Source organism: Diceros bicornis, chromosome 26 (assembly GCF_020826845.1).
Source record: "Diceros bicornis minor isolate mBicDic1 chromosome 26, mDicBic1.mat.cur, whole genome shotgun sequence".
Lineage (NCBI taxonomy): Eukaryota > Metazoa > Chordata > Mammalia > Perissodactyla > Rhinocerotidae > Diceros > Diceros bicornis.
Window position 1 is genome coordinate 31401235 of NC_080765.1, and position 71422 is coordinate 31472656.

General features: G+C 51.9%; 1 protein-coding gene across 1 annotated transcript; it reads right to left on the bottom strand.

The window, feature by feature from the left end:
• Positions 1-2101: 2101 nt before the first annotated feature.
• On the bottom strand, positions 2102-54553 carry LOC131422015 (collagen alpha-1(I) chain-like). Its single transcript, XM_058568874.1, has 36 exons — positions 54492-54553; positions 53913-54015; positions 40366-40498; positions 39685-39761; positions 37974-38106; positions 37292-37368; positions 35583-35715; positions 34901-34977; positions 33192-33324; positions 32510-32586; positions 30801-30933; positions 30118-30194; positions 28409-28541; positions 27727-27803; positions 26018-26150; positions 25336-25412; positions 23626-23758; positions 22944-23020; positions 21236-21368; positions 20554-20630; positions 18845-18977; positions 18163-18239; positions 16454-16586; positions 15772-15848; positions 14063-14195; positions 13381-13457; positions 11671-11803; positions 10989-11065; positions 9279-9411; positions 8597-8673; positions 6889-7021; positions 6207-6283; positions 4498-4630; positions 3816-3892; positions 3573-3681; positions 2102-2238 (listed from the first exon to the last, which is right to left on the bottom strand). Exons 1-36 carry the CDS (start codon positions 54551-54553, stop codon positions 2102-2104), a joined length of 3771 nt encoding a protein of 1256 aa, XP_058424857.1.
• Positions 54554-71422: the final 16869 nt, after the last annotated feature.

Genomic DNA, 71422 nt, shown 5'->3' on the forward strand with positions numbered 1-71422 from the left:
ACACACATTTCCTTTACCAATATTTAACCTCCCACATAAAGACAATGACAAAGTCATACTGCCACTCATGATCCAACTATCAGTTGTACAACTGAAAACACACAAAGCCTTTCCCTAGAGAGGTTTGTCCTTGGGTGACGTTCTCAAATATCCCTCCCTGGTTCACTCATGGGTGTATATTCCTGATGTTACTTTCAGGAGTTTTGTGCTGGCCACTGTTGTTCATTATCTATGAGGTATGAGATTTCCAGATACCAAAAAAATTGATGCTGGAAAAATGTTCAAACCACTCATATAACGGGAAAGAAGGATGTCAGAGAGGCCAGTTACATATCAGGAGGGGAAATAAATAGGAGCAGCGATAAAAAGGCATTACAAAACAGGACAATGAAAAGAGACAATCTTGTAGGAAAATATTTGGAGCCTCAAATATTTTAGATGAAAAAAATGGAACATTTTTATGATAGGGCTGTACAATAAAAATGAAATACAAGATAGCATTAGACTTGATATATAATATTGTCAGAAAATTTACAAACAACACATCTCCATCAACATATGATTATTTATGTCTTGCTTTTGGAATACGAACAAAGTGGCAATAATATAATAAACATTATTAAAAAGAGTAAACGGAATTTAAAGCAAAAGACATTTTGTAAGGAATAAATTTCAAAGGAGTTTTCATTAAATGAAAATATACTGTCGACATTTGGACTTCGAGGTTGAAGGATGTTGGATGGAATTGGGCCTACAGGACATGACTCATATTCACGCTGAATGCGATTATACAATACATTCATTTTTCACTGCAAATGGGCCACCTATGATGATACAGGCTATTCTGACCCAGGCTACCACTGGAGGGATCCTGGAGAGTACACTGACCCACAGAGAGGAGAGCATGAGAAACCATGACATCTGCTGGATCCAAGAACATTCGACATCGCACAAAGCACCCAACATGATGTTGGAGGGACGGCCTCTCACGTTCCTCTCCTGTGAGGATGACGGCAGACGTTCCCAACAGGCTCCTCAGCAAACCCACACCAGGAACGGAGCAAAGGAACCACAACAACCACAATCCCACGTCAAGCAGTTCGGGAAGGAGTCGGCTGTGCTGGGAGACTTCAGTGTGGGCTTCAGTGTCGCCCTCCGAGTGTTACTTGCAGAAACACACCGTGAGAGCCCTGCAGTCCTCGGCCCCGAAGCACTGAAGGCTTCTGGAAGCGCCACCAAAGATGAGAGCTGAGTGTGGAGAAGCCCGAAGGCTCCTGGGGAAGACTGTGCTTTCGGAGAAGGAAATGACACAGCACATGCGCCTCGGAACACACAAACCGGAGACGAGGCCCGGAGAGGCTGCTGCACACACACGTCAACGTTTCCAGAAACAGTTACGGGTGAAAACGACCACAGCGCTTACCTGGCCCTGGTCCTCCCGCTCCGCGGGGCAGGAGGAGCTGCCGTTGCTCCCTGGAGCCGCGGGGCCAGGTCCCGGATCTGAGAAAGGCCAGAGAGGAGGGACGAGGTTTAGTCCCGCTTGCACAGACTGTGAGGAAGGAAAACGGACCCTCCGCGCCTTCCTCCAGAAAGAGTCTGAGGCGCTTTCCCACCCTCAGGGCCCTCGCCGGCGGCAGAGGGCTCCCCACACGCCTCAGGTGACCCCGGAGGATGAGGGGGAGACGCGTCCCCTGACCCTTGAGGAAGACACCGCAGGGCCCGCTTCAGGAATTTTCATGACTCCTCAGCTCAGGGCTCAGCCAGCTGGCAAGAAGGTTAGGGGTGCGCCTCCACCCCCACAGAGCCCGCCACGTGGTCTCTGGCCAACGCGCATCTGCAGAACCGCTCTTTCTGCCTCGCTGGAGGCAGCCTCTTCCCTTGTCCACAAGACACACCTGCTGCCCAGCTCAGGATGGAGACACGACACAGCCCAGGGGACGTACGTCCCCAGAAACTCGAGGAACCTTACAAAGTCCTCAGCCAGGTTGACCCACGCACTGCCAAGCCCTCAGTAACATCTCTCCATTTAACCCAACAGATCCATAGGAAGAAAGATGAAGATGCTTTCCTGTACCAGTCAACTCATCCTCTTCAGATGACCTTACCGAGTGGGGGAGGTGGAGGCGACGCGCCGGGCCTCACAGGCCGCCACTGCGGAGCGGGGAGAGGTGGCCCTGAGCCCCAGGGCATGCCCGATGGTCCCGCCCTGGGAGGAGGCCCTCCTGCTTCCACGCTGACCTGCGGAACACAAGGTTAAAGGTAGGTGGATGTGGCAGACCCGAAGCACCAACACCAACAGAAGCTGAAACCCCCTGAAGCAGGGGCAGCGCCCGGCACCCTAGCCGCCCCAGGTGCCAAGAGAGCAGCATCCGTGCCAGACAGCTCTACCCCTCCCGCTGGGGCCGGCCCAGCTTGGGGAGGAACAAACACTACGGGGATGAACCACTGTCACAACACGTCACCGCCCGTGTCGGCGAAAGCACAAGAGCAAGGGGTCCTGTCCTAGAGGACCGGAGGAGGCAACACCAGACTGAGAAAGGAGCCGACTCCAGGCAGACCGGCATCTCGGTCCAGGACTGGCCTCCACCCTCCTCACCACCCCCAGCACCACAGAAGCTTGTTGGCTCTCTATTCAGAAGAGAGCGCCCGAGAGGGATGGAAAAGCCCACTCCCCACCTCTGGAAGCCGAGCTGCTCCTGGGGAAAAGCTCTGCCTGCAGGCCCCTGCCCTGCCCGTCCCTCGCCTCAGCTTCCCTACACGACAAAGGTGTCTTCTCCTCTGCTCGGGGTCTGCCCACGGGCACCAGGACCTCTGTGGCGCTGGGCACCCCCGGGGGCCTGCGTTTTCTGTGGGGAACGGTGTGCCCGACAGGACTTGGTTAGGCTCAGCTCTATCTATCGTCACCCACAGGGAATGCAGATTTATAAGCCCACCGTGAGACGCGGACTAATTTGTGTCCAACGGAAACGTGAGGAGGGGATTCTAAAGGACAGAATGAACACAGACGTGTTTGGATTCCAGTGGTAAAACCCCGTGACCGGGGGGGGGGGGATGAGGGAAGGGCCCCGCTCTAACGGCGCCACAGGACACGACAGGACTGCCTTCACGTCAAGGCAAGTGAAGGCCTCTGGGGGCAATGGGTCCTGCAGCGCAGTCCTGATGTTCACTCTTCACTCCTTCGGTGTCCGTGCCCATTTCCTACGGCAAATAGGCCATCTCTGATCACTCAGACTATTCTGACCTAGGCTACCACTGTGGGGGTCCTGGAGAGTACACTGACCCACAGAGAGCGGACCCTGAGGAACCGTGACGTCTGCTGGATCCAAGAACATTCGACATCGCACAAAGCACCCAACATGAAGTTGGAGGGACGGCCTCTCACGTTCCTCTCCCGTGAGCATGACGGCAGACGTTCCCAACAGGCTCCTCAGCAAACCCACACCAGGAACGGAGCAAAGGAACCACAACAACCACAAGCCCACGTCAAGCAGTTCGGGAAGGAGTCGGCTGTGCTGGGAGACTTCAGTGTGGGCTTCAGTGTCGCCCTCCGAGTGTTACTTGCAGAAACACACCGTGAGAGCCCTGCAGTCCTCGGCCCCGAAGCACCGAAGGCTTCTGGAGGCGCCACCAAAGATGAGAGCTGAGTGTGGAGAAGCCCGAAGGCTCCTGGGGAAGACTGTGCTTTCGGAGAAGGAAATGACACAGCACATGCGCCACGGAACACACAAACCGGAGACCAGGCCCGGAGAGGCTGCTGCACACACACGTCAACGTTTCCAGAAACAGTTACGGGTGAAAACGACCACAGCGCTTACCTGGCCCTGGTCCTCCCGCTCCGCGGGGCAGGAGGAGCTGCCGTTGCTCCCTGGAGCCGCGGGGCCAGGTCCCGGATCTGAGAAAGGCCAGAGAGGAGGGACGAGGTTTAGTCCCGCTTGCACAGACTGTGAGGAAGGAAAACGGACCCTCCGCGCCTTCCTCCAGAAAGAGTCTGAGGCGCTTTCCCACCCTCAGGGCCCTCGCCGGCGGCAGAGGGCTCCCCACACGCCTCAGGTGACCCCGGAGGATGAGGGGGAGACGCGTCCCCTGACCCTTGAGGAAGACACCGCAGGGCCCGCTTCAGGAATTTTCATGACTCCTCAGCTCAGGGCTCAGCCAGCTGGCAAGAAGGTTAGGGGTGCGCCTCCACCCCCACAGAGCCCGCCACGTGGTCTCTGGCCAACGCGCATCTGCAGAACCGCTCTTTCTGCCTCGCTGGAGGCAGCCTCTTCCCTTGTCCACAAGACACACCTGCTGCCCAGCTCAGGATGGAGACACGACACAGCCCAGGGGACGTACGTCCCCAGAAACTCGAGGAACCTTACAAAGTCCTCAGCCAGGTTGACCCACGCACTGCCAAGCCCTCAGTAACATCTCTCCATTTAACCCAACAGATCCATAGGAAGAAAGATGAAGATGCTTTCCTGTACCAGTCAACTCATCCTCTTCAGATGACCTTACCGAGTGGGGGAGGTGGAGGCGACGCGCCGGGCCTCACAGGCCGCCACTGCGGAGCGGGGAGAGGTGGCCCTGAGCCCCAGGGCATGCCCGATGGTCCCGCCCTGGGAGGAGGCCCTCCTGCTTCCACGCTGACCTGCGGAACACAAGGTTAAAGGTAGGTGGATGTGGCAGACCCGAAGCACCAACACCAACAGAAGCTGAAACCCCCTGAAGCAGGGGCAGCGCCCGGCACCCTAGCCGCCCCAGGTGCCAAGAGAGCAGCATCCGTGCCAGACAGCTCTACCCCTCCCGCTGGGGCCGGCCCAGCTTGGGGAGGAACAAACACTACGGGGATGAACCACTGTCACAACACGTCACCGCCCGTGTCGGCGAAAGCACAAGAGCAAGGGGTCCTGTCCTAGAGGACCGGAGGAGGCAACACCAGACTGAGAAAGGAGCCGACTCCAGGCAGACCGGCATCTCGGTCCAGGACTGGCCTCCACCCTCCTCACCACCCCCAGCACCACAGAAGCTTGTTGGCTCTCTATTCAGAAGAGAGCGCCCGAGAGGGATGGAAAAGCCCACTCCCCACCTCTGGAAGCCGAGCTGCTCCTGGGGAAAAGCTCTGCCTGCAGGCCCCTGCCCTGCCCGTCCCTCGCCTCAGCTTCCCTACACGACAAAGGTGTCTTCTCCTCTGCTCGGGGTCTGCCCACGGGCACCAGGACCTCTGTGGCGCTGGGCACCCCCGGGGGCCTGCGTTTTCTGTGGGGAACGGTGTGCCCGACAGGACTTGGTTAGGCTCAGCTCTATCTATCGTCACCCACAGGGAATGCAGATTTATAAGCCCACCGTGAGACGCGGACTAATTTGTGTCCAACGGAAACGTGAGGAGGGGATTCTAAAGGACAGAATGAACACAGACGTGTTTGGATTCCAGTGGTAAAACCCCGTGACCGGGGGGGGGGGATGAGGGAAGGGCCCCGCTCTAACGGCGCCACAGGACACGACAGGACTGCCTTCACGTCAAGGCAAGTGAAGGCCTCTGGGGGCAATGGGTCCTGCAGCGCAGTCCTGATGTTCACTCTTCACTCCTTCGGTGTCCGTGCCCATTTCCTACGGCAAATAGGCCATCTCTGATCACTCAGACTATTCTGACCTAGGCTACCACTGTGGGGGTCCTGGAGAGTACACTGACCCACAGAGAGCGGACCCTGAGGAACCGTGACGTCTGCTGGATCCAAGAACATTCGACATCGCACAAAGCACCCAACATGAAGTTGGAGGGACGGCCTCTCACGTTCCTCTCCCGTGAGCATGACGGCAGACGTTCCCAACAGGCTCCTCAGCAAACCCACACCAGGAACGGAGCAAAGGAACCACAACAACCACAAGCCCACGTCAAGCAGTTCGGGAAGGAGTCGGCTGTGCTGGGAGACTTCAGTGTGGGCTTCAGTGTCGCCCTCCGAGTGTTACTTGCAGAAACACACCGTGAGAGCCCTGCAGTCCTCGGCCCCGAAGCACCGAAGGCTTCTGGAGGCGCCACCAAAGATGAGAGCTGAGTGTGGAGAAGCCCGAAGGCTCCTGGGGAAGACTGTGCTTTCGGAGAAGGAAATGACACAGCACATGCGCCACGGAACACACAAACCGGAGACCAGGCCCGGAGAGGCTGCTGCACACACACGTCAACGTTTCCAGAAACAGTTACGGGTGAAAACGACCACAGCGCTTACCTGGCCCTGGTCCTCCCGCTCCGCGGGGCAGGAGGAGCTGCCGTTGCTCCCTGGAGCCGCGGGGCCAGGTCCCGGATCTGAGAAAGGCCAGAGAGGAGGGACGAGGTTTAGTCCCGCTTGCACAGACTGTGAGGAAGGAAAACGGACCCTCCGCGCCTTCCTCCAGAAAGAGTCTGAGGCGCTTTCCCACCCTCAGGGCCCTCGCCGGCGGCAGAGGGCTCCCCACACGCCTCAGGTGACCCCGGAGGATGAGGGGGAGACGCGTCCCCTGACCCTTGAGGAAGACACCGCAGGGCCCGCTTCAGGAATTTTCATGACTCCTCAGCTCAGGGCTCAGCCAGCTGGCAAGAAGGTTAGGGGTGCGCCTCCACCCCCACAGAGCCCGCCACGTGGTCTCTGGCCAACGCGCATCTGCAGAACCGCTCTTTCTGCCTCGCTGGAGGCAGCCTCTTCCCTTGTCCACAAGACACACCTGCTGCCCGGCTCAGGATGGAGACACGACACAGCCCAGGGGACGTACGTCCCCAGAAACTCGAGGAACCTTACAAAGTCCTCAGCCAGGTTGACCCACGCACTGCCAAGCCCTCAGTAACATCTCTCCATTTAACCCAACAGATCCATAGGAAGAAAGATGAAGATGCTTTCCTGTACCAGTCAACTCATCCTCTTCAGATGACCTTACCGAGTGGGGGAGGTGGAGGCGACGCGCCGGGCCTCACAGGCCGCCACTGCGGAGCGGGGAGAGGTGGCCCTGAGCCCCAGGGCATGCCCGATGGTCCCGCCCTGGGAGGAGGCCCTCCTGCTTCCACGCTGACCTGCGGAACACAAGGTTAAAGGTAGGTGGATGTGGCAGACCCGAAGCACCAACACCAACAGAAGCTGAAACCCCCTGAAGCAGGGGCAGCGCCCGGCACCCTAGCCGCCCCAGGTGCCAAGAGAGCAGCATCCGTGCCAGACAGCTCTACCCCTCCCGCTGGGGCCGGCCCAGCTTGGGGAGGAACAAACACTACGGGGATGAACCACTGTCACAACACGTCACCGCCCGTGTCGGCGAAAGCACAAGAGCAAGGGGTCCTGTCCTAGAGGACCGGAGGAGGCAACACCAGACTGAGAAAGGAGCCGACTCCAGGCAGACCGGCATCTCGGTCCAGGACTGGCCTCCACCCTCCTCACCACCCCCAGCACCACAGAAGCTTGTTGGCTCTCTATTCAGAAGAGAGCGCCCGAGAGGGATGGAAAAGCCCACTCCCCACCTCTGGAAGCCGAGCTGCTCCTGGGGAAAAGCTCTGCCTGCAGGCCCCTGCCCTGCCCGTCCCTCGCCTCAGCTTCCCTACACGACAAAGGTGTCTTCTCCTCTGCTCGGGGTCTGCCCACGGGCACCATGACCTCTGTGGCGCTGGGCACCCCCGGGGGCCTGCGTTTTCTGTGGGGAACGGTGTGCCCGACAGGACTTGGTTAGGCTCAGCTCTATCTATCGTCACCCACAGGGAATGCAGATTTATAAGCCCACCGTGAGACGCGGACTAATTTGTGTCCAACGGAAACGTGAGGAGGGGATTCTAAAGGACAGAATGAACACAGACGTGTTTGGATTCCAGTGGTAAAACCCCGTGACCGGGGGGGGGGATGAGGGAAGGGCCCCGCTCTAACGGCGCCACAGGACACGACAGGACTGCCTTCACGTCAAGGCAAGTGAAGGCCTCTGGGGGCAATGGGTCCTGCAGCGCAGTCCTGATGTTCACTCTTCACTCCTTCGGTGTCCGTGCCCATTTCCTACGGCAAATAGGCCATCTCTGATCACTCAGACTATTCTGACCTAGGCTACCACTGTGGGGGTCCTGGAGAGTACACTGACCCACAGAGAGCGGACCCTGAGGAACCGTGACGTCTGCTGGATCCAAGAACATTCGACATCGCACAAAGCACCCAACATGAAGTTGGAGGGACGGCCTCTCACGTTCCTCTCCCGTGAGCATGACGGCAGACGTTCCCAACAGGCTCCTCAGCAAACCCACACCAGGAACGGAGCAAAGGAACCACAACAACCACAAGCCCACGTCAAGCAGTTCGGGAAGGAGTCGGCTGTGCTGGGAGACTTCAGTGTGGGCTTCAGTGACGCCCTCCGAGTGTTACTTGCAGAAACACACCGTGAGAGCCCTGCAGTCCTCGGCCCCGAAGCACCGAAGGCTTCTGGAGGCGCCACCAAAGATGAGAGCTGAGTGTGGAGAAGCCCGAAGGCTCCTGGGGAAGACTGTGCTTTCGGAGAAGGAAATGACACAGCACATGCGCCACGGAACACACAAACCGGAGACCAGGCCCGGAGAGGCTGCTGCACACACACGTCAACGTTTCCAGAAACAGTTACGGGTGAAAACGACCACAGCGCTTACCTGGCCCTGGTCCTCCCGCTCCGCGGGGCAGGAGGAGCTGCCGTTGCTCCCTGGAGCCGCGGGGCCAGGTCCCGGATCTGAGAAAGGCCAGAGAGGAGGGACGAGGTTTAGTCCCGCTTGCACAGACTGTGAGGAAGGAAAACGGACCCTCCGCGCCTTCCTCCAGAAAGAGTCTGAGGCGCTTTCCCACCCTCAGGGCCCTCGCCGGTGGCAGAGGGCTCCCCACACGCCTCAGGTGACCCCGGAGGATGAGGGGGAGACGCGTCCCCTGACCCTTGAGGAAGACACCGCAGGGCCCGCTTCAGGAATTTTCATGACTCCTCAGCTCAGGGCTCAGCCAGCTGGCAAGAAGGTTAGGGGTGCGCCTCCACCCCCACAGAGCCCGCCACGTGGTCTCTGGCCAACGCGCATCTGCAGAACCGCTCTTTCTGCCTCGCTGGAGGCAGCCTCTTCCCTTGTCCACAAGACACACCTGCTGCCCAGCTCAGGATGGAGACACGACACAGCCCAGGGGACGTACGTCCCCAGAAACTCGAGGAACCTTACAAAGTCCTCAGCCAGGTTGACCCACGCACTGCCAAGCCCTCAGTAACATCTCTCCATTTAACCCAACAGATCCATAGGAAGAAAGATGAAGATGCTTTCCTGTACCAGTCAACTCATCCTCTTCAGATGACCTTACCGAGTGGGGGAGGTGGAGGCGACGCGCCGGGCCTCACAGGCCGCCACTGCGGAGCGGGGAGAGGTGGCCCTGAGCCCCAGGGCATGCCCGATGGTCCCGCCCTGGGAGGAGGCCCTCCTGCTTCCACGCTGACCTGCGGAACACAAGGTTAAAGGTAGGTGGATGTGGCAGACCCGAAGCACCAACACCAACAGAAGCTGAAACCCCCTGAAGCAGGGGCAGCGCCCGGCACCCTAGCCGCCCCAGGTGCCAAGAGAGCAGCATCCGTGCCAGACAGCTCTACCCCTCCCGCTGGGGCCGGCCCAGCTTGGGGAGGAACAAACACTACGGGGATGAACCACTGTCACAACACGTCACCGCCCGTGTCGGCGAAAGCACAAGAGCAAGGGGTCCTGTCCTAGAGGACCGGAGGAGGCAACACCAGACTGAGAAAGGAGCCGACTCCAGGCAGACCGGCATCTCGGTCCAGGACTGGCCTCCACCCTCCTCACCACCCCCAGCACCACAGAAGCTTGTTGGCTCTCTATTCAGAAGAGAGCGCCCGAGAGGGATGGAAAAGCCCACTCCCCACCTCTGGAAGCCGAGCTGCTCCTGGGGAAAAGCTCTGCCTGCAGGCCCCTGCCCTGCCCGTCCCTCGCCTCAGCTTCCCTACACGACAAAGGTGTCTTCTCCTCTGCTCGGGGTCTGCCCACGGGCACCATGACCTCTGTGGCGCTGGGCACCCCCGGGGGCCTGCGTTTTCTGTGGGGAACGGTGTGCCCGACAGGACTTGGTTAGGCTCAGCTCTATCTATCGTCACCCACAGGGAATGCAGATTTATAAGCCCACCGTGAGACGCGGACTAATTTGTGTCCAACGGAAACGTGAGGAGGGGATTCTAAAGGACAGAATGAACACAGACGTGTTTGGATTCCAGTGGTAAAACCCCGTGACCGGGGGGCGGGGGATGAGGGAAGGGCCCCGCTCTAACGGCGCCACAGGACACGACAGGACTGCCTTCACGTCAAGGCAAGTGAAGGCCTCTGGGGGCAATGGGTCCTGCAGCGCAGTCCTGATGTTCACTCTTCACTCCTTCGGTGTCCGTGCCCATTTCCTACGGCAAATAGGCCATCTCTGATCACTCAGACTATTCTGACCTAGGCTACCACTGTGGGGGTCCTGGAGAGTACACTGACCCACAGAGAGCGGACCCTGAGGAACCGTGACGTCTGCTGGATCCAAGAACATTCGACATCGCACAAAGCACCCAACATGAAGTTGGAGGGACGGCCTCTCACGTTCCTCTCCCGTGAGCATGACGGCAGACGTTCCCAACAGGCTCCTCAGCAAACCCACACCAGGAACGGAGCAAAGGAACCACAACAACCACAAGCCCACGTCAAGCAGTTCGGGAAGGAGTCGGCTGTGCTGGGAGACTTCAGTGTGGGCTTCAGTGACGCCCTCCGAGTGTTACTTGCAGAAACACACCGTGAGAGCCCTGCAGTCCTCGGCCCCGAAGCACCGAAGGCTTCTGGAGGCGCCACCAAAGATGAGAGCTGAGTGTGGAGAAGCCCGAAGGCTCCTGGGGAAGACTGTGCTTTCGGAGAAGGAAATGACACAGCACATGCGCCACGGAACACACAAACCGGAGACCAGGCCCGGAGAGGCTGCTGCACACACACGTCAACGTTTCCAGAAACAGTTACGGGTGAAAACGACCACAGCGCTTACCTGGCCCTGGTCCTCCCGCTCCGCGGGGCAGGAGGAGCTGCCGTTGCTCCCTGGAGCCGCGGGGCCAGGTCCCGGATCTGAGAAAGGCCAGAGAGGAGGGACGAGGTTTAGTCCCGCTTGCACAGACTGTGAGGAAGGAAAACGGACCCTCCGCGCCTTCCTCCAGAAAGAGTCTGAGGCGCTTTCCCACCCTCAGGGCCCTCGCCGGCGGCAGAGGGCTCCCCACACGCCTCAGGTGACCCCGGAGGATGAGGGGGAGACGCGTCCCCTGACCCTTGAGGAAGACACCGCAGGGCCCGCTTCAGGAATTTTCATGACTCCTCAGCTCAGGGCTCAGCCAGCTGGCAAGAAGGTTAGGGGTGCGCCTCCACCCCCACAGAGCCCGCCACGTGGTCTCTGGCCAACGCGCATCTGCAGAACCGCTCTTTCTGCCTCGCTGGAGGCAGCCTCTTCCCTTGTCCACAAGACACACCTGCTGCCCAGCTCAGGATGGAGACACGACACAGCCCAGGGGACGTACGTCCCCAGAAACTCGAGGAACCTTACAAAGTCCTCAGCCAGGTTGACCCACGCACTGCCAAGCCCTCAGTAACATCTCTCCATTTAACCCAACAGATCCATAGGAAGAAAGATGAAGATGCTTTCCTGTACCAGTCAACTCATCCTCTTCAGATGACCTTACCGAGTGGGGGAGGTGGAGGCGACGCGCCGGGCCTCACAGGCCGCCACTGCGGAGCGGGGAGAGGTGGCCCTGAGCCCCAGGGCATGCCCGATGGTCCCGCCCTGGGAGGAGGCCCTCCTGCTTCCACGCTGACCTGCGGAACACAAGGTTAAAGGTAGGTGGATGTGGCAGACCCGAAGCACCAACACCAACAGAAGCTGAAACCCCCTGAAGCAGGGGCAGCGCCCGGCACCCTAGCCGCCCCAGGTGCCAAGAGAGCAGCATCCGTGCCAGACAGCTCTACCCCTCCCGCTGGGGCCGGCCCAGCTTGGGGAGGAACAAACACTACGGGGATGAACCACTGTCACAACACGTCACCGCCCGTGTCGGCGAAAGCACAAGAGCAAGGGGTCCTGTCCTAGAGGACCGGAGGAGGCAACACCAGACTGAGAAAGGAGCCGACTCCAGGCAGACCGGCATCTCGGTCCAGGACTGGCCTCCACCCTCCTCACCACCCCCAGCACCACAGAAGCTTGTTGGCTCTCTATTCAGAAGAGAGCGCCCGAGAGGGATGGAAAAGCCCACTCCCCACCTCTGGAAGCCGAGCTGCTCCTGGGGAAAAGCTCTGCCTGCAGGCCCCTGCCCTGCCCGTCCCTCGCCTCAGCTTCCCTACACGACAAAGGTGTCTTCTCCTCTGCTCGGGGTCTGCCCACGGGCACCATGACCTCTGTGGCGCTGGGCACCCCCGGGGGCCTGCGTTTTCTGTGGGGAACGGTGTGCCCGACAGGACTTGGTTAGGCTCAGCTCTATCTATCGTCACCCACAGGGAATGCAGATTTATAAGCCCACCGTGAGACGCGGACTAATTTGTGTCCAACGGAAACGTGAGGAGGGGATTCTAAAGGACAGAATGAACACAGACGTGTTTGGATTCCAGTGGTAAAACCCCGTGACCGGGGGGCGGGGGATGAGGGAAGGGCCCCGCTCTAACGGCGCCACAGGACACGACAGGACTGCCTTCACGTCAAGGCAAGTGAAGGCCTCTGGGGGCAATGGGTCCTGCAGCGCAGTCCTGATGTTCACTCTTCACTCCTTCGGTGTCCGTGCCCATTTCCTACGGCAAATAGGCCATCTCTGATCACTCAGACTATTCTGACCTAGGCTACCACTGTGGGGGTCCTGGAGAGTACACTGACCCACAGAGAGCGGACCCTGAGGAACCGTGACGTCTGCTGGATCCAAGAACATTCGACATCGCACAAAGCACCCAACATGAAGTTGGAGGGACGGCCTCTCACGTTCCTCTCCCGTGAGCATGACGGCAGACGTTCCCAACAGGCTCCTCAGCAAACCCACACCAGGAACGGAGCAAAGGAACCACAACAACCACAAGCCCACGTCAAGCAGTTCGGGAAGGAGTCGGCTGTGCTGGGAGACTTCAGTGTGGGCTTCAGTGACGCCCTCCGAGTGTTACTTGCAGAAACACACCGTGAGAGCCCTGCAGTCCTCGGCCCCGAAGCACCGAAGGCTTCTGGAGGCGCCACCAAAGATGAGAGCTGAGTGTGGAGAAGCCCGAAGGCTCCTGGGGAAGACTGTGCTTTCGGAGAAGGAAATGACACAGCACATGCGCCACGGAACACACAAACCGGAGACCAGGCCCGGAGAGGCTGCTGCACACACACGTCAACGTTTCCAGAAACAGTTACGGGTGAAAACGACCACAGCGCTTACCTGGCCCTGGTCCTCCCGCTCCGCGGGGCAGGAGGAGCTGCCGTTGCTCCCTGGAGCCGCGGGGCCAGGTCCCGGATCTGAGAAAGGCCAGAGAGGAGGGACGAGGTTTAGTCCCGCTTGCACAGACTGTGAGGAAGGAAAACGGACCCTCCGCGCCTTCCTCCAGAAAGAGTCTGAGGCGCTTTCCCACCCTCAGGGCCCTCGCCGGCGGCAGAGGGCTCCCCACACGCCTCAGGTGACCCCGGAGGATGAGGGGGAGACGCGTCCCCTGACCCTTGAGGAAGACACCGCAGGGCCCGCTTCAGGAATTTTCATGACTCCTCAGCTCAGGGCTCAGCCAGCTGGCAAGAAGGTTAGGGGTGCGCCTCCACCCCCACAGAGCCCGCCACGTGGTCTCTGGCCAACGCGCATCTGCAGAACCGCTCTTTCTGCCTCGCTGGAGGCAGCCTCTTCCCTTGTCCACAAGACACACCTGCTGCCCGGCTCAGGATGGAGACACGACACAGCCCAGGGGACGTACGTCCCCAGAAACTCGAGGAACCTTACAAAGTCCTCAGCCAGGTTGACCCACGCACTGCCAAGCCCTCAGTAACATCTCTCCATTTAACCCAACAGATCCATAGGAAGAAAGATGAAGATGCTTTCCTGTACCAGTCAACTCATCCTCTTCAGATGACCTTACCGAGTGGGGGAGGTGGAGGCGACGCGCCGGGCCTCACAGGCCGCCACTGCGGAGCGGGGAGAGGTGGCCCTGAGCCCCAGGGCATGCCCGATGGTCCCGCCCTGGGAGGAGGCCCTCCTGCTTCCACGCTGACCTGCGGAACACAAGGTTAAAGGTAGGTGGATGTGGCAGACCCGAAGCACCAACACCAACAGAAGCTGAAACCCCCTGAAGCAGGGGCAGCGCCCGGCACCCTAGCCGCCCCAGGTGCCAAGAGAGCAGCATCCGTGCCAGACAGCTCTACCCCTCCCGCTGGGGCCGGCCCAGCTTGGGGAGGAACAAACACTACGGGGATGAACCACTGTCACAACACGTCACCGCCCGTGTCGGCGAAAGCACAAGAGCAAGGGGTCCTGTCCTAGAGGACCGGAGGAGGCAACACCAGACTGAGAAAGGAGCCGACTCCAGGCAGACCGGCATCTCGGTCCAGGACTGGCCTCCACCCTCCTCACCACCCCCAGCACCACAGAAGCTTGTTGGCTCTCTATTCAGAAGAGAGCGCCCGAGAGGGATGGAAAAGCCCACTCCCCACCTCTGGAAGCCGAGCTGCTCCTGGGGAAAAGCTCTGCCTGCAGGCCCCTGCCCTGCCCGTCCCTCGCCTCAGCTTCCCTACACGACAAAGGTGTCTTCTCCTCTGCTCGGGGTCTGCCCACGGGCACCAGGACCTCTGTGGCGCTGGGCACCCCCGGGGGCCTGCGTTTTCTGTGGGGAACGGTGTGCCCGACAGGACTTGGTTAGGCTCAGCTCTATCTATCGTCACCCACAGGGAATGCAGATTTATAAGCCCACCGTGAGACGCGGACTAATTTGTGTCCAACGGAAACGTGAGGAGGGGATTCTAAAGGACAGAATGAACACAGACGTGTTTGGATTCCAGTGGTAAAACCCCGTGACCGGGGGGGGGGGATGAGGGAAGGGCCCCGCTCTAACGGCGCCACAGGACACGACAGGACTGCCTTCACGTCAAGGCAAGTGAAGGCCTCTGGGGGCAATGGGTCCTGCAGCGCAGTCCTGATGTTCACTCTTCACTCCTTCGGTGTCCGTGCCCATTTCCTACGGCAAATAGGCCATCTCTGATCACTCAGACTATTCTGACCTAGGCTACCACTGTGGGGGTCCTGGAGAGTACACTGACCCACAGAGAGCGGACCCTGAGGAACCGTGACGTCTGCTGGATCCAAGAACATTCGACATCGCACAAAGCACCCAACATGAAGTTGGAGGGACGGCCTCTCACGTTCCTCTCCCGTGAGCATGACGGCAGACGTTCCCAACAGGCTCCTCAGCAAACCCACACCAGGAACGGAGCAAAGGAACCACAACAACCACAAGCCCACGTCAAGCAGTTCGGGAAGGAGTCGGCTGTGCTGGGAGACTTCAGTGTGGGCTTCAGTGACGCCCTCCGAGTGTTACTTGCAGAAACACACCGTGAGAGCCCTGCAGTCCTCGGCCCCGAAGCACCGAAGGCTTCTGGAGGCGCCACCAAAGATGAGAGCTGAGTGTGGAGAAGCCCGAAGGCTCCTGGGGAAGACTGTGCTTTCGGAGAAGGAAATGACACAGCACATGCGCCACGGAACACACAAACCGGAGACCAGGCCCGGAGAGGCTGCTGCACACACACGTCAACGTTTCCAGAAACAGTTACGGGTGAAAACGACCACAGCGCTTACCTGGCCCTGGTCCTCCCGCTCCGCGGGGCAGGAGGAGCTGCCGTTGCTCCCTGGAGCCGCGGGGCCAGGTCCCGGATCTGAGAAAGGCCAGAGAGGAGGGACGAGGTTTAGTCCCGCTTGCACAGACTGTGAGGAAGGAAAACGGACCCTCCGCGCCTTCCTCCAGAAAGAGTCTGAGGCGCTTTCCCACCCTCAGGGCCCTCGCCGGCGGCAGAGGGCTCCCCACACGCCTCAGGTGACCCCGGAGGATGAGGGGGAGACGCGTCCCCTGACCCTTGAGGAAGACACCGCAGGGCCCGCTTCAGGAATTTTCATGACTCCTCAGCTCAGGGCTCAGCCAGCTGGCAAGAAGGTTAGGGGTGCGCCTCCACCCCCACAGAGCCCGCCACGTGGTCTCTGGCCAACGCGCATCTGCAGAACCGCTCTTTCTGCCTCGCTGGAGGCAGCCTCTTCCCTTGTCCACAAGACACACCTGCTGCCCGGCTCAGGATGGAGACACGACACAGCCCAGGGGACGTACGTCCCCAGAAACTCGAGGAACCTTACAAAGTCCTCAGCCAGGTTGACCCACACACTGCCAAGCCCTCAGTAACATCTCTCCATTTAACCCAACAGATCCATAGGAAGAAAGATGAAGATGCTTTCCTGTACCAGTCAACTCATCCTCTTCAGATGACCTTACCGAGTGGGGGAGGTGGAGGCGACGCGCCGGGCCTCACAGGCCGCCACTGCGGAGCGGGGAGAGGTGGCCCTGAGCCCCAGGGCATGCCCGATGGTCCCGCCCTGGGAGGAGGCCCTCCTGCTTCCACGCTGACCTGCGGAACACAAGGTTAAAGGTAGGTGGATGTGGCAGACCCGAAGCACCAACACCAACAGAAGCTGAAACCCCCTGAAGCAGGGGCAGCGCCCGGCACCCTAGCCGCCCCAGGTGCCAAGAGAGCAGCATCCGTGCCAGACAGCTCTACCCCTCCCGCTGGGGCCGGCCCAGCTTGGGGAGGAACAAACACTACGGGGATGAACCACTGTCACAACACGTCACCGCCCGTGTCGGCGAAAGCACAAGAGCAAGGGGTCCTGTCCTAGAGGACCGGAGGAGGCAACACCAACTGAGAAAGGAGCCGACTCCAGGCAGACCGGCATCTCGGTCCAGGACTGGCCTTCACCCTCCTCACCACCCCCAGCACCACAGAAGCTTGTTGGCTCTCTATTCAGAAGAGAGCGCCCGAGAGGGATGGAAAAGCCCACTCCCCACCTCTGGAAGCCGAGCTGCTCCTGGGGAAAAGCTCTGCCTGCAGGCCCCTGCCCTGCCCGTCCCTCGCCTCAGCTTCCCTACACGACAAAGGTGTCTTCTCCTCTGCTCGGGGTCTGCCCACGGGCACCAGGACCTCTGTGGCGCTGGGCACCCCCGGGGGCCTGCGTTTTCTGTGGGGAACGGTGTGCCCGACAGGACTTGGTTAGGCTCAGCTCTATCTATCGTCACCCACAGGGAATGCAGATTTATAAGCCCACCGTGAGACGCGGACTAATTTGTGTCCAACGGAAACGTGAGGAGGGGATTCTAAAGGACAGAATGAACACAGACGTGTTTGGATTCCAGTGGTAAAACCCCGTGACCGGGGGGCGGGGGATGAGGGAAGGGCCCCGCTCTAACGGCGCCACAGGACACGACAGGACTGCCTTCACGTCAAGGCAAGTGAAGGCCTCTGGGGGCAATGGGTCCTGCAGCGCAGTCCTGATGTTCACTCTTCACTCCTTCGGTGTCCGTGCCCATTTCCTACGGCAAATAGGCCATCTCTGATCACTCAGACTATTCTGACCTAGGCTACCACTGTGGGGGTCCTGGAGAGTACACTGACCCACAGAGAGCGGACCCTGAGGAACCGTGACGTCTGCTGGATCCAAGAACATTCGACATCGCACAAAGCACCCAACATGAAGTTGGAGGGACGGCCTCTCACGTTCCTCTCCCGTGAGCATGACGGCAGACGTTCCCAACAGGCTCCTCAGCAAACCCACACCAGGAACGGAGCAAAGGAACCACAACAACCACAAGCCCACGTCAAGCAGTTCGGGAAGGAGTCGGCTGTGCTGGGAGACTTCAGTGTGGGCTTCAGTGACGCCCTCCGAGTGTTACTTGCAGAAACACACCGTGAGAGCCCTGCAGTCCTCGGCCCCGAAGCACCGAAGGCTTCTGGAGGCGCCACCAAAGATGAGAGCTGAGTGTGGAGAAGCCCGAAGGCTCCTGGGGAAGACTGTGCTTTCGGAGAAGGAAATGACACAGCACATGCGCCACGGAACACACAAACCGGAGACCAGGCCCGGAGAGGCTGCTGCACACACACGTCAACGTTTCCAGAAACAGTTACGGGTGAAAACGACCACAGCGCTTACCTGGCCCTGGTCCTCCCGCTCCGCGGGGCAGGAGGAGCTGCCGTTGCTCCCTGGAGCCGCGGGGCCAGGTCCCGGATCTGAGAAAGGCCAGAGAGGAGGGACGAGGTTTAGTCCCGCTTGCACAGACTGTGAGGAAGGAAAACGGACCCTCCGCGCCTTCCTCCAGAAAGAGTCTGAGGCGCTTTCCCACCCTCAGGGCCCTCGCCGGCGGCAGAGGGCTCCCCACACGCCTCAGGTGACCCCGGAGGATGAGGGGGAGACGCGTCCCCTGACCCTTGAGGAAGACACCGCAGGGCCCGCTTCAGGAATTTTCATGACTCCTCAGCTCAGGGCTCAGCCAGCTGGCAAGAAGGTTAGGGGTGCGCCTCCACCCCCACAGAGCCCGCCACGTGGTCTCTGGCCAACGCGCATCTGCAGAACCGCTCTTTCTGCCTCGCTGGAGGCAGCCTCTTCCCTTGTCCACAAGACACACCTGCTGCCCGGCTCAGGATGGAGACACGACACAGCCCAGGGGACGTACGTCCCCAGAAACTCGAGGAACCTTACAAAGTCCTCAGCCAGGTTGACCCACGCACTGCCAAGCCCTCAGTAACATCTCTCCATTTAACCCAACAGATCCATAGGAAGAAAGATGAAGATGCTTTCCTGTACCAGTCAACTCATCCTCTTCAGATGACCTTACCGAGTGGGGGAGGTGGAGGCGACGCGCCGGGCCTCACAGGCCGCCACTGCGGAGCGGGGAGAGGTGGCCCTGAGCCCCAGGGCATGCCCGATGGTCCCGCCCTGGGAGGAGGCCCTCCTGCTTCCACGCTGACCTGCGGAACACAAGGTTAAAGGTAGGTGGATGTGGCAGACCCGAAGCACCAACACCAACAGAAGCTGAAACCCCCTGAAGCAGGGGCAGCGCCCGGCACCCTAGCCGCCCCAGGTGCCAAGAGAGCAGCATCCGTGCCAGACAGCTCTACCCCTCCCGCTGGGGCCGGCCCAGCTTGGGGAGGAACAAACACTACGGGGATGAACCACTGTCACAACACGTCACCGCCCGTGTCGGCGAAAGCACAAGAGCAAGGGGTCCTGTCCTAGAGGACCGGAGGAGGCAACACCAGACTGAGAAAGGAGCCGACTCCAGGCAGACCGGCATCTCGGTCCAGGACTGGCCTCCACCCTCCTCACCACCCCCAGCACCACAGAAGCTTGTTGGCTCTCTATTCAGAAGAGAGCGCCCGAGAGGGATGGAAAAGCCCACTCCCCACCTCTGGAAGCCGAGCTGCTCCTGGGGAAAAGCTCTGCCTGCAGGCCCCTGCCCTGCCCGTCCCTCGCCTCAGCTTCCCTACACGACAAAGGTGTCTTCTCCTCTGCTCGGGGTCTGCCCACGGGCACCAGGACCTCTGTGGCGCTGGGCACCCCCGGGGGCCTGCGTTTTCTGTGGGGAACGGTGTGCCCGACAGGACTTGGTTAGGCTCAGCTCTATCTATCGTCACCCACAGGGAATGCAGATTTATAAGCCCACCGTGAGACGCGGACTAATTTGTGTCCAACGGAAACGTGAGGAGGGGATTCTAAAGGACAGAATGAACACAGACGTGTTTGGATTCCAGTGGTAAAACCCCGTGACCGGGGGGGGGGGATGAGGGAAGGGCCCCGCTCTAACGGCGCCACAGGACACGACAGGACTGCCTTCACGTCAAGGCAAGTGAAGGCCTCTGGGGGCAATGGGTCCTGCAGCGCAGTCCTGATGTTCACTCTTCACTCCTTCGGTGTCCGTGCCCATTTCCTACGGCAAATAGGCCATCTCTGATCACTCAGACTATTCTGACCTAGGCTACCACTGTGGGGGTCCTGGAGAGTACACTGACCCACAGAGAGCGGACCCTGAGGAACCGTGACGTCTGCTGGATCCAAGAACATTCGACATCGCACAAAGCACCCAACATGAAGTTGGAGGGATGGCCTCTCACGTTCCTCTCCCGTGAGCATGACGGCAGACGTTCCCAACAGGCTCCTCAGCAAACCCACACCAGGAACGGAGCAAAGGAACCACAACAACCACAAGCCCACGTCAAGCAGTTCGGGAAGGAGTCGGCTGTGCTGGGAGACTTCAGTGTGGGCTTCAGTGACGCCCTCCGAGTGTTACTTGCAGAAACACACCGTGAGAGCCCTGCAGTCCTCGGCCCCGAAGCACCGAAGGCTTCTGGAGGCGCCACCAAAGATGAGAGCTGAGTGTGGAGAAGCCCGAAGGCTCCTGGGGAAGACTGTGCTTTCGGAGAAGGAAATGACACAGCACATGCGCCACGGAACACACAAACCGGAGACCAGGCCCGGAGAGGCTGCTGCACACACACGTCAACGTTTCCAGAAACAGTTACGGGTGAAAACGACCACAGCGCTTACCTGGCCCTGGTCCTCCCGCTCCGCGGGGCAGGAGGAGCTGCCGTTGCTCCCTGGAGCCGCGCGGCCAGGTCCCGGATCTGAGAAAGGCCAGAGAGGAGGGACGAGGTTTAGTCCCGCTTGCACAGACTGTGAGGAAGGAAAACGGACCCTCCGCGCCTTCCTCCAGAAAGAGTCTGAGGCGCTTTCCCACCCTCAGGGCCCTCGCCGGCGGCAGAGGGCTCCCCACACGCCTCAGGTGACCCCGGAGGATGAGGGGGAGACGCGTCCCCTGACCCTTGAGGAAGACACCGCAGGGCCCGCTTCAGGAATTTTCATGACTCCTCAGCTCAGGGCTCAGCCAGCTGGCAAGAAGGTTAGGGGTGCGCCTCCACCCCCACAGAGCCCGCCACGTGGTCTCTGGCCAACGCGCATCTGCAGAACCGCTCTTTCTGCCTCGCTGGAGGCAGCCTCTTCCCTTGTCCACAAGACACACCTGCTGCCCGGCTCAGGATGGAGACACGACACAGCCCAGGGGACGTACGTCCCCAGAAACTCGAGGAACCTTACAAAGTCCTCAGCCAGGTTGACCCACGCACTGCCAAGCCCTCAGTAACATCTCTCCATTTAACCCAACAGATCCATAGGAAGAAAGATGAAGATGCTTTCCTGTACCAGTCAACTCATCCTCTTCAGATGACCTTACCGAGTGGGGGAGGTGGAGGCGACGCGCCGGGCCTCACAGGCCGCCACTGCGGAGCGGGGAGAGGTGGCCCTGAGCCCCAGGGCATGCCCGATGGTCCCGCCCTGGGAGGAGGCCCTCCTGCTTCCACGCTGACCTGCGGAACACAAGGTTAAAGGTAGGTGGATGTGGCAGACCCGAAGCACCAACACCAACAGAAGCTGAAACCCCCTGAAGCAGGGGCAGCGCCCGGCACCCTAGCCGCCCCAGGTGCCAAGAGAGCAGCATCCGTGCCAGACAGCTCTACCCCTCCCGCTGGGGCCGGCCCAGCTTGGGGAGGAACAAACACTACGGGGATGAACCACTGTCACAACACGTCACCGCCCGTGTCGGCGAAAGCACAAGAGCAAGGGGTCCTGTCCTAGAGGACCGGAGGAGGCAACACCAGACTGAGAAAGGAGCCGACTCCAGGCAGACCGGCATCTCGGTCCAGGACTGGCCTCCACCCTCCTCACCACCCCCAGCACCACAGAAGCTTGTTGGCTCTCTATTCAGAAGAGAGCGCCCGAGAGGGATGGAAAAGCCCACTCCCCACCTCTGGAAGCCGAGCTGCTCCTGGGGAAAAGCTCTGCCTGCAGGCCCCTGCCCTGCCCGTCCCTCGCCTCAGCTTCCCTACACGACAAAGGTGTCTTCTCCTCTGCTCGGGGTCTGCCCACGGGCACCAGGACCTCTGTGGCGCTGGGCACCCCCGGGGGCCTGCGTTTTCTGTGGGGAACGGTGTGCCCGACAGGACTTGGTTAGGCTCAGCTCTATCTATCGTCACCCACAGGGAATGCAGATTTATAAGCCCACCGTGAGACGCGGACTAATTTGTGTCCAACGGAAACGTGAGGAGGGGATTCTAAAGGACAGAATGAACACAGACGTGTTTGGATTCCAGTGGTAAAACCCCGTGACCGGGGGGGGGGATGAGGGAAGGGCCCCGCTCTAACGGCGCCACAGGACACGACAGGACTGCCTTCACGTCAAGGCAAGTGAAGGCCTCTGGGGGCAATGGGTCCTGCAGCGCAGTCCTGATGTTCACTCTTCACTCCTTCGGTGTCCGTGCCCATTTCCTACGGCAAATAGGCCATCTCTGATCACTCAGACTATTCTGACCTAGGCTACCACTGTGGGGGTCCTGGAGAGTACACTGACCCACAGAGAGCGGACCCTGAGGAACCGTGACGTCTGCTGGATCCAAGAACATTCGACATCGCACAAAGCACCCAACATGAAGTTGGAGGGACGGCCTCTCACGTTCCTCTCCCGTGAGCATGACGGCAGACGTTCCCAACAGGCTCCTCAGCAAACCCACACCAGGAACGGAGCAAAGGAACCACAACAACCACAAGCCCACGTCAAGCAGTTCGGGAAGGAGTCGGCTGTGCTGGGAGACTTCAGTGTGGGCTTCAGTGACGCCCTCCGAGTGTTACTTGCAGAAACACACCGTGAGAGCCCTGCAGTCCTCGGCCCCGAAGCACCGAAGGCTTCTGGAGGCGCCACCAAAGATGAGAGCTGAGTGTGGAGAAGCCCGAAGGCTCCTGGGGAAGACTGTGCTTTCGGAGAAGGAAATGACACAGCACATGCGCCACGGAACACACAAACCGGAGACCAGGCCCGGAGAGGCTGCTGCACACACACGTCAACGTTTCCAGAAACAGTTACGGGTGAAAACGACCACAGCGCTTACCTGGCCCTGGTCCTCCCGCTCCGCGGGGCAGGAGGAGCTGCCGTTGCTCCCTGGAGCCGCGGGGCCAGGTCCCGGATCTGAGAAAGGCCAGAGAGGAGGGACGAGGTTTAGTCCCGCTTGCACAGACTGTGAGGAAGGAAAACGGACCCTCCGCGCCTTCCTCCAGAAAGAGTCTGAGGCGCTTTCCCACCCTCAGGGCCCTCGCCGGCGGCAGAGGGCTCCCCACACGCCTCAGGTGACCCCGGAGGATGAGGGGGAGACGCGTCCCCTGACCCTTGAGGAAGACACCGCAGGGCCCGCTTCAGGAATTTTCATGACTCCTCAGCTCAGGGCTCAGCCAGCTGGCAAGAAGGTTAGGGGTGCGCCTCCACCCCCACAGAGCCCGCCACGTGGTCTCTGGCCAACGCGCATCTGCAGAACCGCTCTTTCTGCCTCGCTGGAGGCAGCCTCTTCCCTTGTCCACAAGACACACCTGCTGCCCGGCTCAGGATGGAGACACGACACAGCCCAGGGGACGTACGTCCCCAGAAACTCGAGGAACCTTACAAAGTCCTCAGCCAGGTTGACCCACACACTGCCAAGCCCTCAGTAACATCTCTCCATTTAACCCAACAGATCCATAGGAAGAAAGATGAAGATGCTTTCCTGTACCAGTCAACTCATCCTCTTCAGATGACCTTACCGAGTGGGGGAGGTGGAGGCGACGCGCCGGGCCTCACAGGCCGCCACTGCGGAGCGGGGAGAGGTGGCCCTGAGCCCCAGGGCATGCCCGATGGTCCCGCCCTGGGAGGAGGCCCTCCTGCTTCCACGCTGACCTGCGGAACACAAGGTTAAAGGTAGGTGGATGTGGCAGACCCGAAGCACCAACACCAACAGAAGCTGAAACCCCCTGAAGCAGGGGCAGCGCCCGGCACCCTAGCCGCCCCAGGTGCCAAGAGAGCAGCATCCGTGCCAGACAGCTCTACCCCTCCCGCTGGGGCCGGCCCAGCTTGGGGAGGAACAAACACTACGGGGATGAACCACTGTCACAACACGTCACCGCCCGTGTCGGCGAAAGCACAAGAGCAAGGGGTCCTGTCCTAGAGGACCGGAGGAGGCAACACCAGACTGAGAAAGGAGCCGACTCCAGGCAGACCGGCATCTCGGTCCAGGACTGGCCTTCACCCTCCTCACCACCCCCAGCACCACAGAAGCTTGTTGGCTCTCTATTCAGAAGAGAGCGCCCGAGAGGGATGGAAAAGCCCACTCCCCACCTCTGGAAGCCGAGCTGCTCCTGGGGAAAAGCTCTGCCTGCAGGCCCCTGCCCTGCCCGTCCCTCGCCTCAGCTTCCCTACACGACAAAGGTGTCTTCTCCTCTGCTCGGGGTCTGCCCACGGGCACCAGGACCTCTGTGGCGCTGGGCACCCCCGGGGGCCTGCGTTTTCTGTGGGGAACGGTGTGCCCGACAGGACTTGGTTAGGCTCAGCTCTATCTATCGTCACCCACAGGGAATGCAGATTTATAAGCCCACCGTGAGACGCGGACTAATTTGTGTCCAACGGAAACGTGAGGAGGGGATTCTAAAGGACAGAATGAACACAGACGTGTTTGGATTCCAGTGGTAAAACCCCGTGACCGGGGGGCGGGGGATGAGGGAAGGGCCCCGCTCTAACGGCGCCACAGGACACGACAGGACTGCCTTCACGTCAAGGCAAGTGAAGGCCTCTGGGGGCAATGGGTCCTGCAGCGCAGTCCTGATGTTCACTCTTCACTCCTTCGGTGTCCGTGCCCATTTCCTACGGCAAATAGGCCATCTCTGATCACTCAGACTATTCTGACCTAGGCTACCACTGTGGGGGTCCTGGAGAGTACACTGACCCACAGAGAGCGGACCCTGAGGAACCGTGACGTCTGCTGGATCCAAGAACATTCGACATCGCACAAAGCACCCAACATGAAGTTGGAGGGACGGCCTCTCACGTTCCTCTCCCGTGAGCATGACGGCAGACGTTCCCAACAGGCTCCTCAGCAAACCCACACCAGGAACGGAGCAAAGGAACCACAACAACCACAAGCCCACGTCAAGCAGTTCGGGAAGGAGTCGGCTGTGCTGGGAGACTTCAGTGTGGGCTTCAGTGACGCCCTCCGAGTGTTACTTGCAGAAACACACCGTGAGAGCCCTGCAGTCCTCGGCCCCGAAGCACCGAAGGCTTCTGGAGGCGCCACCAAAGATGAGAGCTGAGTGTGGAGAAGCCCGAAGGCTCCTGGGGAAGACTGTGCTTTCGGAGAAGGAAATGACACAGCACATGCGCCACGGAACACACAAACCGGAGACCAGGCCCGGAGAGGCTGCTGCACACACACGTCAACGTTTCCAGAAACAGTTACGGGTGAAAACGACCACAGCGCTTACCTGGCCCTGGTCCTCCCGCTCCGCGGGGCAGGAGGAGCTGCCGTTGCTCCCTGGAGCCGCGGGGCCAGGTCCCGGATCTGAGAAAGGCCAGAGAGGAGGGACGAGGTTTAGTCCCGCTTGCACAGACTGTGAGGAAGGAAAACGGACCCTCCGCGCCTTCCTCCAGAAAGAGTCTGAGGCGCTTTCCCACCCTCAGGGCCCTCGCCGGCGGCAGAGGGCTCCCCACACGCCTCAGGTGACCCCGGAGGATGAGGGGGAGACGCGTCCCCTGACCCTTGAGGAAGACACCGCAGGGCCCGCTTCAGGAATTTTCATGACTCCTCAGCTCAGGGCTCAGCCAGCTGGCAAGAAGGTTAGGGGTGCGCCTCCACCCCCACAGAGCCCGCCACGTGGTCTCTGGCCAACGCGCATCTGCAGAACCGCTCTTTCTGCCTCGCTGGAGGCAGCCTCTTCCCTTGTCCACAAGACACACCTGCTGCCCGGCTCAGGATGGAGACACGACACAGCCCAGGGGACGTACGTCCCCAGAAACTCGAGGAACCTTACAAAGTCCTCAGCCAGGTTGACCCACGCACTGCCAAGCCCTCAGTAACATCTCTCCATTTAACCCAACAGATCCATAGGAAGAAAGATGAAGATGCTTTCCTGTACCAGTCAACTCATCCTCTTCAGATGACCTTACCGAGTGGGGGAGGTGGAGGCGACGCGCCGGGCCTCACAGGCCGCCACTGCGGAGCGGGGAGAGGTGGCCCTGAGCCCCAGGGCATGCCCGATGGTCCCGCCCTGGGAGGAGGCCCTCCTGCTTCCACGCTGACCTGCGGAACACAAGGTTAAAGGTAGGTGGATGTGGCAGACCCGAAGCACCAACACCAACAGAAGCTGAAACCCCCTGAAGCAGGGGCAGCGCCCGGCACCCTAGCCGCCCCAGGTGCCAAGAGAGCAGCATCCGTGCCAGACAGCTCTACCCCTCCCGCTGGGGCCGGCCCAGCTTGGGGAGGAACAAACACTACGGGGATGAACCACTGTCACAACACGTCACCGCCCGTGTCGGCGAAAGCACAAGAGCAAGGGGTCCTGTCCTAGAGGACCGGAGGAGGCAACACCAGACTGAGAAAGGAGCCGACTCCAGGCAGACCGGCATCTCGGTCCAGGACTGGCCTCCACCCTCCTCACCACCCCCAGCACCACAGAAGCTTGTTGGCTCTCTATTCAGAAGAGAGCGCCCGAGAGGGATGGAAAAGCCCACTCCCCACCTCTGGAAGCCGAGCTGCTCCTGGGGAAAAGCTCTGCCTGCAGGCCCCTGCCCTGCCCGTCCCTCGCCTCAGCTTCCCTACACGACAAAGGTGTCTTCTCCTCTGCTCGGGGTCTGCCCACGGGCACCAGGACCTCTGTGGCGCTGGGCACCCCCGGGGGCCTGCGTTTTCTGTGGGGAACGGTGTGCCCGACAGGACTTGGTTAGGCTCAGCTCTATCTATCGTCACCCACAGGGAATGCAGATTTATAAGCCCACCGTGAGACGCGGACTAATTTGTGTCCAACGGAAACGTGAGGAGGGGATTCTAAAGGACAGAATGAACACAGACGAGTTTGGGTTCCAGTGGTAAAACCCCGTGACCGGGGGGGGGGGATGTGGGAAGGGCCCCGCTCTAACGGCGCCACAGGACACGACAGGACTGCCTTCACGTCAAGGCAAGTGAAGGCCTCTGGGGGCAATGGGTCCTGCAGCGCAGTCCTGATGTTCACTCTTCACTCCTTCGGTGTCCGTGCCCATTTCCTACGGCAAATAGGCCATCTCTGATCACTCAGACTATTCTGACCTAGGCTACCACTGTGGGGGTCCTGGAGAGTACACTGACCCACAGAGAGCGGACCCTGAGGAACCGTGACGTCTGCTGGATCCAAGAACATTCGACATCGCACAAAGCACCCAACATGAAGTTGGAGGGATGGCCTCTCACGTTCCTCTCCCGTGAGCATGACGGCAGACGTTCCCAACAGGCTCCTCAGCAAACCCACACCAGGAACGGAGCAAAGGAACCACAACAACCACAAGCCCACGTCAAGCAGTTCGGGAAGGAGTCGGCTGTGCTGGGAGACTTCAGTGTGGGCTTCAGTGACGCCCTCCGAGTGTTACTTGCAGAAACACACCGTGAGAGCCCTGCAGTCCTCGGCCCCGAAGCACCGAAGGCTTCTGGAGGCGCCACCAAAGATGAGAGCTGAGTGTGGAGAAGCCCGAAGGCTCCTGGGGAAGACTGTGCTTTCGGAGAAGGAAATGACACAGCACATGCGCCACGGAACACACAAACCGGAGACCAGGCCCGGAGAGGCTGCTGCACACACACGTCAACGTTTCCAGAAACAGTTACGGGTGAAAACGACCACAGCGCTTACCTGGCCCTGGTCCTCCCGCTCCGCGGGGCAGGAGGAGCTGCCGTTGCTCCCTGGAGCCGCGGGGCCAGGTCCCGGATCTGAGAAAGGCCAGAGAGGAGGGACGAGGTTTAGTCCCGCTTGCACAGACTGTGAGGAAGGAAAACGGACCCTCCGCGCCTTCCTCCAGAAAGAGTCTGAGGCGCTTTCCCACCCTCAGGGCCCTCGCCGGCGGCAGAGGGCTCCCCACACGCCTCAGGTGACCCCGGAGGATGAGGGGGAGACGCGTCCCCTGACCCTTGAGGAAGACACCGCAGGGCCCGCTTCAGGAATTTTCATGACTCCTCAGCTCAGGGCTCAGCCAGCTGGCAAGAAGGTTAGGGGTGCGCCTCCACCCCCACAGAGCCCGCCACGTGGTCTCTGGCCAACGCGCATCTGCAGAACCGCTCTTTCTGCCTCGCTGGAGGCAGCCTCTTCCCTTGTCCACAAGACACACCTGCTGCCCGGCTCAGGATGGAGACACGACACAGCCCAGGGGACGTACGTCCCCAGAAACTCGAGGAACCTTACAAAGTCCTCAGCCAGGTTGACCCACGCACTGCCAAGCCCTCAGTAACATCTCTCCATTTAACCCAACAGATCCATAGGAAGAAAGATGAAGATGCTTTCCTGTACCAGTCAACTCATCCTCTTCAGATGACCTTACCGAGTGGGGGAGGTGGAGGCGACGCGCCGGGCCTCACAGGCCGCCACTGCGGAGCGGGGAGAGGTGGCCCTGAGCCCCAGGGCATGCCCGATGGTCCCGCCCTGGGAGGAGGCCCTCCTGCTTCCACGCTGACCTGCGGAACACAAGGTTAAAGGTAGGTGGATGTGGCAGACCCGAAGCACCAACACCAACAGAAGCTGAAACCCCCTGAAGCAGGGGCAGCGCCCGGCACCCTAGCCGCCCCAGGTGCCAAGAGAGCAGCATCCGTGCCAGACAGCTCTACCCCTCCCGCTGGGGCCGGCCCAGCTTGGGGAGGAACAAACACTACGGGGATGAACCACTGTCACAACACGTCACCGCCCGTGTCGGCGAAAGCACAAGAGCAAGGGGTCCTGTCCTAGAGGACCGGAGGAGGCAACACCAGACTGAGAAAGGAGCCGACTCCAGGCAGACCGGCATCTCGCTCCAGGACTGGCCTCCACCCTCCTCACCACCCCCAGCACCACAGAAGCTTGTTGGCTCTCTATTCAGAAGAGAGCGCCCGAGAGGGATGGAAAAGCCCACTCCCCACCTCTGGAAGCCGAGCTGCTCCTGGGGAAAAGCTCTGCCTGCAGGCCCCTGCCCTGCCCGTCCCTCGCCTCAGCTTCCCTACACGACAAAGGTGTCTTCTCCTCTGCTCGGGGTCTGCCCACGGGCACCAGGACCTCTGTGGCGCTGGGCACCCCCGGGGGCCTGCGTTTTCTGTGGGGAACGGTGTGCCCGACAGGACTTGGTTAGGCTCAGCTCTATCTATCGTCACCCACAGGGAATGCAGATTTATAAGCCCACCGTGAGACGCGGACTAATTTGTGTCCAACGGAAACGTGAGGAGGGGATTCTAAAGGACAGAATGAACACAGACGTGTTTGGATTCCAGTGGTAAAACCCCGTGACCGGGGGGGGGGGATGAGGGAAGGGCCCCGCTCTAACGGCGCCACAGGACACGACAGGACTGCCTTCACGTCAAGGCAAGTGAAGGCCTCTGGGGGCAATGGGTCCTGCAGCGCAGTCCTGATGTTCACTCTTCACTCCTTCGGTGTCCGTGCCCATTTCCTACGGCAAATAGGCCATCTCTGATCACTCAGACTATTCTGACCTAGGCTACCACTGTGGGGGTCCTGGAGAGTACACTGACCCACAGAGAGCGGACCCTGAGGAACCGTGACGTCTGCTGGATCCAAGAACATTCGACATCGCACAAAGCACCCAACATGAAGTTGGAGGGACGGCCTCTCACGTTCCTCTCCCGTGAGCATGACGGCAGACGTTCCCAACAGGCTCCTCAGCAAACCCACACCAGGAACGGAGCAAAGGAACCACAACAACCACAAGCCCACGTCAAGCAGTTCGGGAAGGAGTCGGCTGTGCTGGGAGACTTCAGTGTGGGCTTCAGTGTCGCCCTCCGAGTGTTACTTGCAGAAACACACCGTGAGAGCCCTGCAGTCCTCGGCCCGGAAGCACCGAAGGCTTCTGGAGGCGCCACCAAAGATGAGAGCTGAGTGTGGAGAAGCCCGAAGGCTCCTGGGGAAGACTGTGCTTTCGGAGAAGGAAATGACACAGCACATGCGCCACGGAACACACAAACCGGAGACCAGGCCCGGAGAGGCTGCTGCACACACACGTCAACGTTTCCAGAAACAGTTACGGGTGAAAACGACCACAGCGCTTACCTGGCCCTGGTCCTCCCGCTCCGCGGGGCAGGAGGAGCTGCCGTTGCTCCCTGGAGCCGCGGGGCCAGGTCCCGGATCTGAGAAAGGCCAGAGAGGAGGGACGAGGTTTAGTCCCGCTTGCACAGACTGTGAGGAAGGAAAACGGACCCTCCGCGCCTTCCTCCAGAAAGAGTCTGAGGCGCTTTCCCACCCTCAGGGCCCTCGCCGGCGGCAGAGGGCTCCCCACACGCCTCAGGTGACCCCGGAGGATGAGGGGGAGACGCGTCCCCTGACCCTTGAGGAAGACACCGCAGGGCCCGCTTCAGGAATTTTCATGACTCCTCAGCTCAGGGCTCAGCCAGCTGGCAAGAAGGTTAGGGGTGCGCCTCCACCCCCACAGAGCCCGCCACGTGGTCTCTGGCCAACGCGCATCTGCAGAACCGCTCTTTCTGCCTCGCTGGAGGCAGCCTCTTCCCCTTGTCCACAAGACACACCTGCTGCCCGGCTCAGGATGGAGACACGACACAGCCCAGGGGACGTACGTCCCCAGAAACTCGAGGAACCTTACAAAGTCCTCAGCCAGGTTGACCCACGCACTGCCAAGCCCTCAGTAACATCTCTCCATTTAACCCAACAGATCCATAGGAAGAAAGATGAAGATGCTTTCCTGTACCAGTCAACTCATCCTCTTCAGATGACCTTACCGAGTGGGGGAGGTGGAGGCGACGCGCCGGGCCTCACAGGCTGCCACTGCGGAGCGGGGAGAGGTGGCCCTGAGCCCCAGGGCATGCCCGATGGTCCCGCCCTGGGAGGAGGCCCTCCTGCTTCCACGCTGACCTGCGGAACACAAGGTTAAAGGTAGGTGGATGTGGCAGACCCGAAGCACCAACACCAACAGAAGCTGAAACCCCCTGAAGCAGGGGCAGCGCCCGGCACCCTAGCCGCCCCAGGTGCCAAGAGAGCAGCATCCGTGCCAGACAGCTCTACCCCTCCCGCTGGGGCCGGCCCAGCTTGGGGAGGAACAAACACTACGGGGATGAACCACTGTCACAACACGTCACCGCCCGTGTCGGCGAAAGCACAAGAGCAAGGGGTCCTGTCCTAGAGGACCGGAGGAGGCAACACCAGACTGAGAAAGGAGCCGACTCCAGGCAGACCGGCATCTCGGTCCAGGACTGGCCTCCACCCTCCTCACCACCCCCAGCACCACAGAAGCTTGTTGGCTCTCTATTCAGAAGAGAGCGCCCGAGAGGGATGGAAAAGCCCACTCCCCACCTCTGGAAGCCGAGCTGCTCCTGGGGAAAAGCTCTGCCTGCAGGCCCCTGCCCTGCCCGTCCCTCGCCTCAGCTTCCCTACACGACAAAGGTGTCTTCTCCTCTGCTCGGGGTCTGCCCACGGGCACCAGGACCTCTGTGGCGCTGGGCACCCCCGGGGGCCTGCGTTTTCTGTGGGGAACGGTGTGCCCGACAGGACTTGGTTAGGCTCAGCTCTATCTATCGTCACCCACAGGGAATGCAGATTTATAAGCCCACCGTGAGACGCGGACTAATTTGTGTCCAACGGAAACGTGAGGAGGGGATTCTAAAGGACAGAATGAACACAGACGTGTTTGGATTCCAGTGGTAAAACCCCGTGACCGGGGGGGGGGGATGAGGGAAGGGCCCCGCTCTAACGGCGCCACAGGACACGACAGGACTGCCTTCACGTCAAGGCAAGTGAAGGCCTCTGGGGGCAATGGGTCCTGCAGCGCAGTCCTGATGTTCACTCTTCACTCCTTCGGTGTCCGTGCCCATTTCCTACGGCAAATAGGCCATCTCTGATCACTCAGACTATTCTGACCTAGGCTACCACTGTGGGGGTCCTGGAGAGTACACTGACCCACAGAGAGCGGACCCTGAGGAACCGTGACGTCTGCTGGATCCAAGAACATTCGACATCGCACAAAGCACCCAACATGAAGTTGCAGGGACGGCCTCTCACGTTCCTCTCCCGTGAGCATGACGGCAGACGTTCCCAACAGGCTCCTCAGCAAACCCACACCAGGAACGGAGCAAAGGAACCACAACAACCACAAGCCCACGTCAAGCAGTTCGGGAAGGAGTCGGCTGTGCTGGGAGACTTCAGTGTGGGCTTCAGTGACGCCCTCCGAGTGTTACTTGCAGAAACACACCGTGAGAGCCCTGCAGTCCTCGGCCCCGAAGCACCGAAGGCTTCTGGAGGCGCCACCAAAGATGAGAGCTGAGTGTGGAGAAGCCCGAAGGCTCCTGGGGAAGACTGTGCTTTCGGAGAAGGAAATGACACAGCACATGCGCCACGGAACACACAAACCGGAGACCAGGCCCGGAGAGGCTGCTGCACACACACGTCAACGTTTCCAGAAACAGTTACGGGTGAAAACGACCACAGCGCTTACCTGGCCCTGGTCCTCCCGCTCCGCGGGGCAGGAGGAGCTGCCGTTGCTCCCTGGAGCCGCGGGGCCAGGTCCCGGATCTGAGAAAGGCCAGAGAGGAGGGACGAGGTTTAGTCCCGCTTGCACAGACTGTGAGGAAGGAAAACGGACCCTCCGCGCCTTCCTCCAGAAAGAGTCTGAGGCGCTTTCCCACCCTCAGGGCCCTCGCCGGCGGCAGAGGGCTCCCCACACGCCTCAGGTGACCCCGGAGGATGAGGGGGAGACGCGTCCCCTGACCCTTGAGGAAGACACCGCAGGGCCCGCTTCAGGAATTTTCATGACTCCTCAGCTCAGGGCTCAGCCAGCTGGCAAGAAGGTTAGGGGTGCGCCTCCACCCCCACAGAGCCCGCCACGTGGTCTCTGGCCAACGCGCATCTGCAGAACCGCTCTTTCTGCCTCGCTGGAGGCAGCCTCTTCCCTTGTCCACAAGACACACCTGCTGCCCGGCTCAGGATGGAGACACGACACAGCCCAGGGGACGTACGTCCCCAGAAACTCGAGGAACCTTACAAAGTCCTCAGCCAGGTTGACCCACGCACTGCCAAGCCCTCAGTAACATCTCTCCATTTAACCCAACAGATCCATAGGAAGAAAGATGAAGATGCTTTCCTGTACCAGTTAACTCATCCTCTTCAGATGACCTTACCGAGTGGGGGAGGTGGAGGCGACGCGCCGGGCCTCACAGGCCGCCACTGCGGAGCGGGGAGAGGTGGCCCTGAGCCCCAGGGCATGCCCGATGGTCCCGCCCTGGGAGGAGGCCCTCCTGCTTCCACGCTGACCTGCGGAACACAAGGTTAAAGGTAGGTGGATGTGGCAGACCCGAAGCACCAACACCAACAGAAGCTGAAACCCCCTGAAGCAGGGGCAGCGCCCGGCACCCTAGCCGCCCCAGGTGCCAAGAGAGCAGCATCCGTGCCAGACAGCTCTACCCCTCCCGCTGGGGCCGGCCCAGCTTGGGGAGGAACAAACACTACGGGGATGAACCACTGTCACAACACGTCACCGCCCGTGTCGGCGAAAGCACAAGAGCAAGGGGTCCTGTCCTAGAGGACCGGAGGAGGCAACACCAGACTGAGAAAGGAGCCGACTCCAGGCAGACCGGCATCTCGGTCCAGGACTGGCCTCCACCCTCCTCACCACCCCCAGCACCACAGAAGCTTGTTGGCTCTCTATTCAGAAGAGAGCGCCCGAGAGGGATGGAAAAGCCCACTCCCCACCTCTGGAAGCCGAGCTGCTCCTGGGGAAAAGCTCTGCCTGCAGGCCCCTGCCCTGCCCGTCCCTCGCCTCAGCTTCCCTACACGACAAAGGTGTCTTCTCCTCTGCTCGGGGTCTGCCCACGGGCACCAGGACCTCTGTGGCGCTGGGCACCCCCGGGGGCCTGCGTTTTCTGTGGGGAACGGTGTGCCCGACAGGACTTGGTTAGGCTCAGCTCTATCTATCGTCACCCACAGGGAATGCAGATTTATAAGCCCACCGTGAGACGCGGACTAATTTGTGTCCAACGGAAACGTGAGGAGGGGATTCTAAAGGACAGAATGAACACAGACGTGTTTGGATTCCAGTGGTAAAACCCCGTGACCGGGGGGGGGGGATGAGGGAAGGGCCCCGCTCTAACGGCGCCACAGGACACGACAGGACTGCCTTCACGTCAAGGCAAGTGAAGGCCTCTGGGGGCAATGGGTCCTGCAGCGCAGTCCTGATGTTCACTCTTCACTCCTTCGGTGTCCGTGCCCATTTCCTACGGCAAATAGGCCATCTCTGATCACTCAGACTATTCTGACCTAGGCTACCACTGTGGGGGTCCTGGAGAGTACACTGACCCACAGAGAGCGGACCCTGAGGAACCGTGACGTCTGCTGGATCCAAGAACATTCGACATCGCACAAAGCACCCAACATGAAGTTGGAGGGACGGCCTCTCACGTTCCTCTCCCGTGAGGATGACGGCAGACGTTCCCAACAGGCTCCTCAGCAAACCCACACCAGGAACGGAGCAAAGGAACCACAACAACCACAAGCCCACGTCAAGCAGTTCGGGAAGGAGTCGGCTGTGCTGGGAGACTTCAGTGTGGGCTTCAGTGACGCCCTCCGAGTGTTACTTGCAGAAACACACCGTGAGAGCCCTGCAGTCCTCGGCCCCGAAGCACCGAAGGCTTCTGGAGGCGCCACCAAAGATGAGAGCTGAGTGTGGAGAAGCCCGAAGGCTCCTGGGGAAGACTGTGCTTTCGGAGAAGGAAATGACACAGCACATGCGCCACGGAACACACAAACCGGAGACCAGGCCCGGAGAGGCTGCTGCACACACACGTCAACGTTTCCAGAAACAGTTACGGGTGAAAACGACCACAGCGCTTACCTGGCCCTGGTCCTCCCACTCCGCGGGGCAGGAGGAGCTGCCGTTGCTCCCTGGAGCCGCGGGGCCAGGTCCCGGATCTGAGAAAGGCCAGAGAGGAGGGACGAGGTTTAGTCCCGCTTGCACAGACTGTGAGGAAGGAAAACGGACCCTCCGCGCCTTCCTCCAGAGAGAGTCTGCGGCGCTTTCCCACCCTCAGGGCCCTCGCCGGCGGCAGAGGGCTCCCCACACGCCTCAGGTGACCCCGGAGGATGAGGGGGAGACGCGTCCCCTGACCCTTGAGGAAGACACCGCAGGGCCCGCTTCAGGAATTTTCATGACTCCTCAGCTCAGGGCTCAGCCAGCTGGCAAGAAGGTTAGGGGTGCGCCTCCACCCCCACAGAGCCCGCCACGTGGTCTCTGGCCAACGCGCATCTGCAGAACCGCTCTTTCTGCCTCGCTGGAGGCAGCCTCTTCCCTTGTCCACAAGACACACCTGCTGCCCGGCTCAGGATGGAGACACGACACAGCCCAGGGGACGTACGTCCCCAGAAACTCGAGGAACCTTACAAAGTCCTCAGCCAGGTTGACCCACGCACTGCCAAGCCCTCAGTAACATCTCTCCATTTAACCCAACAGATCCATAGGAAGAAAGATGAAGATGCTTTCCTGTACCAGTCAACTCATCCTCTTCAGATGACCTTACCGAGTGGGGGAGGTGGAGGCGACGCGCCGGGCCTCACAGGCCGCCACTGCGGAGCGGGGAGAGGTGGCCCTGAGCCCCAGGGCATGCCCGATGGTCCCGCCCTGGGAGGAGGCCCTCCTGCTTCCACGCTGACCTGCGGAACACAAGGTTAAAGGTAGGTGGATGTGGCAGACCCGAAGCACCAACACCAACAGAAGCTGAAACCCCCTGAAGCAGGGGCAGCGCCCGGCACCCTAGCCGCCCCAGGTGCCAAGAGAGCAGCATCCGTGCCAGACAGCTCTACCCCTCCCGCTGGGGCCGGCCCAGCTTGGGGAGGAACAAACACTACGGGGATGAACCACTGTCACAACACGTCACCGCCCGTGTCGGCGAAAGCACAAGAGCAAGGGGTCCTGTCCTAGAGGACCGGAGGAGGCAACACCAGACTGAGAAAGGAGCCGACTCCAGGCAGACCGGCATCTCGGTCCAGGACTGGCCTCCACCCTCCTCACCACCCCCAGCACCACAGAAGCTTGTTGGCTCTCTATTCAGAAGAGAGCGCCCGAGAGGGATGGAAAAGCCCACTCCCCACCTCTGGAAGCCGAGCTGCTCCTGGGGAAAAGCTCTGCCTGCAGGCCCCTGCCCTGCCCGTCCCTCGCCTCAGCTTCCCTACACGACAAAGGTGTCTTCTCCTCTGCTCGGGGTCTGCCCACGGGCACCAGGACCTCTGTGGCGCTGGGCACCCCCGGGGGCCTGCGTTTTCTGTGGGGAACGGTGTGCCCGACAGGACTTGGTTAGGCTCAGCTCTATCTATCGTCACCCACAGGGAATGCAGATTTATAAGCCCACCGTGAGACGCGGACTAATTTGTGTCCAACGGAAACGTGAGGAGGGGATTCTAAAGGACAGAATGAACACAGACGTGTTTGGATTCCAGTGGTAAAACCCCGTGACCGGGGGGGGGGGATGAGGGAAGGGCCCCGCTCTAACGGCGCCACAGGACACGACAGGACTGCCTTCACGTCAAGGCAAGTGAAGGCCTCTGGGGGCAATGGGTCCTGCAGCGCAGTCCTGATGTTCACTCTTCACTCCTTCGGTGTCCGTGCCCATTTCCTACGGCAAATAGGCCATCTCTGATCACTCAGACTATTCTGACCTAGGCTACCACTGTGGGGGTCCTGGAGAGTACACTGACCCACAGAGAGCGGACCCTGAGGAACCGTGACGTCTGCTGGATCCAAGAACATTCGACATCGCACAAAGCACCCAACATGAAGTTGGAGGGACGGCCTCTCACGTTCCTCTCCCGTGAGCATGACGGCAGACGTTCCCAACAGGCTCCTCAGCAAACCCACACCAGGAACGGAGCAAAGGAACCACAACAACCACAAGCCCACGTCAAGCAGTTCGGGAAGGAGTCGGCTGTGCCGGGAGACTTCAGTGTGGGCTTCAGTGTCGCCCTCCGAGTGTTACTTGCAGAAACACACCGTGAGAGCCCTGCAGTCCTCGGCCCCGAAGCACCGAAGGCTTCTGGAGGCGCCACCAAAGATGAGAGCTGAGTGTGGAGAAGCCCGAAGGCTCCTGGGGAAGACTGTGCTTTCGGAGAAGGAAATGACACAGCACATGCGCCACGGAACACACAAACCGGAGACCAGGCCCGGAGAGGCTGCTGCACACACACGTCAACGTTTCCAGAAACAGTTACGGGTGAAAACGACCACAGCGCTTACCTGGCCCTGGTCCTCCCGCTCCGCGGGGCAGGAGGAGCTGCCGTTGCTCCCTGGAGCCGCGGGGCCAGGTCCCGGATCTGAGAAAGGCCAGAGAGGAGGGACGAGGTTTAGTCCCGCTTGCACAGACTGTGAGGAAGGAAAACGGACCCTCCGCGCCTTCCTCCAGAGAGAGTCTGCGGCGCTTTCCCACCCTCAGGGCCCTCGCCGGCGGCAGAGGGCTCCCCACACGCCTCAGGTGACCCCGGAGGATGAGGGGGAGACGCGTCCCCTGACCCTTGAGGAAGACACCGCAGGGCCCGCTTCAGGAATTTTCATGACTCCTCAGCTCAGGGCTCAGCCAGCTGGCAAGAAGGTTAGGGGTGCGCCTCCACCCCCACAGAGCCCGCCACGTGGTCTCTGGCCAACGCGCATCTGCAGAACCGCTCTTTCTGCCTCGCTGGAGGCAGCTTCTTCCCTTGTCCACAAGACACACCTGCTGCCCGGCTCAGGATGGAGACACGACACAGCCCAGGGGACGTACGTCCCCAGAAACTCGAGGAACCTTACAAAGTCCTCAGCCAGGTTGACCCACGCACAGCCAAGCCCTCAGTAACATCTCTCCATTTAACCCAACAGATCCATAGGAAGAAAGATGAAGATGCTTTCCTGTACCAGTCAACTCATCCTCTTCAGATGACCTTACCGAGTGGGGGAGGTGGAGGCGACGCGCTGGGCCTCACAGGCCGCCACTGCGGAGCGGGGAGAGGTGGCCCTGAGCCCCAGGGCATGCCTGATGGTCCCGCCCTGGGAGGAGGCCCTCCTGCTTCCACGCTGACCTGCGGAACACAAGGTTAAAGGTAGGTGGATGTGGCAGACCCGAAGCACCAACACCAACAGAAGCTGAAACCCCCTGAAGCAGGGGCAGCGCCCGGCACCCTAGCCGCCCCAGGTGCCAAGAGAGCAGCATCCGTGCCAGACAGCTCTACCCCTCCCGCTGGGGCCGGCCCAGCTTGGGGAGGAACAAACACTACGGGGATGAACCACTGTCACAACACGTCACCGCCCGTGTCAGCGAAAGCACAAGAGCAAGGGGTCCTGTCCTAGAGGACCGGAGGAGGCAACACCAGACTGAGAAAGGAGCCGACTCCAGGCAGACCGGCATCTCGGTCCAGGACTGGCCTCCACCCTCCTCACCACCCCCAGCACCACAGAAGCTTGTTGGCTCTCTATACAGAAGAGAGCGCCCGAGAGGGATGGAAAAGCCCACTCCCCACCTCTGGAAGCCGAGCTGCTCCTGGGGAAAAGCTCTGCCTGCAGGCCCCTGCCCTTCCCGTCCCTCGCCTCAGCTTCCCTACACGACAAAGGTGTCTTCTCCTCTGCTCGGGGTCTGCCCACGGGCACCAGGACCTCTGTGGCGCTGGGCACCCCCGGGGGCCTGCGTTTTCTGTGGGGAACGGTGTGCCCGACAGGACTTGGTTAGGCTCAGCTCTATCTATCGTCACCCACAGGGAATGCAGATTTATAAGCCCACCGTGAGACGCGGACTAATTTGTGTCCAACGGAAACGTGAGGAGGGGATTCTAAAGGACAGAATGAACACAGACGTGTTTGGATTCCAGTGGTAAAACCCCGTGACCGGGGGGGGGGGGGATGAGGGAAGGGCCCCGCTCTAACGGCGCCACAGGACACGACAGGACTGCCTTCACGTCAAGGCAAGTGAAGGCCTCTGGGGGCAATGGGTCCTGCAGCGCAGTCCTGATGTTCACTCTTCACTCCTTCGGTGTCCGTGCCCATTTCCTACTGCAAATAGGCCATCTCTGATCACTCAGACTATTCTGACCTAGGCTACCACTGTGGGGGTCCTGGAGAGTACACTGACCCACAGAGAGCGGACCCTGAGGAACCGTGACGTCTGCTGGATCCAAGAACATTCGACATCGCACAAAGCACCCAAAATGAAGTTGGAGGGACGGCCTCTCACGTTCCTCTCCCGTGAGGATGACGGCAGACGTTCCCAACAGGCTCCTCAGCAAACCCACACCAGGAACGGAGCAAAGGAACCACAACAACCACAAGCCCACGTCAAGCAGTTCGGGAAGGAGTCGGCTGTGCTGGGAGACTTCAGTGTGGGCTTCAGTGTCGCCCTCCGAGTGTTACTTGCAGAAACACACCGTGAGAGCCCTGCAGTCCTCGGCCCCGAAGCACCGAAGGCTTCTGGAGGCGCCACCAAAGATGAGAGCTGAGTGTGGAGAAGCCCGAAGGCTCCTGGGGAAGACTGTGCTTTCGGAGAAGGAAATGACACAGCACATGCGCCACGGAACACACAAACCGGAGACCAGGCCCGGAGAGGCTGCTGCACACACACGTCAACGTTTCCAGAAACAGTTACGGGTGAAAACGACCACAGCGCTTACCTGGCCCTGGTCCTCCCGCTCCGCGGGGCAGGAGGAGCTGCCGTTGCTCCCTGGAGCCGCGGGGCCAGGTCCCGGATCTGAGAAAGGCCAGAGAGGAGGGACGAGGTTTAGTCCCGCTTGCACAGACTGTGAGGAAGGAAAACGGACCCTCCGCGCCTTCCTCCAGAAAGAGTCTGAGGCGCTTTCCCACCCTCAGGGCCCTCGCCGGCGGCAGAGGGCTCCCCACACGCCTCAGGTGACCCCGGAGGATGAGGGGGAGACGCGTCCCCTGACCCTTGAGGAAGACACCGCAGGGCCCGCTTCAGGAATTTTCATGACTCCTCAGCTCAGGGCTCAGCCAGCTGGCAAGAAGGTTAGGGGTGCGCCTCCACCCCCCAGAGCCAGCCGTGTGGTCTCTGGCCAACGCGCATCTGCAGAACCGCTCTTTCTGCCTCGCTGGAGGCAGCCTCTTCCCTTGTCCACAAGACACACCTGCTGCCCGGCTCAGGATGGAGACACGACACAGCCCAGGGGACGTACGTCCCCAGAAACTCGAGGAACCTTACAAAGTCCTCAGCCAGGTTGACCCACGCACTGCCAGGCCCTCAGTAACATCTCTCCATTTAACCCAACAGATCCATAGGAAGAAAGATGAAGATGCTTTCCTGTACAGGTCAACTCATCCTCTTCAGATGACCTTACCGATTGGGGGAGGTGGAGGCGACGCGCCGGGCCTCACAGGCCGCCACTGCGGAGCGGGGAGAGGTGGCCCTGAGCCCCAGGGCATGCCCGATTGTCCTGTCCTGGGAGGAGGCCCTCCTGCTTCCACGCTGACCTGCGGAACACAAGGTTAAAGGTAGGTGGATGTCACAGTTACAAACACCATCAGGATCTAATGCTGGAACCCAGTGATGCAGGACTGTATTTTGTAGTTTCGGAAAACAATGTTAATGTACTTCGCCGTACAGGAAGGGTTGTTTATTTAAAATGTTTGACATCTTTCATTTTATTTTTTGTGTATTTCACCTCAAGTATTATATATGAAGGCGTTTTTTTCAGTTCTGTGATTGAATTAAATAATGGGAGTAACTTTTTAGTGGCTCTTTCTCAATATTAAGGTGATACATTTCCTCTTGCACCCTCTTCTGATTTCACTGTCACATCATTTACACAAGCGTCCTTAAGGGATATTTCACCCTAAAGCAAAACATTCTCATTAATGACTTAATTTCCAATAAGAAAATTTATAAATACATGTCATCATTTTAATCTTTTATATATGTAATTTTGGTCCTCATGAAGGCTAATTTGTACAGTGGAAATTCTCTAGCCAATGTAGGTAGTCTATCTCTGAAATTGCTGAGTGGGTGATTAAATAACATCTTTCATGTTCTTGTAGACTTTTCTTTTTCCAATATCTTCACATAGGTTTGTAACAAAACATGTATGTAAATGTCAACAGAAACAGTGGGAGATATGATAAAATGAGGTAACATCAACCAAACATATCCCATAGCTACCCCTATATTTCACATGAGCGTATTTGATCCAGCTTGGGCCCAGGAAAAATGTCAAGCACATGAAGAAAGATTACAATCTACCACCCATACTTTGAAGGATGTCATTCAAACAATCGTTAGCCTTTTCCAGTGTCTTGATGTTATTCTTCAACAAAATACATTGAATCAGTAATAATTACTCATTACTTTACTTCTGTTTTTGGAATGTAATGCAGGCAAAGAAGGAATTTTTACTTGAAATTTAAGTATTTCAGCTGCAATAATTTTATTTTGCTGCTTCGTTTCTTTAATATTTTTATTTAATCCATTCATCTATACTAATACATGAGAGAAATCTCAATTCAAAAATATTAATTACAGTGCTAGACAAACATCTTCTAGTGTGTGAGTCTTCACACAAAGAAAGCAGTGCTTTACTTTTATGAATCTTGCTTTGAATTTGGACTGTTTATAGAACATATGAAATAGGACAATAGGATGAAAGAAGAGAGAGCAAAATAACTGAACTATCAGAGGTGGAAGTAATTGAACGTGAAATCATGAAAAATAATTGAAAGGAAATGATACCTTCTGTTCCAAAATATATATTTTTTCTCCAAGTTCTCTATTTTGTTTTCTCATTGTCTCGATGTCTTCCTTTATTTGTTGTATATCAACTAAAAGGAGATAAAATGATTTCTAAGATTATTAGGCAAACCCAGTAAAACTGAATTATCCCAGTGTATTAGCAGCAGAGATGCATTATCTGGCACTAGGAGTGTAACCATTGTGCCTGAAGAAAGCAAATTTTAGTTAGCGGTATTTTAAATCTAAGAAAATCTTATTTCAATGACATGCCTATTTAAAATTTTTTCAAAGATGGAGAAACACAATAAAATGTCTTCTCTTAATTTCTCTCCCATCTTTAAGCACCAATCTTATAAAATTCAATCACTTCAAATAGTTAAGCCATCACCAGAGGTGAAACATAAAAATCAAGCATCCTATCAACTTATACTTCTCTCTTCCAACTATTAAGGTAAATAAATATGTCCCTGCAAAAAGCAAAAAAAAAAAAAAACCTTATTTCCTCCAAGGTCGCCCCACTTTCATTCTCTATTTGCCATTCCACAGAAGAGAAGTTCAAAATGTCGACTGATTGGCTACTCAAAGGCCTCCAAGGTCTTCCTGCTGCCCGGTAGATTGCGTTCATGAGAACCAGGGTGGTTGGCTCCTGACAACAAGGTCTTTAGAATCAAACACACTTGGGTATGATCTGGGCTTTACCACCTAGCCACCAGAGGACCTGGATAACTCACAAGCCCTGTAAGACAAGCTTCTTCAGCCCCAAGATGAGAATGTTACCATCCACCATGACATGAATACAGCACACATAAAACACCCAGTAACAGGTAGAAGACACATGGAAAGCTCCAGAACACAGCCCACAATTCCACACTCCTCTCAGAGGCATTGAATTCTCTCACCTGACCACAAAGTGCAAACTTATCTTCTATTTGCCCAACGTGAGAGCTCCGATACCCTGATCTCTCTTCTCACCACAACCACTGCTGCATTCATTCACTGTGACAAACACCAGCAGTTGAGGGCCTACTATGTGCCAGGCAGCCACCCTGGCTCTCAACACACAGCACCACGTAATCATCACAGTCTAGGAAGCCCATACAGAATGTCTTATCCCTATTTTACATCAGGTTCATTTCCACTCATTCTCTACTGGCAAGAGTGGCTCCCTCCACTTCAGACTCATAACCCATGGTCATGACACACACTTTGCCTGGCAATATCTGGGTTCTTCTCTAAGCTGTAAACTTCTTGATAGTCTTCAATAGTGTTTTCTCATCTTTACATTTCACCAAGAGCCAGGTCATGTCAACATACTCACTCCAAACTGCAGCATCATACCATCACTTGTTTCCTAAACCTTTCTATGCAAAATTAAACTCGTCCCATTGTCCCTACTCCCGTGATCTGTTCCTCCTTCTGTTCTCTTATCTCAGTAGCTGGCAACTCCCTCTACATTGTCATTTAGACTCCAACTTCGGAAGAGTAAAATTTTCAAGTATTAAAAAGTCAATTAGACATCAGAAGTCACTGTATTTACTCCCAATTGAATTAAAACCCACATCAAACACCCATACTGAGAAAATATTACAAAGAAAACTAAAACCTAAGATCTTACCTTGATATACTCCAGACTTTATCTAGGAGAGGAAGAAACAAAATTAAATTTGATGTCAAAACATATTATTAGTAAAAACCTATAGTTCCTGATAAAATATAAAAACAATAGTCAAATGAAATTATAAAAATCATTTTTTCAGTGTAATGATTCATAGGATTAAAAATAAGAAAAAAAATAGAATTTCCTATTTAAGTCATGATACTTCACAAACCATCTCTGATAAAGACCACAAAAGTAAAAACTTATTTTTGACCAAAAGATTTATTTACCTTCTGTTAAATGAACACCAATCACTTCATTTTCATAATGAATGTGGCAGGCATTTTTATAAATACACTAATGCATTATTTATTTGATTTTTTTGGGTCAATTCCAATATCCACACTGAAGTCCAGAACCTGGGATTGTTTTAAAAGCCTCAAAAAAATTACAAAAAGAAAAGGCAAAATTTTTGTACTAAGATATGCCTCTTTCACTCACTAGAAAGCTTTTCTGAAATCTTACACAGATTCGGCTGTTTGCTGAATTGATAAACAATTACAACACATCAGGTCCTATGATTTTTCTATACCACTAAAAACAGAGGGTCATTAAATGAGAAAGAGAATGGGAGATGGAATTATAGCTCAATAAAATCCAGGCAGGGCCCCATTTTAATACCATGGAAAGATTCATTTTCTTGACCCCTAAAACATATTTCCCCATTCAAAAGTTTTAAATGATGATCAGATGCTGAGGACAGTCCACAAAACTTGCCAAGACACTGGAATATTATTACAGTATCAAAAGTCAGGCATAATAATGTTGTTATAGGAAAATGCATCCATGGAAGGCAAATGGAAAATCATGGATAGTCCTCTAACTTCACACGATGCTCAGGAGACAGCGAGCTTCTCTGCCCCTTGCCTCTACCCAACCCCAGAGGCAGGGGCAAGTGGGACGAGAGATGGGCTCACAAAATACTTAATATGTACATTTTCTTTTTAAAGGTCAGGGTTTATAAACTGTAGTTTTCTCATTGAGAACATATTGTTGTCTTACTCACTGAGTTCTTTTTAGAGTATTTTACAAAGTTAACTTCCATTTCAAAACATTGATTTGTGTTCAAGTTAGTGATATAAAGGAAACAAATAAAAGAGCTGGACTCCTGGATTCAGATCCAGCTTGTAAGGAGTTTGGAAGTTGTCACTCTTGTCCACGTAAGAAGGAAAAAGCTGAACGAACGAACTGAAAATCAAAAACTCTTCATAGATCTATCAGAGAACTGATGGCGCAGGGCCAACTGTTGCCTGCAGAATCTGAGAAACTGACTGGCAGTACAGACAATCACCACTTATTGGTGCAGAAGCCCAAGCTTAGAAATCTCCATGGGAACCAGAACACCATGGTAGGAAAACTTATACTGTAATTGATGAATTCCTGGATGCTCAGTGTGGACAAGAAAGACATTTCAAAATGCCATGGTGCCCAGTGTTAAGGACCTCCCATATATGTGTGAATTTTACCTTCAGGGATCCAATAGGTTCCCACAGTAATTATTAAATAAAAATACCCTCATGCTATTGGTAGGGAGAGGGGAGAAATAGCCACTTAGAAATAAACTCATAGTATTCTGTTCTTCTTAAAAAGGCTCGCCTGCAAGAGAAACTACTTTAGCAGAGCCTAAGTGGCGTTTTTCCAAAGACTACGTGACCTAGGTGAAGGGAGATACTGGACTCCAGTGTTCTCTCTTCTTCCTGTCTCACCTAACAGTAAACTCAGCCTAACCCCCAGACAGATAAATATAAATCCTCACACTAAAGACCTATTTATCTCAGTTGTTCCTTTAAACCAGCACACAACATCCAGTGTTCAACAAAACCTTACAAGGCAGACTAAAGGAAAAAAAACACACAGTTTGAACACAGAGAGCAAGCATTAGAATTACATTCAGTATGGCAGAGTTGATGGAATTATCAGACTAAGAATTGAAAACTGCAATGATTAATATGCTAATGGCTCTAAGGAAACAAATGAACAACATGCAAGAAGAGATGGTGCATGTACACAGAGAGATGAAAACTCTAAGAATCCAAAGGAAATTCTAGAAATCAAAAACACCATAACAGAAATGAGGAATGCCTTTGATGCATTCATTAACAGACTTGACATAGCCAAGGAAAGAATCAATGAGCTTGAAGAAATGTCAGTAGAAACTTCCAAAACATAAATGCAAAGAAAAAAACTAAAAATACAGCACGTAAAATTCAAGACCAGTGGGACAATTACAAAGAATGTAACATATACATAATGGGAATATCAGGAGAAGAAAGGAAAGGAAGAAATATTTGAAGCAATAATGACTGAGAATATCCCAAAATTAATGATAGTCACCAAACCATAGATTCAGGAAGCTCAAAGAATTCCAAACAGAGTAAATTTAAAAAAAATCTACATCTAGACATATACTATTCAAACTACAGATAATCAAAGACAAAGAAGAAATTTTGGAAGAAGCTGAGGGCAGAAGAGCAGGGAAATATAAAACTTTACCCACAGAGGGACAAGGATGAGAAATACATCAGACTTCTCTTCAGAAAGCATGCAATCAACAAGAAAGTGAAATGAAATCTTTAAAGTGTTACAAGAAAAGAAGCAACAACCTAGATTTCCATCACCAGTGAAATTATCCTTCAAAACAACATCACAGAGTAAGGAAAATTATGAGGGATAATGAGGGGCATAACTTTAATGGTAAAGAGGTCAATTCTCCAAGAAGACATAAAATATCTAATGTGTATGTATTAACAGCAGAGTGTCAAAACACATGAGGAAAAACTGATAGAATTGCTGGGAGAAATAGAGGAATCCATCATTACAGCTGGAGACTTCAAAAACCTCTGTCATTCATTGACAGATCCAGCTTACAGAAATTCAATCAGAATACAGTTGAACTGAACAGCATCATCAATCAACTGGATCTACTGACATCTGGAGAAGATTTCATCCAACAGCAGACTACTCATTCTTCTCAAGCTCACATAGAACATTCACTTAGATACACATATTCAGGGCCATAAAATACATCTTGACACATTTCAAGTAATAGAAATCATAGAAACTATGTTCTCAGACAACAATGGATTTAAACTAGAAATCAATAATAGAAAGATAGCTGGAAAACTACAAAAAATTTGGAGACTAAACAACACACTTCTAAAGAATACATGGGTCAAAGAAGACATCTCAACAGAAATTTTAAAATAATTCAATCTAAATGATAATGAAAATAGGACTTATTAAAATTTGTGGGATGCAGTGGAAGCAGTACTTAGTGGGAAATGTGTAGTACTGAATTCAAATAAAAGGTTCAGTGACTTTCAAAATTCCTACTTATTTATGATTAAAAGTATACCCATAAGGTACTTTAGTATACTCACAGCAAGGACAGATCTCCAGAGGAAAACAGCATATGCTGAAATTCTCAGGGAAGCCGTAACAACTGTCAACTTCCACAGAATTCCAAAATCACCAGGCCCAAGACGGAAACAGTCAGGCAGAATATGGACTAGCTGAAATAATATTGGAGATAATCAGAAACCTCAAAGACATTTACAATATATCTATCACAAAGAGTCATCTTTAGAAACCCTAAACAAGCCTCCAGGAGGTAACCACACCCCTCAAATATCTCCTCATGGAGGAGAGGGAGGACAGATGGATCAAAAAGGAGCAGGGGGAAATTTCCGGGAGTGATGAGTGTGTTTGCTATCTTAATGTAGTGATGGTTTCATTGCTGCATACATAAGTCAAATATCAACAAATTGTATTCATTAAAAATGTGCTGTTATTATACATAAATTATACCACACTTAAGCAGTATGTGACACACAAACTGTTAGAGCTTTATTTTGCTGACAAACACGTTGCAAATGTTTTTTTTTTAAATAGTTAACAGAACATAGAATATATGAGCCAACTTATAATGGAAAAATAAGTAAATACAAACTTATAGTGGATAGGAAACCTAGGTCTTCTATTGTATATTCATGAAGTAGCTGGAAAATTTCTTTGGGACATCTCCAAAAATATGTCAAGATGTATAGAAAAATGGGAAAAATAACAATCAAAAATGCGTGTTAAAGATACAAATCAGAATAATATATGGAGAGATGTTTATAGACATGCACGTAACTGAGAGAGATGGGCAGCTGTTATTATAATAATACTGGGATTATTATTCCAAGAAAAATTAATTCCAGATTATTGTTTAGCCCAAGTTTCTTTCAGTGTTTTCTTTCAGTGTTCACTTTGATTCTGAACCAGAGCACACAATGTCAGATTTCTGAAGTACATAAAGATTTGCCTAATAGTATGATCTTGTATCATGATTAACACTATGAGAATTGAGGTTAGTTGAAAACACAGTTCCAAATAGCCAATAAAAAGAATTCACATTCATATTTCATAGTATTGAACCTAAATCAATCAATAGCAACCATGAAAATTAATTTGTAAAAGAATACAAAATTTCTAGAATGTATGTTCACCAAAACAAAAAGCAACCATATCGTTTTACAAAAACTAGATTTATAAGTACTTTAGAAGAAAATAAACTCACAGGGTAACTCATACTAATCTACATACCAAGTTTCAGTTTTGTGCAAATAAAACTTCCCTAGAAAGTAGCCTTTGAAATCTATAAAATTTTCATCTTCAGCCCTCACAGCTGGGGTCAGTAAAATATGTGCTCACGGGAAACATACGCTGTCTTTGAGTCACCACTGTCTGAGAGAAAGCAGTAGCTCAGCACAATGGTTAAACATGTGGATCAAATGCACAAAAAAGAAAAACACCATCTTGTCACTACCTGGTTAAGCATCCCCAGTCATGGGCACTCTTGTTACATTTGGCAACTGTCAGGAGCTGATGTCAGTAGTTCACTCCTACCTAGATTAGATCCAGTGGGGCCAAAAAGCAGAGGTTCTGATACTCAATGACCATGAGCAAGGGTGGATGTGGGAAATGCAAAACAAGTGAGTTTATCCAGGTGCTCAAAGATGAGGTAGGGAAAGAGAGCGTAACTCATCTATGAGAACACAGCCTAGGTAGAGGGGGAAAAACTCCAATGAAGACTATCAAGAAATTTCCTCCTTCATAGACTCAAAGGAAACAGAATAGATTCTTCTTTGATTACAGGTATTCATTGGGATGATTCTGCCTCAATGTGAGGGTTGTTCCTGACCACTGGACCTTTCCAGATCCCTAAGAATCTGATGCATGCCAATCAAAACAAATCTACTTATCTCTATGGGGTGTTCTCAGTCCTTCCCTCTCTCTCTTTCCTGGGGGGAGAGGTGGCTTCCAATGACAAAGTGAAACCTTTCACAGTAGGAGTCTGGAGTTTCTTTATATTTGGACAATCCTGAGGACATTAAGGACCCTTTTTGCTTTGCATAAATCAATACTGAACACGAACACTTTACTAAAGAAAGTACAACAACTCGTTCACCTCATGGTCATGTCACTCCTAATGATTTCCCCATTATAAACATCCCAGCAGGATGCAGCCACTTATTTTCTGATGGACTTCTCAGGGCTCCTATCAACCTGGTTGGACACAGAGTCCCTGGGAGCAGCTTCCAAGAGCAGAAAGGAAGGGACGACTCAGAAGTTGCTAAAAGTCAACAAGCCAGAAAGCACAGAGCACAAATGACATTTCCCTTTTTAACAGACTAGCACCAACACCAACGCTTAGACACCACTCTTCCCAGGGCTGCCAGCATTTACGTATATGAATCATGTACTTACAGGAAAACAAACTACACATGAGATGGACCCTACACCTACGTAGCTTGAAGCAGGATCTTCACAAGGCTTCCAGGAGCTAGTCTAACTCCCATGACTCCTATTAAATAAGAGTTCTTTATGTTTTTAAAGTGATTTTATTGAGATACATTTCACTTATCATACAATTTTCCCATTGAAGACTTACAACTCAATGGCTTTCAGTATATTCACAAATCCTTCCTTCCTGATGCTATAAAGTTACTATTTTCAGGTTTCCATCCTGTCAGCTCCACTGTGTTTGGTCCAAGCAATGCTGACAGGACCCAGAACTTGATGTGGACAGCTGTGGCCAAAACCCATTCAGGCTGGTCAAGAAACCTGCCCTGAAGTCCTTGGTCTTCGGGAAAAACTCAGTTTCCATCAAGGATCATAAGATAAAGCTGTCATTTAACCACAGAAAGGAAGAAACCACTGATGTCTGATGTTTACTCACATTCATGTTTGGGTAACCAGGAGACCCAAGGAGGAGGAGACAGAAGATGAACCTGCGCACCTCCATGTCCTGGTCCTCTCAGGGGTCCTGAGGTTGCCAGGAAGGTGGTGGGGTGAGAGGGGTAGGGAAGGGGTTGGAGAGGGGTGGGGAGGGAGTTGGGACAGGGGTAGGAATTGGGGGTAGGATTGAGGAGGGGATGTGGCAGGAAAGGGCGTGTTGGGCACCTGGGAGGAGAAGAAGAAGGGGATCAGGGAAAGTACTGGGTCAGATCAAGTCCTAAAAGGGAAGGAGGAGGGTTCAGACAGGTCAGTAGGTCAGTAGGTCAGCGGGACACAAGGAGCAGTGAAGTGGACTCTCAGGAGCAGTTGGAGGGGACGAGGGCTTCGTCTTCCTCCGAGTCTTCTCCTGTCTGGGCGCTGCCTTAGCAACCCCGAAGCTTTATACTCCCTTTTGACCAATCCTCTGCCTTCACCCCTGGTTCATCACAGTGGACACCGTGTGACCTCATTTTTAGAATGCCCCTCCCCCACCCAGTGCCCCACCAGGAGCCATCTCAACGACAGGTCCTCTCTGGAACCTTCACAGACCTTCTGGTTTCTGGTGCTTCCCAACCCAGGCTCCCTGTTCCCCACTTCTGGGCGCTCCCTCTTTCCTTTCTGACTTCCTAAGGTTTCCAATGGCCATTGGCTGAAAAACATATAAAGCAAAGGATGACAAAAGTGAAAGAAGAATCAAATGACAAGTAGAGTGGGAGGTTCTCACACGCCCCTCTCAGCAGCTCATACAATAAGCAGACAGAACATCCGTAAAATGCAGAAGATGTTAACAGCAAACCATCTTAATCATACAGATGTATCCATATATCTATACCTGTATAACTGTTTAGGACATATTAATTTAAGAAGATATGATACATTTACGAAATTAACCCTACTTATTTGGGCTATAAAGCAAATTTTAATATATTTCAGAGGAATGAAATCACACAGAGCACATTTCTGGTAACGTGATTGTCCTAGAGGCCACTTAGAGAAAGCCAACTAGAAATTCTCATATGTTTGAAAATTGAAAAGTACCTTTATAAATAAAATATGACTGTAAGAAGAAATCCCAAAGGAAAGGAGGCTACATTTGAACTGAATGATATGATCATGATAAAATATATGTCTTCTTCTGGCCTGGATATTCCACTTTGTGTGACAAGATTGTATGATCTCAAAATCATTCCCAATTAACCAGACATCTTCACACCTGAAACAATGGTGGATATGTCACTTATCCATGTCACCCTGCTACCTGTTAGCATGGGCTTTACATTATGAACCAAACTGGGGAAAATCCAAGCTGACTCTCTCGTCGTTGATCTCCCAGGATCTCCGGAATGTGAGCATTTTAAGAGAGGAAGTTCATCATCTTCTCTCCTGGGTGACCTGGGGACAACGCCCAGAGGCTTGGCAGCACCAGGAGTGATGGGCGGGGAGAGCCAAGCAGGTGGATAGGGGTCCAGAGACCCAGGTGACTGGGACAAACCCCACTCATGATCATCTTTCCTGGGTCCCATCCTGAGCTTCCTAAGGTGCTGTTCTGCATACTGCACACAGTGTTTCCCCAACTCATTCAGGCCCAAGGAGGATTAAAATCACTTCTTTAAATCCCACCACTTTTTATTATTACGCAAATTTACAGCGAACAGGAAACATTCCCTCACTGTTATAATGGAAAACCAATGTCTTCTACCATAAATGTAAAGAAACCGTAAAAAAACAAGCAAAACCAAACAAGGACAACATAACAACAGTGCATACTAAATTTTGTTGAGATGCTGTTGCCTGCCTGAAGAGCCCCAGAGCCAGCCTGTCCTGGTTATACAAGGAGAGACCAGTACAGAAGGGGTGGAAGTCAGACTAGCCCAGAAGTGAATGGGAGAGAGGCCCAGCCTGTCGGGGACTGGGGACTTCCAGGAAGGGTGCCAGGGTCACCCTGATCACGGCTCCAGCAGGGAGGAGGGAAAGAAGGAGAAGTGACAGAGCTTGGGGGCCTGGAACAGGTGAGATCTTTTTCACAGCCGAGGAAGCGCTTGTTCCCCAAAGCCAGTGTCAGCCTCCCACACAGGGGAGCCCTTCGTGGCCCCTGGGGCCCGGACCAGGAGCCTTGGGCTCAAAGCTCAGCTGTGCTGCTTCCCAGCTGTGTGACCCTGAGCGGGTTTCCTTCATTAAAATGGGAGTGTCCATGCCTGTGTCCAAAGACTGTCACAAGGACAAGAAGCAGCCACGTGCTGAGCCCCTGAGCACATCAGCAGCATCATCTCCCAGGGGCATCTGTCTTCCCAGAACTGGCACCTTAAAAGGTATGCAGACCTTAAAGGCAATAATGATACAACTGAAGGCCCCTCCTGTTACGGGCCTGTGCTAAGCACTGCACTGTGCAGGCATCATCTTATGGGGTCCTGAGGTCAGTACCATCTCTATCCCCCTTGCACAGATGTGGAGTCAGGTTCAGAGTGGTCAGGGAGAGGGCTGTACCCAGGCTGAGAAAAAGGTCAAAGGGGACTCAGGTCTGGGCAGGGGTGTTGGGAGAGGGGAAGGCTGAGGCCTGGAGATGCCAGAGGGAGAAGGGGCCAGAGAGAAGCTTTGCCCAGGGCCCAGCTTTACTTGGGATCCACCCTGCTCGGAAGATGAGGCCAAAACTGGCGGCCATGGTCACACCTCAGCTCCTCGACCTGGGACTGGTGGTCAGTCATTGTTGTGCTGATGATAATATTGTCATATAATAGTTCTGCTGATGGCATTATTGTTATTATTGTTATTGTGGGAGAGGGTGCAGCCCACTCTGACACATGGCAGGGTCCTGGGGACGCTCATCTCTCTCCCTCTCTTGACCTCAGGATCTGCTAAGCCCCATGCAATACCCCCACTCAAAGTGCATCCTGTCAGGGTCCCAGTCCCTACCCAGGGCCCTGTCCGCAGAGCCACCCTACCCTGCTCACTCTCTGGTACCTCAACCCAGGCACAGCCTTCCAGCAGGCCATGGCATGGGGCCGATGCCAGCACTCAATCTGGAACCAGGAAAACACCCCCGTCCATGACAGCTTAGGTGGGGCAGGTCGTGCCAAGGTCTATTCATCCTATCTGCCTGCAGTGGCCTCCACTGAGTGCCAGGGCTATTTGTCTTGCAAGCTGGGGTGGGGGGTGAAGGCCTGGGAGTGTGCGTGTGTGCATGTGTGTGTTTGGGTGTGTAAATCTGCATTATGGACCTGTGAGTATGAGTTTCTGTGGCTGTGAATATATTGATTGTGGATGTGAGTTTTCCACTGTGTGGCACTGTTTCCCTCTGTGTGTCACTGTATGCATTTGTGTGTCTGTGTCTGTATCTCTGAATGAGTGTATGTTGGTTGTGCAAATCTCTGTGTGTGTCTCTGGGCATGTGTCCCCCTGCTGGAGCATCTGTATGTGTCTGTGTTTTATATCTCTGTGTGCACTGGTTGTGTGTGTGAATTCCCCGCCCCTTTGTGTGTTCCTGATTGTACCTGTGCATGTATGAGTGTCTGTGTTCTCTCTGTGTGTGTCCAATGTGTGTAGGGCCTGCCCTGTGGGGCTGTCTCATGTGGCCCTGAGTGTGTATGTGTTTGTGTGTGTGTGTGTGTGTGTGTGTGTCTGTGTGTTCCCCCCAGGGGCCGTTGCCTGTGTCTGCAGTGTGGGTCTGTGTGTGAGCCTGTCCATGAGGCCTATGCCTGAGTCCCTAGGTGAGGATGGGGGTGATTTTGTGCCTGTGTGTCTCTGTGCTTGTGGTATCTTATTTCTCTGTGAGTGGGTGTGTCAGCGCACCACAAAAATGGGCAGCTGCAGAGGGGATCTCTCCATGGGTGACCCCAGTGGTGGGTGAGAAGGAGACAATATGTGCTTCTCCCACCCCCAGGCTCGGCCCGTTCTGCCCCTGCTTCTCCCAGCCTCTGGTTTTCCCCACAGTGGTCCCATCTCAGGCCCCAAGGACAGAGAGAGTAAAGGATCAGTTCACAGGACCCAAGACCAGGGGGTCAGAGGGACTGTGGATAGCAGGATGGGGTTATAGAGGTGGGGGAGGGGTGTGTGGGGAGGACACTGGGCCCCTGGGGAAGGGCTAGGGGAGTCCTGGGCCCTGGGAAGAGATGAGTGGGTGTGCTCATGTTGGGGAAAGCTGAGGGGTGAAAGCCTCTGGGTATGAATGAGGGACTGGGTACCTCTGGAGAGGTCTGGAAGAGTCCTATGGGACTCCTGGATTCCCAGAGAGCAGGTCCCTCACTCACCCATGCGGGATCTAGGAGAGGCTGGTGCCTGGGGCTGCTTGGAGCATCTCTCTGGACCTCTGTGTCCTGGCCATCTACTGGGTGCACAGGGCCACCCAGGAAGCTGGGGCCAGCAGAAAGAATCGGGCCCCAGGCTCTCTCTGATGGGGATTGGGGAGAATTACAGAGGGACTGCATTTAGCACAAGTTCATCCACAAAATGAATGCACAACACAGGCACACCATTGATGTTCATATTCATATTTTATTACCTCCAGCCCCAAACTGAGCACTTATCTGGGCAACCCAGAAGGGTCAGTTCACAGGCCCTGAGGCCACGGGGGATCAGGAGGGCTCTGGATGGCAGGAGGGGGTTATAGAGTGTTGTGTACGAGTGTCTGGAGAACACACTGGACCCCTGGCTAATGCTTGGAAGATTCCTGGGCCCTGGGAAGAGTGAGTGAATGCGGGCCCCTAGGGAGAGCTCTGGAACAGAGCTCCTGGGTCCCTGGGAACAAATGAGGGACTGGGCACCCCTAGAAAGGCCTGGAGGAATCCTGCAGGATTACTGCATCCCCGGAGGGCTGGTCCCTCACTCACCTGTGCTGGTCCAAGCTGGGACCTGGAAGCAGCAGCAGCAGTAGCAGAAGCAGCAGCAGCATTATTGGTGAGCACAGAGGCAGTGAATCTATTGGACGGTGGCAGGTGAAGGTTGGTCTGGCAGGCAAATTTAGTCACCAAGCTGGGCTGCCCACTCCTCCTTCCCCTCTCCCCAGATCTCACATTCACCCCGTCCTTGGCCTCACCCTCCAGCAGGGCATGGGCATGCCAAGCAGTGGCAGACACCTGGGGCCATATGGAGTGTCCCTCCTAGGGCTACCATTAAGTATGATGTTAGCTGTAGGTTTTTTCCACATGTCCTTTATCAAGTTGAAGAAGGTCCCTCTACCTAGTTCGCTGAGAGTTTCTTCATCAGAAATGGGCATTAGCGAAAAACTAATGGGTCAAAGAAGAACTCAAGGGAAATCAGAAAGTATCTTGAGAGAAATGAAAATGAAAAGACAACATACCAAAACTTATGGGTTGCAGCAAAAGCTATTCTAAGAGGGAAGTTTCTAGTGATAAATACTTAATTTAAGAAAAAAGAAAGATCTCAAATTAACAACCTAGCTTTACACCTCAAAGAAGTAGAAAAATAAGAACAAACTACGCCAAAGTTAGCAGAAGGAAAGAAATAATAAAGATTAGAACAGAAATTAAGAAAATGGAGACTGGAAAGACAATAGGAAAAAAATCAACAAACTGAGTTGGGTTTTTAAAAAGATAAATGAAATTGACAAAACTTTAGCTACATTAATCAAGAAAAAAAGGGCCCAAATAAAATTATAAATGAAAGAAGAGACATTACTGTTGACACCACAGAAGTACGAAGGATCATAAGAGGATGTGCCGGTAGGTGCCAGCCACATAGTAGGCCCCCAATAAGTGTTAAATGGATGGAAGAAACACTACAGAACAGCCCAAGAAAAGAGGAAGGAATTTTTGTGTCCAATGCAAATCCAGGAATCCACAGCATGAGCTACTCTCAAGCAAGGAGGAAACAACCAAGAGAAAGTTTCCACAACCTCCTTGCATCACAGGAAGTTTCAACATCAGCCTACATTTCAAAAGGCAGTAATCTGACACCTAACCCATGTAAATTAAGGACAGCTTGAGGAGAACACATAATGACAACAAAGTTCAGTGAGCTCAGTCTCCTGCCCTTCTCAGTTCTTCCCCAGCCATTGGAGAGGTTACACCCCAGAAAGAGACAGTATTCAAGAGACCACATCTGTGCTGCCAGGATGCTTGAGGAAATATTATCTACTTAAAAGATATAAATGAAGCCTTCTTTTGTGGCTTTCTCAGGAACCACCTTTGTGCCTGGGACCCCCACCCCACCCCCCGCCAACTGACTGCCAAGAAAATTCTCTATCGATTGCACATGTCCAAGGCCCAGTGCACTCTGGTCAATGAGGCTATGGCCACACTTGTGGACTCTGTCATGTCCAACTGCCCCACCTTGAAGACCAAGCTCCTGGTATCAGATATGAGCTATGACAGGTGGTTGGGTTTTAAGGAGTTGATGAGGTAAGTGGATACTGAAAACAAGATGCTTAAATCAAGAAAATACCTGATTTTGGAAGACATGATGATGTGTGAGAAGTGTTGATGTAACTTGGGTGGTGTGAGAGGAGAGAGAAGGAAGCTGGACAGCAATCTCTAGTCCTGAATCCAGAATACCCCCCACCCCAAGAATTCCTGATCTGTCTCACAAGGTCTCCGTCTGAGTGAAAGTCTCATCTCCTGATTCACACATGAGTGTTCATTCTGAGAGGTGGTCAAAAAATAGGTGATAGTAATATAAATAACCAGGACACATACTAAAAATAACAAACACTCACCCCAACTGGTAAATGGGGAAATACTTATTAAAACAATGAGATGACGCCATGTTCATCCTTAGGTTAACGAACTATTGAGTTTGATAATTACAAATGTGGTCTCTAGAGGGCAATATTTCAGCGTCCAGGGATATAAAAGTCAACAAGACAGGCAAAATCCCTTTCCTAATAGAGCTGATATTCTAAACAGCAAAACGAACAAACAAGAAAACACATAAATGATCAAGATAATACAGGGCAATAAGAAAGAGTGACCCTATGTGGGACAGGGGAATTATTTTAGATTTGCTGGCTTCTGAAGAGAGGACATTTGAGCTGAGATTTGAACACCAAGGAGCCAGCCTTTTGAAGTTCTGTGGCAATTGTGTCCCTGGCAGAGGGAACACTAAGGTAAAGCACCTGAGGTGGGAATGAGTTGGACCTGTTTGAGGAGCAGAAAGAATGCCAGGGTGCCTGAAGTGCAATGAGAGAGGAAGAGAGTAGGAGGAAGAGAGCTTGACGAGCAAGAGAGGGTGGACTGCAGAGGCCTTGTAGGTCATGCAGGAGAGGGAAGGACTTGATCTGACTTACACTTTTAAAAATACTCTCTGGCGGCTGTATGAACAATTGAACACAAGAAAGAGACCTGGCGGAGGGCTGTCCAGGTGAGAGGCTATGTTGGTGTGGACCAAGGAAGCAGCAGTGGAGACAGGACTCACCTCAGGCGCAAAATTTAAATGGGCACCAAAATATTCAGTGATCACGAAAAATAACATTTTAATTTTAAAATAAATTTTTAAAAATACATGTAAATAATAAAACAATGCTGTTTTAAAATGTATATATTATATATAATTTTCAATATTTATTTTATACATTTTTTGTATTTGTATGTATTTGTAATTTATGAATAATCATAATTCTGACTTTATAAATCTTTTAAAAGCAAATATTTTTAAAATTTTTTGACATTAAAAATAATCAAATTGGGGCCGGCCCCGTGGCTTAGCGGTTGGGTGCGCGCACTCCGCTACTGGTGGCCCGGGTTCATATCCTGGGTGTGCACCGATGCACCGCTTCTCCGGCCATGCTGAGGCCGCAACCCACATACAGCAACTAGAAGGATGTGCAACTATGACATACAACTATCTACTGGGGCTTTGGGGAGAAAAAAAAAAAAAGAGGAGGATTGGCAATAGATGTTAGCTCAGAGCTGGTCTTCCTCAGCAAAAAGAGGAGGATTAGCATGGATGCTAGTTCAGGGCTGATCTTCCTCACAAAAAACAAAAACAAAAACAACAAATAATCAAATTGGCAAACTACAGCCCTCAAACCAGCTGCCTGTTTTTATAAAGTTTTATTGGAGCCAGAGACAGGATTAGGGTGACCAAGTGAGTTGAGTCATGCAAGTGCTAGGCTGGATACTGTATTTAGCTAAAATTTTAATATTTTGTTTATCATGCATTAATTTTTACCTTTTAAGAAATATGACATTAAAATATTATTTATCTTGACTACTGAATTTGTTGGCATCCCCTTATACACCACGCCTGAGGCAAATGTTTCACTCACCTCACACCAGTCCAGTCCCTGAGTAGAGATAATGAAGAGAACAGAGAGACTAATGATACGTTTTGGAGGTAGAGTTGGCAGGGCTTGTCAATGGATAGGATGTGGCGTAGGTAGGTAGGTAGGTAGAGATGGAAAGTAGAGACAGTAAAGATTACTACAGATTTTTGGCTTGAGCAATTGGTTGAATAGAGGATATTTTACTGAGAAAAATAAGGCTGGAGTGTAAACGCCTCATATATTTCTCACGCAACAAAAATCAATATAGAATTTTTTTTAAAACAGAAAAAATGGCAGCCGCCCCTCTAAAAATCATGCCCCAAAATGCCAACATACGGGCTGTTATTTTCAAAAGGTACAGATTACCAAATCAGGGCCCTAGGCTCTAAGTCAGAGAACCTGCATTTAGAACTCACTGTTGCCTCTTTGGTGACTTACTGAGTTGTCCCTCCAAATTAGACATGCAGGAGGACAAAGAATCAAGATCCAATGGCCATCTGTTTCACCAACAGGACAAAAGGAGCTCCCCCACCAGTCGAGTATTCCAGTATGGTTTGGGAATGGGATTTAGTCAGGCTTCAAGGTACAGTCCTCACACAGCCTGTACAGCCTTGGGGAATGAAGGGAGAGTTTCATGGGACTGTAGGGGAGGAAGAAATTTTCCTCTATCCTTGTAGGTTCTTCTGGCTGGTCTAAAAATTAAATTGACATGAGATGGAATAGCAGGAGAAAAATCAAAAAAGTTTAACAACATGTACACAAGGGAGAAACCCAGGAAAACCAAGTAACTCCCCAAATTGGCCAAAGCCACCACCTCAAATACCGTCTTCAGCTAAAGACAACAGAGAATGTTGGGGATAGTGGTTTCGGACTTCAAAGGGGAGGAAAGCAATTCATATGGAGACGTAAAAGCAAATGTTTGGTAAACAAATGTTTGCCATGCCTTGCAGAGACAATGAGACATGGAAAGGACTTTGATCAAATGGGCCTTGCTGGGTTCTTCCCTGTCTACCACACCTAGTTCATATTATACTATAGTTATCCATGGTGATAGCTCCTTCCTGAAATAGGCCTTCTATCTTAAATTCTTTTAGGTAGTTAGGGGAAGGTCAAAGTTTCTTCCTGATTCCTTTATTCCTAAAAATAATCAAGCCAAAGAGACACATTTTGTGGTGGCAAGTTCTGCTCCCCTACAGAAGTAGAGCTAAGAAAGGAGTTTCTTACCAAAGACTGCAGAAAATGTCAACACTGAGATGAAATACATGAGTGAAAGCAGAGTGGGAGGGTGCACACAAAAAGATCAAAAGCAAATTACTGTAGAACCAGAAATCTAAGAGTCTGAGGGAGAGAGGAAGAGCAGTGGGTCCATGTAGCTGGGGAGGGATCCAGGGCAATTACTCAAAAGACACACGATCGTGTGTTACCTGTTCTTCTATGCTAACAGAACCATGTGAACCAGTGGTTGACCACTATATGTCATGATAAACACAAAGGCAGAGGCACAACTTATAAGGGGTTTGGGTCGGGAGAGTCAGCATCTAAGATGAAAATCCCATGTCATCATCCTATTCTTTAAAAAAAATCTTCTAAATAGCTCGTGGATACTGTATCATCTCTTGGAAAATACAATCTAGTTCATTTTTCCTCCAGCACTGAAACTGATTTCAACCTCTTGGTTGAAGACCCATTGAAGTAACTGGCTTGCATTCGTTTTGTTCTGGTTTGTTTGGGGTTTAGTTTCCCCAACTTTACAGTAAATTCTCCCTAAGATACATGGTAGTGTGCTGTGACTCTATGCTCAAGTTCTCTTAACAAACTCTACCCAAGGATCCCTTAGGGGAAACAGATACACGTATATGTGTTGCCCAACCTCACCACAAAGTCTTTGACTCTATAAAAGCCAATGGATATCAGATAGAGAATTAGAATTGGAGAAATTGAAATTATTCATTCATTCAATCCATGAATTCATAAAAGTGAGGCTAGATTATATCCAAGACCCCCTAAAGCCCTGGTACCTGGAAGGCAACAATAATGCCAATTAAGACAAATACCAACAGAATTTAAGGAGATGCTCTTGGCCTCAAGCTCATACCCTGAGAGTCAGGAAATGTCCCCAAGTCATCTAGATCTAGAAAGAAAGGAGATTTCACAGTGATTCCGTAAGATCCAGGATTACAATCTATACCAAGTTCCCAGTCTCCAATTCCAGCTCCCTCACAACACAACACCAAAACCCACAACACAACACCAAAACCATCCACATCATTATAGTGGGGAGATAAGAGGGGACTAGAGGCACCTGGAGGGCTGAAACTGGGTCAGAGGCCTACAGGCAGATGTTTAACAGATCTTGTGTTCTAATGCAAATATCAGAAGATATAAGCAATCAAGGAAAGCTAAACACAGATTTAGGACCATGCAGAATCAACTTGCCTTAAGGAGGTCAAAGAGTGCAGGAATTGAGAGCAGATCTGAAGTTCTCTAATGTCATTTCCAAATCTGTGTTCATTGTAGGTCTCCATACAGTAAGTGTGATATCTGATCTCTACTCTGTGTTGGTCACTAGATCGGAAAAAAGGAATAGTTCAAAGATAAGTCAAGTGTGAACTTCACCCTCCAGAATTCTACAGGGTAGTCAGAAAGCCAAGACAAACATATGAATAACTGTAATGCGTGGCAGAAATTTGTGGCTCTATAGGATAAAGCCTTACAAGGCTCAGAGGACAAAGCGATCATTTCCAAAAGAGAGGGGCATATACAGGGTTAGAGACGAACCTTGTATATGGGATTTGATTATGTGGAGACAAAAGTGGAAAGAGCACTCAGAGCAAAGGAAACAGAGTAAATCAAGGCAAAGCCCGGAGGAGAAAAAGCAAGAGCAGGTATGGAGCACAGGGCCAGTTTGGCTGAAATATAAGGTGTAGAAAGAAAAGAAATGAGAGGTGAGGGTGAGGTCGGATGGCCTTGAATATCAGAAAAGAATATGGCCTTTATCATGACAGCAGTGGTGAGCCATTGAAGGATTTTTGTGTGTGTGTGTGTGTGAGGAAGAGCAGCCCTGTGCTAACATCCGCCAATCCTCCTCTTTTTTTGCTGAGGAAGACTGGCCCTGGGCTAACCTCCATGCCCATCCTCCTCCACTTTATATGGGACACCACCATAGCATGGCCTGCCAAGCGGTGCGTCGGTGCGTTCCTGGGATCCGAACAAGCGAACCCCGGGCCGCCACAGCAGAGTGCATGCACTTAACCGCTTGTGCCACCAGGCCAGCCCTGAAGGATTTGTTTTTAAGCAGGAAAATATGATAATCAGAACAGAGTTCTAAAACATGAGATGATTAGACCAGGAGACAGTGCCCGTGGTAGTTTAGCTCATAACAGCCAGGATAACAGTCCTGCACATTCCCTAGCCCTCCTGTTCTGCCATCTGAATCTGGAGAATTCCCTGGTGCCACTGCTTCACTCTGGAGAAGCTCTGACTCCAAAGAATTATTTGCTCCCAGCACAATAGCAAGGCAAGTGTTGAGCACTGAGGTGGCTCTGGCATTAAATGGATAAGCGTTCAAACCCCAATGCTGCCAATGAGTAGGTGTGACCTTAGGCAAGTCATTTCACCTCATGATACTTCAGTGACTTCACTGTAAAATGGGATAATGCTGTATTTTGTGGACTCCAAGATGCACTTTTTTTTTTTTTACATTTCACTCTTAAAATCAGAAAGTGCCTTACAATCAACAGCATGCCCAAGTTTAAGTAGCATTGCTCCGTTGTCTTGATGAGTCATAGAGCAATGGTGTGACTCACAATTGATGGCATCTTAGATTGAATAAATACAGGAGCAGCTACTCCTAGGGTTGTAATATTTAAATGAGCTATTGCACATAGCATGCTTAGCTAAATGCTCAGCCTGAGGCTGGAGATTACATGGGCAGGAGGCAGTATGACATAGTGTTTCTGAGCCCATTGGCTAGATCAAGGTTCAAATTAAAGGTCTGCAGTCACCACCTTGCACTAGCTATTTCATGTCTATGAGATGGTTCCCTCATCTATCAAAATGCCAATCCTATAGTGTTTTTGTAAGAATTCAATTAGATATAATTTGAAGTAAAATTTAGCAATATCTCTCAAGATTACAAATGCACATGCCCTTTTACCCAGCAGTCCATTTCCTGTAATTTATCCCACAGATAACGTTGCCAAGGATGATTGTTACAACATAATTTCTAATAGCAAAAAGGTTATGTTTGGGGGCTGGTTAAACAAACAAACATACATCTATCCAATGGAATATTATGCTACTATTTTAAAAATATAGCACATCTATATGTTTGATATGGAAAGATCTTCAGTATGCACTGCTCAGGAAAACAAACAGTGCAGAACAGTGTGTATAGTGTGCTTCTATTTGTATAGAAGAGAGCATTTAATACGTTAACATGTGTAAAGCACTGAACACAGGACCACATATATGGTGTAAGAGCCTGAATATACAAATAGACAATGGCCAGACCACACATCAAAACAGAACTCTGGCCTATAATCTGCAGCAACCAGCCCAGGAAGCCACCCTGCTGTCTCTAAATCAGACTTGGAGGAAGTCAGACAACTAGCCCCCAACATCCTCCTTTGACTTTAGCTGAAGATGGCATTTAGGGTGGTTGCTTTGGCCCTTTTAGTGAGTTACTCAGTTTTCCTGAATTTCTCCCAGGTATACATGTTATTAAACTTTGATTTTTCTCCTGTTATTCTGTCTCACGTAAACTGAATTCTTAGACAAGGCAGAAGAACCTAGAGGGTAGAAGAGTACTTCTTCCTCCTCTACAAAGGCAAACATAGAGTTAAACAGTTGAAATAAACCTTAGTTCTCTTAATAGAAAGACCTCAGTTTTTTGACCATAGGAAATTATTTTGAGAAAACAGAATTTCTGCCTTTTAGGTAGACTTACGCAAAGGTAAAGAAAAACCTTTTATAATTGCTTTATCAAGAGCAGACTAAAAATTCAAGAAAATTATCCTTTTAAGAGAGAGAAAACAAAATTCTAATTTTGCACCAGCTTACGTTTGATATTAAACGCATTTAATTAAATTTATTCCACTCTTAGCCAACTTGACCATACACAAAACTTTTCTTAGGGTTCCTCTTCCACAAACCTTCTGAAATTGTTTTTTTTTTTTCATTTAGAGTTTGTTACATGCCTTTCTTTTTAGCCTTTCCTTAGGACAAAGATTATTTTTATTATTATTATTTTAATAACCTATTTTACTTTAGGACAAATTTATTTTTTTTAACAAAACAAAACAAAAATCTCCATTTCTTATATCTTTCTTACTGAAAACATGCATCTTAATTTCCTTATATACAGAGATGTTTTCCTTATTAATTTTTGGTAGCTTTAATCACATATATCAGGAATTTTTAATGTCTAGAAACCTAAATTTTTACTGAAAACTAAGAAGTAAGCAATTATAAACTGTCTTGTACATTACCATTATGTGGTTTGGCAAACAGAGACTTTATAGCTTGCATTAAATTTTTGTTATGAATCAGGTACAATACAAAACTCACTAGTTTACAAAAGAAGAGTTAGATCCAAATTTTGTTTTAGCAATTGGAAAGAGCTAAGTTCACCTGTGAAGTCTTTTTGCTAATATTTGTGGAGAGGAAATTTAAGATTTTTTTCATCAAATTTTTAAATATTTCTTTTCCCTTTTTGTGAGACAAAGATAGTTGTTTTAAATTTCTCAATAGTTGGTTGTATCTATCAAAAGGCTGATCTGCTCATCCAACTACATTTTCCTTAAATTGCTTCTCTATATCAAGGAGATTTTTTAAAATAATTTTACTTATTTATTTTCCCCCAAAGCCCCAGTAGATAGTTGTATGTCATAGTTGCACATCCTTCTAGTTGCTGTATGTGGGATGCAGCCTCAGCATGGCCGGAGAAGTGGTGCGTCAGTGCGCACCCGGGATCCGAACCCAGGCCTCCAGCAGTGGAGCGCGTGCACTTAACCGCTAAGCCACGGGGCCGGCCCCAAGGAGATTTTTAACTAAGAGGTAAATCAAAAGATTTTTATGATCTAAAACTTCAAGACAATATACCATACCTTTAAAAAGTCTCCACAAAGCCTTTAACAAAGGCTCTCTTTCTAAGTTCACAATTCAACCTTGGACCAATTTATCCTGGGGGAGGGAGCTTTTATTATCCTTTTTATTAACCCCAAATATCAGCCCCTAGTTTTCTTCTCACATTGTGTGGGCTCAGGCAACCCTACTGACTCCCCCTTAGCATGTTTAATTAACATTGCCTGAAGGGTGGATTTATATGTTCTGTTTTACAATATCAGGCAGGGGAAACGTTCCCCAGTAAAACACCATGTCTATCCTCACAATACAATCTATAATACAATCAGGCAAAAGAGGTGAAATCATTTCATTTAAAGCCCATTTAAATATACCAATTTTTCTAAAAAATTTCATCTTAATTCCATCAAATCTTATACCTCTCATCACAGCTTCCATTAAATGAGGTTTACCTGAGCCAAGCTGAGGACTATAGCCTGGGAAGGCAGTATCCACAAAGGAAGAAAGCATTCTGGAGAAGCATGGCTTTCAGCACAGTTTTATAGCTTTTGAACAAAGAACAGACATCAAACATGCCCAGGATACATGTTCACCAAGGTTTCAAAGAGATATTTAGTTACAGATTACCAAGGCCACATGACCCTGATGTCTGGGAAAGGAATCTTATCTTCAGAAATACTGATACTGGCATCATAGAAAAGGAAGCATGCATTCTTGTCTTCAAAAAAGAGTGCATTCTTTTGCTTTGAGATAATGTTTAATGCATTCTTTAATGGTTAAAGCAGATGTACAATGTATGTTTGACAGGCCTTAAGTTAGGCTCCTTTAGTTCAGGCTGAATCAGATTTAAACCAGAATAGCTACTCTATATACCTCAATATGTGAAAATTTCTTATCATTCTCCCCTTTTGATTGATAATCTTTTGAAAGAAAATATTGGTGATCAAGATATTGTCCCTCAGCGCCAGGGTGGTTGCTGCCTGCCCTGGGTCCATCATGTCCCTCAGTGCTAGGCTTTTATTTCACTGATTTGCCCAGTTACCCACGTTGGTGGGGGCTGGGGACAGTCAGATATAGTGGACAAGCACAGAGGTATATATTGACAGGGGAAGCATTTCGTAGGTTATGTAATTTTTCAATTATTTTTGGATCATTGCACAAACATTGTACATGTGCTTTTACATGACTTCTTATTATTACATTGTTTATAACAATTATAGAACAGATATAATAACAATGGTAATAAATTTAATACTTGAAATGATCAGCTTAAAGAATGAGTTTTAGGCATAGCCTTTATCAGGAAAATAAATTAGTCCGGAGTTATAAGATCGATCGACCACCTCAAGTCATTGAGCAATCATCACTCTATCCTGCATGCCAGTTTTACAACACTGAGTAAAGAAAACAGTGATTAGTTTGAACATTAGGATTAATACAAGAATTCCAAGGAGTAACAAAATAAGAATTGCAATCCAGATTGCAAAAGGTAGCCAATACCTGAAGGGAGCCAATTGAACAAATCAAAACTAGGTGTAGGATCGCTTAGGGCATTCACTTGCTTTTTCATATGCTTTAGCAGAGATGACACATTGAAAGTTTCATCAGGTATAAAAACACAGCATTCAGTTTGAGTGACTACACATGTACCACCCTGGGATACAGTTAGAATATCTAAGGCCATTCTATTTTGAAGGACAGCCTTTCTCATTAAAGACATTTATTTAATAAGTACTAGTATTTAATAAGGCTATTCCTGCTTGACTATCATTAAGGGCTTATTGAATAAATTTAGTCAGGGCTTCCATATGAGATATGACATCTTCTAGCCCTAAGGAAGGAACAAATATAGTCGCTAGGTCATACCAGTGGAACACTGAATGAGTCCACCTAGCCTTAGGGAGACGAAGATTGGCAACAGTTGTTAGCTCAGGGCAAATCCTTCCCTGAATCCTAGGGAAACCCAGGGTACAGCGTCCTAGCCATTTGGGTAGTAGCCAAGGCCAAAGGTTTGTTCCACATAACCACTGAGTTCCATTAGGAGACACTGAATAAATGCCTGGCCTTTGAGACCAGTCTGTTTCAAATCAATCACTTTCTTTAAGTATGATAGTATTTTGACATAACTCAGAGGATATCCACCCCATATTTCAAGTGCAATTCAGTAGATTCTGTTTGGAATGATTTCTTTGTTCCCAACATAAAGGTGCTGGTATACTTAAAGATCCATAGCTAGGAGTAAGCTACTAAACATATCCATCCCAGATTTGTGTGAATCCTCCCATAGTTCTCACCATAATATCTGGTTTGTTTAATTGCAAACTGTTGGGATAATTGGATGGTGTGAGTAACAGATAAAGAATAGTCGTGTCCTGCATCATTAATAGTATGGGCTATTTCAGGATCATAATCAGTAATATTGGACAAACTGCGAACACTGGAACTAGATCTTTCCATCATAATAAATTGTTTTAAAGCTTTCCAATCTGTACCTTGAAAGGGAGAAACTCACCAAGCTACCCCAGATGTAGCAGAAAGGGGAAGCTGACCACATATCCAGCAATTGGACTGATTTTTTGTGAAGGAGAGGAATGAGCCCACAGTAAAAAGACTTTGCCATTAGGTTGCTCATTCAGATGCAGATTGGAAAAACAAGCATAGTATCAGGAAAACCTTAAATGGCATTTTTATGGTTAATTAAAAGGTTTTGTGATTAGGTCCTAATCTATTTTATAGACACGGAGTGGTAGAAAGAACGATAGTTAAAAGGTACCAAAAAGGCAATCTAAAACACAAGGAAGGTGACCAGCATCACGTAAGAGTATTTAAATTGCTAATACACTCAGGAGTATGATTATTGTAGCAATTATAAAGTGGGTATATAGTTTATATGTTACAAGGGTATAAATGAAGAGATATAATGTTGCAAATACAGGCCCTGGTCCGGAGTCTTGGGACATCTTTCTACAACAGACGATGTCTTCTTCTTATCCCGGTTTAGAGGTATTTGTCTTGGTCAGTCGAATAGGAGTTGAAATCCACTGAGGCAGAGGGGCCTTTTTAAAATGAGAAATGTGAATCCATGAGTCTATGCCCTTTCATTTTGCAGAACATGGATTGGTTAAAAGTACCTGATATGGTCCTTTCCAATGGGGCTGCAAAGAGTCTTTTATTTGATGCCCCTTCCAATAAACAAAACCTCTAGGTTGTCATCCATGATCCTTCAGGTCTTCATCTCCCAGGAGCTTGCTGTGAAAGGAATCAGATACCAACATCTCATTTCTTTTAAGTGCCTCAAAAACGAGACCCTGACAATAATGAAATGTATTTCCCTCAAGCAAAGTTGGTTCATACATTCCCTCATCTAATTGTATAGGCAATCCTGTTATTATTTCAAAAGGAGACAGCCGAAGTTTACCAAAAGGTGTACGTCTAAGACTGAGAAGCACTAGCAGAAGAGCTTTTGGCCATGAGAGATTAAATTCTTCTCAAAGTTTTGCCAATTGAGTTTTGATAGTGCTGTTAGCTCTTTTCACTAATCCTGAGGACTGGCGATGATAGGCACAGTGGAAGTGCTGCATTATTGGCCAAATGTCACAGATAGATTTAATTACTTGTCCAGTGAAATGAGTTCCCTGGTCACTGGGTAACTTGGTAGGAATTCCCCAAACAGGAATTATCCTTTCCAAAAACAATTTCCCTACTGGTAAAGCCATTGCTCTTCTGCAAGGAAAGGCCTCAACTCAATGTCAAAACATACAAATCATTACTAAGATGTGTTTATCTTTGAGACGGTGGCAGTTGCACAAAGTCCAATTGCCATACCTCAAAGGGTCCCTTAGGAAGGGGGAAGTGACCTTGTGAGCCATGAAGTGTTTTCGCAGGATTATATTTAGGACATATAGTACGACGAGCATATACTTTATGAGCCACTGTGGGAGAAAGTTTCCAAAAATATTGCTTTCCCCATAAAATCATCTTTTCAGGTGCCCAATAAGTTAAATGATGTACATGTTGGAGTAATGGCAATTGTGCTCCAACAGGTACTATACATTTTTTATCAGGTCCAAATCACACTTGTGTGGCAGGATCAAAAACTCCCCTTTTTTGTTGCCATATTTGTTTCTCTTCTTCTGTGGTGATTTCTTGAGCCTGTAGAAGGAAATCTTTCACTAGGTTAGCAGGGTTAACAGAAAGCAGTGGGCACTCACAAGGCTGGCCAGGATAAGTATTTAAAGCTGCCTGCTTGGCAGTAGCATCAACAACTTGGCTACCTTTGGCTTCCATAATATTAGATTTGGAATGCCTGGTATTTTAATAATTGCTAATTGTTTTGGTAGTTGTATAGCATTTAACAATTCTTCAACCTGTTTTCCATTTTTCATACGCTGCCCCGAAGAGGCTAAGAACCCTCATTGTTTCCACAGCATTCCAAAGTCACGCGCCACTCCAAAGGCATAACAATTGGCAGTATAAACATTAGCTATCTGATCCTTAGCTAGTTGACAAGCTCGAGTTAAGGCAATTAATTTGACCTGCTGTGCTGATTTTATTCCTGGTAGATAAGAGTTTTCAATTATGTCCATTGTGGATGTTATTGCATATCCAGCCTGGTAATATCCCTGTTCATCTCTTAAATAGGACACATCTGTAAACCAAATTAGATCAGCATTATCACTAGCAGTCTCTTATAGGTCATTCCTGGGAGTAAGAAGGTAATCTGTTAATAAAATGCAGTTGTGGTCATTTTCCTCCTGTGTTGCTAGAAGCAAGGTAGCAGGGTTAAGATTATTACAACAAGCTAAGGTAATATTAGGTGCATAAAGAAACAATACTTCATAAGAGGCTAACTGGCTTACAGAATAGTGCTGAGTGCAATGAGAATTCAGAAGAGATTCAACTGAGTGGGGAACATAGTTAAAAAAGACCCCATTAACGTTTCTTCAGTAGTCTCACACAAGAGAGCTGTTGCTGAAATAGATCTCGTATATTGTAGGAGTCCTTTTGCTATTGAGTCTAACTGCTGACTATAAGATCCTAGAGGTTGATGTTGATCACTGTGTTTTTGAGTCAATACACCTAAAGCATTTCCTTTATCTTCGTGTAGAAAGAGGAAAAATGGCAAGTTGAAATTAGGGTGACCTAAAGCCAGGGCCTGAGGCAAGATGGACTTTAAGGTATTGATGGTTTTTTCTCCTTCTGATGTCCATTCAATCAAATCAGCCTGGTTGGACTTAAGCAATGTATATAAAAGTTGAGCAATAAGCGAAAAGTTAGGCACCCAGTTCCTGCAGTATCCAGTCAGTCCTAGAAATCCCTTCAATTGTTTTGAGGAAAGAAAAAGCCAAAATCCCTTTAATCCTTTCAGAGTTAATCAATATCCCATCTTTAGATATTAGGTGATCCAAATATTTTACAACAGGCAAACAAAATTGGAGTTTACCTTTGGACATCTTATGTCCTTTTAGATGCTAGCTGTAATAGATAGATGGTGTCCTTTAGGGAGTTTAATTCAGTCTTGGAGCTATCATCTACATATTGAATAAATATAAAAGCAAGTCATATACATATTGAATTATGGTAGAGCCATTAGGAAAATCTACATGAGCTAAATCAGCCTTAAGTATTTGAGAAAAGTAAGTGAGACTTTCAGTATAGCCATGATTGACATAGGCATGACTGTCCAGGTATACTGGTGATCTTCCCATGTAAAGCCAAAAAGATATTGACCATCTTTTTCTACTGGATTTCTAAAGAAGGCACTACATAAATCATTTACTGAAAAATAGCATCTATCGGCTCGATTGGCTGAGAGCACTGTATGTGGATTTGAGACCACAGGATGTTGAGGAATCACAATATTATTTATAGCTCTCAGATCTTGGACAAATCTCCAGCCCTCCCATTTGGCTTTCTTACGGGTAAGATAGGCGTATTTCAAGGACTAGTACCAGGAATTATAAGTCTCTTCTCAAGAAATTCCTGAAAAATAGGTCTTATTCCATTTAATACCTCTGGTTTAAGTGGATATTGTTGAATATTAGGTAAGGGCTTAGAGTTGTCAACATTCATCTTAATAGAAGTAGCTGATTTAATTTTTCCAGCATCAGAAGAAGATGACCACAATTCTTTAGGCACTTGCAAAAATAGATCATCAATCTTCTCTTGGTCTACCTGAGCCACTGATTTTATAACCATCAATTTTTCAGTAACTGAATTTTGATCAGCATCAAAATTTTCTAATTCTAGAAGCATTTCACCCTGTTGTGAAAAAGGCAATATGAGCGTTGTACGCTTCTGAAAGATCACGTCCTGTCAAATGAATCGGGGCACATTTCACTAGGAAACACATCTCTCTGTGATAGTTCCTAATTGAAAGGTTATTGGCTCTGATTTGAAAACTTGCATTGGTAAATTAGAAACCCCTACCATTGGAATTGTTTACCCCAAGGGAATAAAGGTAGGGTGAGGTAAGAATGGATAACATAGACCCAGTGCCCACAAGGGCCTTTGAAGTTTCTCCTCCGACAGTTATTTGAATCTCCCCTAAGGTATTGGTGAGGATGAGGGGAAATGCCCTCTCATAATCCTCGGAGCACCCCTACTCCTATTTCACTTTGCCATGTTCTAACTCCTATTTAAGTTTATGGCCGTCTCATTTGAAATGACCAGGCTTTTTGCAATAGTAACAAGTGCCGTCATTTCATCTTTGGTCAGAGTTGGAAAAGATGTCTTAATTGGACCACTAAGCTGTTGTAACTGCACATTCATAACTTTAGTGGCTTCTTCCCTTCCTTTCTTTCATAAAGTTTCAAAAGTTTATCTGCGACAGTGACAAGAGCACTAGTGCACAATGAGCCCAGTGCAATTCATGTCTTTTAATTAGTCTTGCCAATACTTCATCTAATCCTTCCAAAAAGATTGCATTTAATATTGGATCCTTTTGATGGTCCTGAAAACTCTCAGGAGCCATTCTGGAATACTGCTTGAAGGTTTTTTGAAACCTTTCAAAATAATCAAATATAGTTTCTCTGGGTTTTTGTTTACATTGGTGGACCTTTGTCCAATTAACTTTCTTAGGAAAAATCCTGGGAATGGCTTAGTGTAAATTACAATCAAGTTCCCTACATTTCTGAAGGTCACCACACTCATGTTTATGAAAATCTCCCATGGGTGCTTTCCAATTTCCCTCCTTTACCATTCTGTAGCTTTACTTTTGAATGCATGAGCTGATATAAACGTATCCTGGTTCATATGTTCTAACAGGTCAAACCCTCAAGCAAACCCTAAAGGATCTTGTAAAGGGTCTAGAAAATCCTTAGTTAAATTCTTAAGTTCAGTTCTAGTCCAGGGAGTATACGTAATTGCAGGCTCACACCTCCCAGAAGGTTTCTCTTTAAAGGGAGCTGCAATGACTTCAGGACTTTCAGTATTAGTTCCCTGGGATTCAGTTAA

Excerpts from the sequence above, each read along its gene's own strand:
- LOC131422015 (XM_058568874.1), bottom strand. The coding sequence starts at position 54,553 with ATGCTGCTGCTGCTTCTGCTACTGCTGCTGCTGCTTCCAGGTCCCAGC. Across the intron at positions 9,412-10,988 it reads AGCGGGAGGACCAGGGCCAG|GTCAGCGTGGAAGCAGGAGG; the intron begins GTAAGCGCTGTG and ends TGTGTTCCGCAG. Across the intron at positions 7,022-8,596 it reads AGCGGGAGGACCAGGGCCAG|GTCAGCGTGGAAGCAGGAGG; the intron begins GTAAGCGCTGTG and ends TGTGTTCCGCAG.